This window comes from Benincasa hispida, chromosome 3 (assembly GCF_027475165.1).
Source record: "Benincasa hispida cultivar pf3 chromosome 3, pf3_genome.v1.1, whole genome shotgun sequence".
Classification (NCBI taxonomy): Eukaryota; Viridiplantae; Streptophyta; class Magnoliopsida; order Cucurbitales; family Cucurbitaceae; genus Benincasa; species Benincasa hispida.
Genome location: NC_143480.1, coordinates 34,634,272 through 34,706,360, shown reverse-complemented (window position 1 = coordinate 34,706,360; position 72,089 = coordinate 34,634,272). Strand labels below are relative to the sequence as shown.

At 33.8% G+C, this 72,089-nt stretch overlaps 1 protein-coding gene across 2 annotated transcripts; it reads left to right on the top strand.

Annotated features, from left to right (window-relative positions):
* Nucleotides 1-19,810: 19,810 nt before the first annotated feature.
* On the top strand, nt 19,811-30,122 carry LOC120074235 (glucomannan 4-beta-mannosyltransferase 9-like). 2 transcript variants are annotated; one of them, XM_039027288.2, is made up of 9 exons: nt 19,811-20,872; nt 20,961-21,059; nt 21,138-21,390; nt 25,655-25,765; nt 26,567-26,703; nt 26,892-27,005; nt 27,080-27,279; nt 27,370-27,564; nt 29,713-30,122. In XM_039027288.2, exons 1-9 carry the CDS (start codon nt 20,537-20,539, stop codon nt 29,873-29,875), a joined length of 1,608 nt encoding a protein of 535 aa, XP_038883216.2. In that variant the 5' UTR covers nt 19,811-20,536; the 3' UTR covers nt 29,876-30,122. The 2 variants fall into 2 exon arrangements, with proteins under 2 accessions (XP_038883216.2, XP_038883217.2); XM_039027289.2 differs by having other exon boundaries at nt 20,464-20,872; nt 21,145-21,390.
* Nucleotides 30,123-72,089: the final 41,967 nt, after the last annotated feature.

Genomic DNA, 72,089 nt, shown 5'->3' with positions numbered 1-72,089 from the left:
TAAGAGTGAACACTAACCCTAAAGTGGATTTCCTTGAATTCCTATCAGTCTAAAAATCAGAGTCTATATATCCTATAAGGATCACATCCTTAGACCCATACATGAGCATGTAGTCCCTCGTTCTCCGAAGGTATTTGAGGATGGTTTTACGATAGTCAAGTGATATAATCCTATATTCGACTGATATCTACTAACTATCCTCACTATATAACAGATGTCAAGTCTAGTACATAACATCGCATACATCAAGCTACCAACAGCTGATGCATAAGAGATCTATCTCATCTTTTCAACATCTTGAGATGTGTTAAGACACCGTTTCTTAGACAGAGAAACTTCATGCCTGAAAGGTAGCAAACCTCTCTTGGAGTTTTGCATCAAATACTTGACAAGTATCTTGTCAATGTATGATGCCTAAGACTAGGCCAGCGATTTGTTCTTTCGATCCCTAAATATCTGAATACCCAAAACAAGTTATGCCTCTCCCAAATATTTTATTTGGAATTAGGCCATCAGCCACAATTTAATATCAGTCAGTAGACCAACATCATTCCCAATTAGTAGGATATTATCAACGTATAATACTGGAAAAGCTACTAAACTTTTGATTATTTTCTTGCAAACACAAGGCTCATCAACATTTTGATCAAAGCCATATCAAATCTTATGTTCCTAGATTGAGAAGCTTGTTTCAATCCATAAATGGACCAATTAAGCTTGCAAACCTTTTGCTCTTGACTTGGGTTATGAATCTCTCAGGTTGTTGTATATAGATGATCTTCTCAAGATTGCAATTCAGAAAGGTAGTCTTAATGTCTATTTGTCAAATCTCATAGTCATAATATGCGGCAATGGACAGAACTATCTGGATAGACTTTAACATGGCAATAGGCGCGAAAGTCTTCTCATAGTGGACTCCCTCAACCTGGGTACAACCCTTTCCCACAAGTCTAGCCTTGAAGGTTTGCACCTTCCCATCAGTGCCCCCTTTTCTCTTGTAAATCCATTTGCGACGTATAGGTTTACCCCATCAAGTTGATCTACAAGATTCTAAACTGAATTGAAACACATAGACTCCATATCGAGATCCATAACTTTGATCCATTCATCTTTGACAGCATCCTCCATATCTTTTTTATAGGATAATGGTTCCTCAACGTTGCCATCAGTTATGACGACTAGGGTTTCTGTTAAACCAATATAACAAATAGGTGGATTCGCAACCCTCCCACTATGTTGAGGCTCCCTCAACGATTGAGGTGGATGTGACCTACTTAATGAACCAACATCAACAACTCTTGTTGATGTACTTAGCACCTCAACAATTCTTGTTGAAGATTCAGTAGTTTCGCCATAAAGTTCATTTACTACTATCTTACTGCATGGTTTGTATTCCCTAATGTTGTCCTCTTCTAAAAAAGTAGCATTTATTGACGCAAAAACTTTACTGTAGAAGTAACCACCTCTCACTCTTTTGGGGTAGCCCATAAATAGGCACAATTTTGAACGAGTTTCCAATTTATTAAGATTAGCCTCAAGCACATGTGATAGGCAACCCCAGATCCTGAAATGACATAAGCTACCTTTACGACCATTCTATAACTCCACGGGTATTCTAGTAACACTCTTAGATGGAACATAATTAAGGATATAGGTTACAATCTGTATTGTATAACCCCAAAACGAGTTAGGTAAGGAAGCGTAACTCCTCATAGATCGAACCATGTCCAATAGGGTTCGATTTCTCCTTTATGATACACTATTCTGCTCAGGTGTACCAGGTGCTGTCAGTTGAGACATAATTCCATGTTCTATCAAATAGTCCTAGAATTTCAAATCCACATACTGTTCACCTCGATAAGATTGAAGTGTTTTTATTGTTTTACTTAAGGCATTTTCAACTTCAATCTTGTACTCCTTGAACTTTTCTAGGGCTTCAGACTTATGTTGCATTAAGTAAACATACCCATACCTTGAATAAGCATCAGTGAACGTGATGAAGTATTTCAAACCCTCGTCTTGTCTTAACATTCATAAGACTACAGAGGTCTAAATGTACAAGTTCTAAGGGCTCTTTCACTTTGTGACCTTTTCCAGTAAAAGGTCTCTTAGTCATTTTACCTTCAAGGCATGACTCACATACAGGTAAAAAAATTTCTTGTAACTCACTTAGCATTCCATTCTTAACTAATCTTTCAATCCTATTACGATTTATAAGGCCCAATCTTGGTGCCAAATATGGAATTTTTCTTTAAGAAAATTTTTCTATCTTTTATTTTGAGTTCAGTTTTAAATAGTTCAACATTAAGAAGGGCCTTTGATGCTGATGGCCTTAACACATAAAGGTTATCTTTCAACTTAGCAGAACAAATCTCAACTCTATTTTTGCAATTAAACGTTTTATCTACAGAAAAAATTACTGTATAATATTGTCAAGTAAACACTTCACGGAAATTAAATTCCTTTTTAAATCAAGAACTACACATACATTTTCTAACCAAATATAAGATTTCTATAAAGTAAGTTGGAGTCCTCTCACTGCCTTCACCGAGACGATGTGTCCAGTTTCAACATGCATCGTCATCTCACCAATTTTCAGCTGCCACCAGGAATAAATTTCTTGAAATGAAGAACAAACGTGGTTAGTGATGCCTGAATCAATTATCTAGGTTGATTCATTATTCTCCACAAAACATGTTTCCAACATTAGTAAATCATATTTACCTTGTTTGGCCTTTTTCTTTTCTACTAAGTATTTGGGATAGTTCCCCTTCCAATGTCTCCGTTGGTTACAATTGAAACAAATTTCCTTTGCAGCCTTGGCTTTCTTACTCTATTGGGTAATAAGTGGTGGGTTAGTCTTCCCCTGGCTTCCCTTCTTCTTCTTCCACTTCTTGGTGCCAGAAGAAGAGGGTATAGACTTGGTTCCAGAGGTCGAACCTTTGTAGAACTTCTTGGAGGACAAGGCTACATTTGCCTCACCCTTCTATTCCTTTACTTTCATCAAGGATTGATAAGTCTATAGCTCGTTGAATAAAGTGGTTGTAGTCAATCCTATTCATAAATAGCATTATTATGAAACTGAAGAAAATTTCCATGTAAAGTTTCCAAGATGAAGCTAACCTGACTGGCTTCATCAGTGACGGACCCATTCATCTTCGCCAATTAAAGTGAACCACCATGTTCAAAACATGTTCTTAAATAGAGGCCCCCTCTGGCATGCAGGCATTAAAAATGTACTTGAGTACATCGTGCCTAAGTTGAGTGGATGGTTGTCCAAACATTCCCCTCCAGGATTCCATTATCTCACGGGCAGTGAGCATAGGTTCATGCTTCTTAGCCAAGACTTCAAATAAGCTTTCCAAGATGTATGTTCATGCCTTTTCGTTCGCCCAAACCCATCGTCATATGCCTCCCGAACATTTCGAATGGCTTTGGCAAGAGGAACTTGAGAATACTCCTCAACTAGGATGAATCACAAGTCATGGATGATAAGTACTATACTGATAGTATTTTTCTAGGTAGCGTAATTATCACCATTAAGTTTTTCGGCAATAAGAAAATTTAATGTAGCGGTTGTCATATTCGAAAATGCTGAAAACATACTATTTATTTATATTATTTATACAAGCATTACCTAATTTAAACAACCAATCAATTTAGAAAAATAATCTAATACACCTTATGTGACAAATATTTTTCTTTAGTGAAGCCGAGTAAAAGCCACCGTAGGATGATCAACTACCCATTCACTGAATTGAGACTATCTCAACCAATAATTACAACAGAACAACTCTTGTTCCTATAATTGTTAGTCACCATTGTTTGGTCCAGAAAATTGTTAACTAGCTTAACATTTTCTTGTTAGTGTAACCCATCATTTAAGATTCTAGAGTTCTGCCCCAAGGATCCAATCATAGGAAAAAATCGATTAGGACAAAAACTAAAGCAATCCTATCCATTTCTGGAGTTTGAGTAAAAAGTCATGCAAATGTCATCCATAAGGGGACACAAGCAAAGGTGTCTCGAAGTCGAGCATGAAAGTTTACAAGAAACTAATGAGAGAGACCATGGGTTGTGTTGACATAGTCCCGCTCCCACTTACAATAAACACTCTCTTTGTTCACCTTGTTATTGACTTATAAAAACACCAGGGGGACACGAGCAAAGGTGTCTTGAGGTCGAGTATAGGTCTCACGGTGTGAACTTTTAGGGAGTAACGTGATAGAAAAATTGAAGTATTATATACCTTATTTCCTCCCACTGAGTGTTTTACCTAGAGTTGTTTAACTTAGAAAAATATGGCTAATTATTTTTACTAAGTGATTATTAACTTTTCCGATTGTAGCATCTATTTTGGATAGTTAAACAACATTGATTATCGTTCATTAAACGCTTTAACAAACTTTAATCAATTATTGTATGCTTGTAACAAATCTATCTAATTCACTTTCTAGGTCAGTTCCCAGGTAGGGGTGTTCCATTTCCGTCAACTTAAATACCCCAGCCTAGACAGAACTATCTTTCGACAAAAGTCCCTTATAGATACATTTGTTACAATTTTGATATTTTATTATTAACCAATTTAATCCTATTAAACTAATTAAAAACTTAAACCTATTTCTAATATTATTATAAATATTGTGATCATAAGTCTAATGTGAATCAAATTTAAAACTATTTAAAAAATTATTTGTAACCTATGTTGGCATGCAACTCTTTATATAGATTTTAATTTCTAATTTCATTAAACTTATAACTATTATGAAGTAAAATAAAACAAATTAAAACCTAAGATTGTATCTAATGGCATACTTTGGAAAAAATAATAACATTTATAATTAACCTAATGTGATGTCATGCATCATGCAATCCCATTTTTCATTACATATCATACATAATAATAATATACTAAAGTAATGAATTAAAAAAAAAACATTCATCTATACATTTTTTTTATATATTATAATAATTCTGATATAAATGATGCATGAAAATGTTATTAATGCATGCATATATTATAACTCTTATATTATATAATGCATGAGCATGCTCTCAATAATTCATGCAACTATATTATAATATTTATAATAAATATGATGCATGAATAAATGCACATCCTAAGATGGAATTTTCTCTATATGGCATACAATATGACACATATTAAAAAAATAATAAACCATACATCCAATGCATAATTTACAAAGCAATATTTTGGACCGGGATTGACCTCTAATAATTAATTAAATTAATATAACTCTTATATTAATTTAATTAATCAAGAAACTAAATTAAAAACTAATTATTACAAATAAAAAATAAAAAAAATGGGAAAATCAATTGTCGAGCTATTGGAGGAGTTGAACAGTCGGTTCAAACCGCTGGACTATGAACGACCCACCAAAAAATCAGTCTAACGGAAACTTTTTCCATTGCATCACATCGGAGTCACGATGTTACAGCACAACGTCGCGGTACTACTGTATGAACAACCTACTGTACAGATCGATATTTGCCCTATTCTCCTCCATTTTTGTCCTTAAAACCTCCAGATCTTCACCCGGAAACACCATGAACAACCCGAACTAATAAATTTATAGACTTGATAGAAATTATGTCAAAAAATAAAAGGGCCCTTACATACCAAATTGTAGAAAAAGAAAAACAGCAAAAATCTAAAGGTCAATCCTAAAACATCTAAAAATGCAAAATCCACATTCATCAACATAAATGTGATACAAAACAAAAATCCCACTATAACTTTGAATTAATTTTGAAAATAATAAAAATTAAGACTCAAAATGACCGCTCTAATACCAATTGAAGGATGCGTGAACACCCATGCGGAAGCGAATCATGTCCAAGTTTTTATCTTTTTAGAAAAACGAAATTCAGAGGACGGAAAAACATATACATTTAATTCATAACATGCTACAAGAACAAAAAGAGGAAATTAGGGTTAGAAGAAACATACCTTTAAAGTCACAAATTCTTCTCAAATTCCTCTCCTTGATCACAAACATTTCGAACTCATTCTAAACACGTCAAAACCAGTAATGCAGAAAATCAATTGTTGGACACGAACACCGGATTACCTCGATATTCTCTTTAGGGTGAGAATCCACAAGATTTGTGGACTTTGTGATAATTTTGGGAGAGGGAGAGTTTTAAAGGAAATTTGTAGAAAATTAGCATATTGAGAGTGAAGATATCGTTCTGTGTATCAACCAAGGAGAAGAAGAAGATCCTTAAAAAACTCTCACTCCCACGATTAAAGATGGAGAGAAATATGGGGATAACTCCATCCCTTAATTAAATTCAGAATATTAAAATTAAAAAAGTATTTTTTTAAAAAAATTTTTAGATTAATTTAAGGGGTCTTTTTAAAAATATTTACATTTTATAGCAAAAAGTTCCAAAAGTACAAAACACTTTTGGAACTTTTACTATAAAGTGTAAATATTTTTTGGATTTTTCTATTGATAAGAATTTCCCTTAATTTAATATATAGTTATATAATAATTAATTTGCTATATATAACATATGTCAAACTATATGTTATATCTAATATAACATATAACCTATAGTTTATATTATATCATATATGATATAACCTATTGTTTAATATTCTATCAATTAACATATAGTATTTAATATGAATCAAATTTAAATTAAATTTAACCTATAGTATTTATATGAATTATATTAATATAATTAATATTTGAATCATATTCAAATATTTATTTCCTCTCAAATAGAACTTTATATTATAAAGTATCAAGTACATTTTATTAATTATATCATATATAATTAATTCTCTCAATTAATTTAAACAATTCAAAATAATCGAAAATTAATTCAATTATCAATAATCTCAATTGAGCTACCGAGGGGATCTTATGGACTTATAGATTGAAGCTTCAATTGTACTTGGTTAATTAATAAACTCTTTAATTAAATTAATCAACTTCCATTTCTATGTCCATTAGATATAACCAGTCAACGGTCTGTTGACCCTTCACAAATTGCTCGTAAGTACAAGTGGGCCAAAATTACAATTTTACCCCATAATTACATCTAATTCCTTAAGTACATTGATCTCTCTAATGAACAATAAGTCGTAGTCTAACTATGACCAAACCCCTTTCGGGCTAGGAGTGGGTGTGACGCCACATTGTTCAAGCCCTAAAATTAGCTCTTAAAAGAGCAATTTCACTACTTACTCTAACTATACAGAAGGAGTGAATTCATTCTTGTAAAGTTGTGTTCCCAGCTCCTCAATAAAATGAATCCCCAAAATAGAAGGCATATTAAGTCGGTGATACAGACCACTCTCACTATGCAAATCAAAGGACCGTCTTCAAGGTTCGAGTTCACAACTCACTCGGGATTCAGATCAAGTCACCTATGGTCATCCTGGTGAAATCTAAGTCTCTTCTATCAATAGTGTTATATAGGGAGCTATTCATTTCGTAGTCCGGTCTTATACAAATTCTTTATATAGAACACCCCTGCCCACATGTCTCCACATGAATGATCAACATCATATCATTTGTAGCACTTTACAACAATTATAGATACAAAGCGGGTCGTGTTTCTAGTGTCAATAGGATAAGGTACCCAGCCTTATCCATCTACTATAGACCATTTAGATTATCTCTTAAACATGATCTATCTTGTATGTCCCACATACATATTTAAGTTACAGAAAATAACCTTGGATCTTAGTTTATTGGTTTTATGGGTTAATACTACTAAATGCCAAATAAAATACCTCTTGTTTTATTAGATAAATAAATTATTTGTATATCATAATTACAAACTACATGACCTGCGATATTTAGGGTATCAACCCCAACAGTTAGTTTATTGGATTTAGGGTTATTAAGACAAAACAAATACAATACAATCAATAACACTTATTGAAATAACATCGACAACTCTTTATTGACGACAATCAATTATTTACATTCTTTATTTTTGAGTTTTAGAGCATAAAACCCAACAGTCTCCAAATTTCTGGGTTTGAAGTATGTAGCTTTGGAATTTGTTAAAAATGGAAATGCAAATTATAAATATTGTACTACAAAGATGATCGAGGATCTCATGTTGAAGTTTGATATTGGCTTCCTTGAGAACTTGATAAAGAGACCACGGGGGAGATAGATGAGAAGGATAAAGGATGAAGAGGGATGAGAGAGAACCAAAGAGGTGAGGGAGAAACCACAAATAAAATTTAATTTAATAAATGAAGTTAATTGTAATCATTATGAAACTGTTCTGGTCAATACCCTAAATCTCATGGTCTTGTAGTTTATAATTGTATTTGTACAAACATTTTATTTATCTAATAAATAAGAGGTATTTTATTTGACATTTAGTTGCATTAACCAAAAAACCAATAAACTTAGATCCAAGGTTTTCTACTGTAACTTAAACATGTATGTGGAGACATATAGGTGGATCATGTAAATGATAATCTGAAGGATTTATAGTAGATGGTTAAGGCTAGGTACCTTATCCTGGTGACACTATGGATTGTTATAAAGTGTTACAAATGATCTGTTCCTGATCATTCATATAGAGGCATGTGAACAAGGATATCCTATACAAAGAGGTTGTATAAGATCGAATCACAAAATGAATATTCTCTCTTTATAACACCGTTGCTAGAAGAGACTTACATTTCACCAGGATGACCATAGGTGACTTGACTTGAATTCTCCGTGAGTTGTGAACTTCTATCTATGAAGATGGTCCTTTGATTTGTATGGGTGAGAGTGGCTAGACTTGTCGAATCAATAAACCTACCATTTTGGAGATTCGTTTGCTTGGGTAGTTAGGAATGCAGCTACACAAGAAAGAATTCACTCATTCCCTTTTGTTAGGGTAAGTAGAGAAATTGCTCCCTTAAGGTTTGATTTTGGGGCTTGAACAATGTGGAGCCACACCGTCTCCTGGCTCGAGAGGGGTTTGGTTATAGTTGGACTATAACTAATTGTTCATTAGAGAGATCAGTGGTACTTAAGGAGTTAGATGTAACTATAGGTGCAAAACAATAATTTTAGCCCAGTTGTACTTACGAGCAATTTGTGAAGGGTCAATACACTATTGATTGATTATATCCACCAGACATAGAAATATATCTATAGTATGAATAATGCAGCTGTCGGTCTTTAGTGGAGTGACCGACAGTTAATGAAAGTTGATTAATTTAATTAAAGTGTTTAATTAATTAATCAAGTATCATTGAAGCTTCAGGTCCTTAAGGTCCTCTCGTTAGCTTAATTAGGATTAATGAGAATGAAATCAATTTTGGATTAATTTGAATTGTTCAAATTAATTAAAAGAAATTAATTATATGAGATATAATTAATATAATATATATGTTGTATTATAATATAAAAATTTTATGAGAGAAATAAATATTTGAATATGATTCAAATATTGATTATACGAATGTGATTCATATAAAAACTATGGATTAAAATTAATATGAACATGATTCATATTAACACGGTAGCTTATATGAGAGATTATTAAACTATAGGTTGTCTTATATGTGATATAATATAAACTATAGGTTATATGTTATCTATGATATAACGTATGGTTGGTTGGTTATTGATATATAATAAAAGTTAGTTATTATATATAAATTATTTAAAATTCAAATTAATTTTATTTAAATTGAATTTTGAATTTTAAATGAATTTTAAGAGGGAGAGTTAGTTTTATAGCTTCTGCTCTCCCCTTGAATCTCTCAACGTTTATCGTGAACAAATTCATAGAGAGGTGATTATCTTTCCACCAGCTACGTTTTCTCCAGACACACGGTGCTCTCTGTGAAAATTCTCTATAATTCTCTCAAACAAAAATTCTTCTCCCTTCTCCCAAAATTAATCATTGAAATCCACAACTCTCAGATGATTCTCATCCTAAAGAATAAAGAGGAAGCCTTCGTGGAGGTGCCCAAAGGAAATTTCATTTCGTTAGAGTCGAATTGTTGTGTTTAAGAGATAAATTTGCGATATTGCTGTGAATGGAGAGGAAACATGAAGATTACGGTTCTTTGAGGGTAAGTCTTTCAATTCCCTATTTCCTCTATATATCACAGTAGATAGCATGTTTAAATTGAATTTTGTTTATGGTTTTTTTCCATCCTCTGTTTCTTTAATTGTTCTGTACAATGAGAAATTGAGACATGATCGTATTTAATGCTTTCGTTGTGGGTATTCAAAACCCTTTAGAAACCATAAGAGGATAATTGATTAAGGTCATGTTTATTCAGGGTGAATGGATATAAAATCAATTGTTATTTAAAAAGTGGGCCACATATGATTACTTTTGTTGTTATTAACAAGTCCATTTATAATCATAATTTAATGTGAGGTTTACATTCTCATCTGTAATCAAATCTTGTAAACTTATGGAGGCTTGGAGGGTGTTCAAGCTGATTCTGTTTGAATATGCAATGGGACCTACTTTGTTTTTAAAAATTCTTTCTAATGATTTTCTAACTTTTACCCTCAGATGTCATTCGTTGTCGACTTTTGGGTACATTGATCACTACTAGTGTGGTTGTTTTAATAATTTTATAACCCATCTTTTCATCCACTTATCGATCTATCATTTCGATTCATCTGTCGATAATAATAACATTGATTTTTTTTAAAAAAAAAAACATCCATTGTCAATATATCATTCGTTATCGACTTATGGGTACATTGAAAGGAACCGATGTGCCTATTTTAATAAATTTATACCCCATCTTTTCATCCGCGTATCGATCTATCATTTTGATCCATTTGGCGAGAATGATAAGATTGAAAAGAAAACGTCCATGGTTAATATGTCATTCATTATCGATTTATAGGTACATTTATCGGAACAGTGTTGCTATTTTAATAAATTTATACTCTCATGTTTTCATCTACTTATCGATCTATCATTTTGAACTGTCTTCCAAGAATGATAATATTGAAAAAAAAAATGTTCATATGACCATTTTGATCTATGCTTATCAGTTTACGACTGTATATTTGACCGTTGGATTTAGTCGGTAGGCAAAACGACAGAAAAGATATTGAGGGACATTTTAAGTATTTTCAGTCATCTTTTGTGTTTCATGCATATGTTAGTGTCAGTTCCTCATATTTGGATTTCTCCACCATAGTTTTTTCAAAAATTGGATTCAAACAGTAAACTATAGAGCAACAAACAAAGTATAGAGCAAAGGAAGATATTTTCATTAAAAAAATTATAAATTTGGGGGTATAAAAAAGTTGGGGTGGGGAAGAAGAACCCACCTACTCAGAGTTACTGGATATGAGCACTAGTGTATAAAAGAAACTTTCGCAACATTGTCGTCATTGTCAAACTCTAACTTTGGTTACTCTTTCTCCAAATCAAAGAAAGTGAGTGTGCTACGATTGGGGAAGTATCTATCCTTTGAATGATTACCCTCAGTTGACAGTCGTGGTACAACCTGTACAGGAGGCTACAACCTTTTCATCAATAGGAATCTGGCTTGCCGAAAGTCAGAATTGTTCCTATAACGTTGAACCTCGTGCATAATTCTCGAACGTGCACGACCTCCTTCAGGAAGGCTTCATAATCCACACTACTACTGAATATGATATTTAGGTCAACATAGCAACCAAATATTATTCTCCTAAAAACAGTCTGCTGGGATTGACTGAGCTTCCTCTTAATAGCAACGTTTGCGTTCTTGATATGAGATAGGTTTGTACATTGTGATGGAAACCACTCGACCAAAGGAATCTTTTATTGAGGTTGTGCCATGTTGTATCTGGAAGAATTTGTGCATGAAAAAATAGTCAGCAAAGAAGATAAGTCTTTAGATTCTATTCATTTACCGTTACCGACTGGATTATCGACTTACCCATATCAAGTTACTGAAGGAATGGAGTTCCATAGAAGAAACGTGTGAATGCATGTGCCAGTGGGATTCATTTTAAAAACGCGTGAAAAATAGAGAAATCATACAACAAGTATAGGATAAACATACATACAAGCTTTTAAGGGAGAAAAAACTATATCACATATAATTGAACCAATTTAATTATATCATATATAATCAAACTTCCTCTTGTTAATTGAACACTTCAAACTAACCTAAAAACTGATTCTCAAATTGAATCCATTGAGCTACCAATGGGACCCTATGGACCTGTAGCTTGAAGCTCTAATGGTACGTGAATGACTGACTAAATTTTTTAATCACGAAATCTACTATCTGTTAACTGTTAGGCACTCCAATCGACAGCTACACTCTCCTCACTATAGATATATTTCTGTGTCCATTGGATATAACCAATCAACAGTACCATAACCCTTCACAGATCACTCGTAAGTACAGCTGGGCCAATTTACCGTTTTGCCCCTGTAGTTACATCTAACTCCTTAAGTACCACTGATTCCTCTAATGAACAATACATCATAGACCTATTATGAGTGAATACCTCTCAGGCCATGAGAAAGTGTGTGACGCCACATCGTTCAAGCCCCAAAATCAACCCTTAAGGGAGTAATCTATCTACTTACCCCTGCTTCGGGGAAGGAGTGAATTTCATCTTGTGTAGCTGAGTACCCAACTCCCCAATTAGACGAATCCCCAAAGTGGTAGGTTTGAGTCAGCAATCTGGCCACCACACCTGTGCAAATCAAAGGACTGCCCTCATAGATAGGAGTTCCCAACTCACTCAGGATTAAGATCATGTTACCTATGGTCATCCTAGTGAAATGAAATTCTCTGTCATGAACGACATTATATAACGAGAGTAAATATTTCGTGGTTCAGTCTTATACAAACTCCTTTGTATAGGACACCTCCGCTCGCATGTCTCCACATGAATGATCAGAATCAAACCATCTGTAGCACTTTATAACACTTGTAATATCTACAAAGCGGGTCGTATTCATAGTATCACTAGGATAAGGTTTCCCTCCTTTATCCATATACTAAAGACTATTTAGGTTATCACTTAAGGCATGATCCACTTGTATGTCTCCACATACATGCTTAAGTCACAACGATAACCAGGGATCTTAGTTTATTGGTTTGTGGTAAATGTAACTAAAATATCTCAAATGGTTGACATATATTATAGAAGTTGAAGTGTGAAGAAGAGATGAAGATTGCTCGAATGGTTGACAGATTTTTTGAAATGTTCCTTATTAGGCATGTTGTTGATTGGAAAATATTTATGAGTGTAGTTTGGTCTTCTTAATTTTATCATTCAATTAATGATGCGAGATAAACAGAATAAATCACAATCGTCTTGCTTTTGAAAAATAGATGGATAAATGCAAACAAGCACAATAAAGCCATTTTACTATTGAGGCCCATTCCAATTGATAGTTTAATGGAATCAGCCTAATTTACCACATTTTTCATTCTAACGGGATATACGAAATTGAAAATTCATGGATTTAATTATGATCAACTTTATAATTTAATGGTGGTTTTTTTGCAGTTTTTCCTTATTTTTTAACTTTACATTAACATTGATGTGAGTACCAAATTTGCAATATGTTATATCACATTTGGAAAAAAAAAATATGTTGCATATTGTTAGTACCAAATTTTGTAATCTCACATTTTGACGTGAGTACCAAATTTGCAATATGTTATATCATATTTGAAAAAAAAAAGTGTTCCATATTATTAGTAGTAATGTAAACATTAGAGATTGAACTAATTAGAAAGTAAAGAAGAAAAATAAACATGAAATTATACACATATATATAACATCACCGACGGTCAGTACAGTTTAAACTCTGACATTTTACTATTATTTAAAAACCATCAAGTTATCGTGTTATATATATTCAATTTCATTTTAAAATCAGTGTGTTTCTACATGTACATGTACATATACAAAACCCACTATGAGTTTCAATTTGATTAATGATCCACTGATATTATCTATATTTTATTAGTTTCAACTTCAATTAAAGTGATTTAAAATATGTTAGGAGTTGTTTGAGATATACACGTTAGATTCTTCAAAAACACTCCAAATATTAATAAATAAAAACACATTAATTAAATGATGGAATGAACTCAATTCATTTGAGATTTTAGAGCAAAAAGCCATCATATAAATCTGAATATTTGTGGGCTCTCACAAGACCTCATGTTTGAAACTAAAACACCCGAAAATCATGTGGATGAATAATACAGAAAAAGTTAATGTAATCCCTCAATCTTAAATTTTTATGTAATCCCTCAATCTTAAATTCTTACCATCAAAATCTTTTGGGGAGAGAATTATCTGAGGTGATTGTGAATGAGATTAGGAGGACCTTAACATCTGATTCAACCAAAAGGAAAACACATGAGACAACCAACTGTAACGTCGAAGGAAGAAAGCAAAGGATTCAGTAAAAATTACATCAAGATGTCTATGAATATTTTTTTTATTTTGCCATTCTATCGTAAACAATTTTAAAAAAAGAAATAAAACTTTGGGAAACAAAGTTTGTGAAGGAAAAAAAAATCAAAATATATATTTTTAAAAAATAGAATAGGAACAAGAAACAACTTGGAAAATAAATTTATCACGCGGTCATCACTAGAGACATTGTGCATCATTTTCATAATACTTCCAAGATTCATGTGCAAAGTATGAAATTAAAACAGTAAAAGTAATCAAAATCTTGGAAAAAAAATTTGATTTCCAAATTTGAGACGGGGTCACCAAATAGAGACAAAGACATTATTCATCATTTTCACAAAGCTTCCAAAATTCACGTGCATAAAAATACATAAAATAATGATAAAAACATGTACATTCTAGCATATATATCAGACTACTTAAATATCCAACTACAGTTTACTACCTGGAAACTCTTTTCTAAAAAATATAATAATAATAATTATTATTATTATTATTTTGTTTATATGATTGAAGTGATTGCACAAAGATAAACATAATCATAATATATTCAAATATTACCAAAAAAAAATTACTAAAATTTGAGTGAATAGGAATGCTTGGTAAAGAATATCTCATCTTTACTATAATAGAAATCTTATCTTACTATTTTTTTTTTCTGAGAAGTTTATCTTATTATCTTAAAAAGTGACTAAGAAAAACAATCCATTATGGGCTACTTATCCCTGTTAAGATAGTTGATGAGGACGTCAAATAGTGAGTCAGCCAAATTGACTCTGACGTGGCCAATGACATGGAATTCCTCCTTATCTCTTTCTTTTTCCAAAATTTTGTTATTCTTCATTCTTTAGTTGACACATGTTGTTGTAACAAATTTATTCCCCTATAATGTGTATTTAATACGTCCTTGTGCTGTGTAAAAATCAAGATATTGGAAATACAGAATTATATAAAAGTAAACCTTTGCCTCTTCGTTTTCTTCCTCTGTTCTTTCTATCATTTTTTACAAATCTCAACCTAGTATCAGAGCCTATGGCCTTTCAATCTTCAATCTTTGCAAACCTCAACCAAGGGAGTCACTTCGAGCCTCCCCTGAATCAGTTACTCAACCAAGTTACATCCATTAAAATGGATCGAACCAAATTCCTGTTATAGCAAAACCTAGTCTGGCCAATCCTAAGGAGTTATCGCCTCGAAAGCTACCTAACCAGGGAAAAAGTATGTCCCAGTCGATTCATCAATAGATGAACAAAAGCAAATAGAGAAATTGCCATTGAAGGGGAAGGAACCAACTCAGATTCGACAACCACTAGGGAGCACCAGACCTTAAATCCTAAGTATGAGACATGGATAGTTGTTGATCAGCTACTCCTTGGATGGCTCTACAACTCAATGTCGTCGAAAATTGCCATCCAAATTATGGGTCATTAGTCCTCGAAAAGCCTCTGGGATGTTGTCTAGAGCTTTTTGGTGTCCAATCCAAGGCAGAAATAGACCACTTAAAATAAGTCTTTCAATAAACAAGAAAAATCTCTCTCAAAATGGAAGAGTATTTGACAACCATGAAGAAATACGCTGACAATCTTGCACTAGCTGATAACCCAATTTCTAATAATTATCTAATCTCTCAAGTTCTTTCAGGTCTCGATGAAGAATACAACCCAATAGTTGTTGAGGTTCAAGGAAAGCGAGGAATAACCTGGACTGATCTACAATAAGACCATCTCTCTTATGAAAAACGCCTACAGTATCAGACGACCCTGAAATCAGGAGTAAGAACTCTGACTCTGTCATCCTCTAGTACTAGTCAATCTCCCTTTGTCAATGCAACTTATACAAAAGGATCAACCAATCAAAACCCTCCCTCCAGTACCAATCGTAATCAACAAAGAAATTTCTCTCCCAACTATCGTGGACGTGGAAGGGGTCGAGGGCGTTGTGGATACTCAAATCGTCTTGTCTACCAAGTCTGTACCAAGGTAGGACATACAGTAGATGTGTGTTATATGTGCTTCCTCAAAGACTTCAACAATCCAACTTATCTGCATGAGCACCCTGGTTCTTCACCTACGTCAAGCAATAGTCACACTTTTCGCCCACCTCAGAATCCCTTCATGGCCAACTCTGTGATGACCACTCCTGAATCTGTCATTGATCCTTCATGGTATACCGACAGTGGAGCCTCAAATCATGTGACATTCAATCCATCTTACCTCAATCAGAAGGAAAATTATACAGGTACTGATCAAGTCATTATTGCAAATAGTTCTGCATTACAAATATCTCATGTTGGACACACTATCTTTATCTTCTCCATTAGGATCTTTTAAGCTGAATAATGTGTTGTGTGTTCCTTCCATTACTAAAAACCTTATTAGTATTTCTCAATTAACCGAAGATAATCACATTATTGTTGAGTTTCACTCCGATTCTTGTGTGATTTTGGTTGAAACTGGTCTCACCTTACTTGCTCAGGCCAAAATGCCCCTCAAATTCTGGTGGTATGCCTTTCAAACTGCTACTTTTATAATTAATGGTTTACCTTCCTCTACATTTACAGGGTTCAACACCAATCCAGCTCCTTCATCATTGACCCATGGATATCTCATCTCTTTGGGTTTTTGGATGTCCGTGTTATCCAAACTTACAACCATATCAGAAGAAAAAATTTGACTTCCATACAGAAAAGTGTATGTATCTTGGGCCCTCGCCTCTGCACAAAGGATATCGATGTATGAACAAAGATGGTTGGATATTCATCACAAGACATGTTGTTTTCAATGAAGAAGAATTTCCCTTTCACACTGGGTTCAGTACTTCTTCATCTACTCCAATAGCCCTCCAGCTCATAACTCTATTCTGTCTTGGTTTGTCCCATCTCTTCACACAGGCCCTATCTCGGTACCTTCCCCCATTGGCCCAACTCATGCTCATCATCTTCCCTCCGCCAAATGTCACTCCCCTGCATACGTTGTTCATACATATGCAACCCCATTGCTTGATCTCGTTCCTCCCTCCCCAGCTCAGACCACCTCCCCTTCTGCTGCTAACACATTTAACACCAACCATCCCAATTCCAACTCTTCACTCTCAATTGATCCACACTCTCACACTCTCTCATTTCCTGAATTATCCAGCCCCATTACCATTTCCCCATCTACCCTTCCTATCCCTGAACTTAATGTCACACGATCACCAGTTGTGAATCAACACCCAATGATTACAAGAGGTAAGGTTGGTGTCTTTCGACTGAAGGTTTGGACTGCCACCTCTACACCGTTGGTCATCTCTCAGTCCTCCACTGAACCTACCAAATTATCATATGCTCTCTCTTTTCCTTCCTAGAAGGCTGCCATGGTTGAAGAGTTATCTACTTTCCAACGACTGAATACTTCGTCTCTTGTCCCACATTCTCCTCATCATAATGTAGTTGGATGCAAATGAGTCTTCCACCTAAAAACAAATGCTGATGGCTCGGTTCTACGTCACAAATCTCGTCTTGTGGCCAAGGGGTTCCACCAGACGCCAGGAATTTATTTCTTTGAAACCTTCAGTCTAGATGTGAAGGTGTCTACAATTCGTATTGTCTTATCTCTTGCTGTCTCATATGGGTGGCATCTCCGTCAACTTGATTTTAATAATGCATTTCTCAATGGCACATTAAAGGATGATGTATATATGTCCCGACCATCGGGTTTTGAGGATAATACTCAGCCATATCACATCTGTAAACTTAACAAAGCTATCTATGGTTTACGCCAGGCTCCGCATGCTTGGAATGATGAATTAAAACAGTTTTTGATTTCGTGTGGCTTCTCCGTAAGTAAATCTGACAATTCCCTCTACTTCCTAAGGAGATCTCCACTCATTGTTTTACTACTTATCTATGTTGATGATGTACTTATGATTGGGAAAAACTCTACCTTCATTTCTCAACTAGTGGTTACACTTAACAAGAAATCCTCCTTGAAAGATTTAGGCCGGTTGAACTACTTCCTTGGAATTCAACTCTCTTATCATCCAAATGGCATTCATCTTAACCAATCAAAATACATATCCAACCTCCTAACCAAATTCAACATGTCATCAGTCAAACCGTGCCCAACACCAGCTATTATCGGTCAAACCTTATCGATTAATGATGACTCTCCTCTTACAAACCCTTTTCCTTACCACAGTGCTCTCGGTGCCTTACAATATCTTGTCAACACTCGACCAGACATAGCGTTTATTGTCAACCGTCTTAGTCAATTCTTTAAAGCTCCTACTGATGTCCATTGGAAATTTGTCAAACGCATCGTTCGATATTTAAAAGGCACTATGAACTATGGACTCTTTATTCGACCATTTCAGTCTCTCACTATAATGACCTTCTCTAATGCTGATTGGGCTTCCAGTATTAATGATCGTAAATCCATCTCATTAATCTCATGGTCTTCCAAGAAACAAGCAGCGGTTGCCCGCTTTAGCACTGAATCCGAATATCGAGCTCTTGCCCACGCCTCTGCTGAGATTTCTTGGATTAGACATCTACTCACTGAACTTGGGTTCCCTATTCATGGTACGCCAGTCCTTTGGTGCGACAATATCGACGTTGGGGCCTTAGCATCAAATCCTATTTTTCACGCTCGTACAAAGCACATTGACCTTGATGTTCATTTTGTTCGTGATCAGGTGCTCAACAATAAGTTGGTTGTTCGTTATGTCCCTTCAAATGAATAACTTGTCGATTGCTTATAAAGCCCCTCAACCATTCTCAATTCATCTATCTCAGAACCAAACTTGGTCTTGCTGCTATCACCCCAAGTTTGAGGGGGATGTTAAGATAGTTGATGAGGACGTCAAACAGTGAGTTAGCCAAATTAACCCTGACGTGGCCAATGACATGGAATTCCTCCTTCGCTCTTCCTCCTTCCAAAATTTTGTTATTCTTCCACCATTCTTTAGTTGACATGTGTTGGTTTTGTAACAAATTTATTCCCCTGTAGTGTGTATTTAATACGTCCCTATGCTGTATAAAAATCAAGATATTGGAAATACAAAATTACATAAAGTAGACCTTTGCCTCTTCATCTTGTTCTTTATGCCCTTTTTAACAAATATTAAATTTACAATATTGTCCTTTTTAACAAATCTTAAATTTACAATATTATCCACAATTCTAAAATAAATTTGAGTTGTCCTTATTAAGTTGCTTTAATTTATTTTAAAAAACCCCCACGTATTCATGATTTTTTTTAAAAAAAACTATTAATTACATATATTTTAGAATTAATTTATTGTTTAGAATTATTTAATTAATATAAAAATAAAATTAACACTAACTATTTATATTTTTTCAAATGGTCACATCTCTAAAGGATAATAATGAGATTTCTTTTTTTTTTTTTTTTTTTTTTTTTTTTTTTTTTTTACAATAGATTCCAAAATGTTTGGTAACTTAAAAAGTTAAAATTCCATCTCTTTATTTTTATATTTTAATTTATAAAATTTACGCGTTTGTATTTAAAATTGATGGGTAAAAGTATATCTAATCATATATCATCTAACAATAATTTCTATTATATTAGATTAATCGAATTTCATAATTGACTTTATATTTTACTGCAAACTTGCAAAATATTAAACCTTTGTATTTTAAGAGAAGACTTAAAAGTATAAATGTGAGAGGAAACACAAAATTAACACAAGGTCAATGTTAAAGGCAAAAGTTTTTTTGAATTCACATTATTATTTTTAAAAAAAATTCTTCAAAGTATATATTTTAAAAAGAGGAAGAATTAAAAAGAAAAAAAAAACTAAAAAACTAAAAAAAAAAACGCTTATATAAACCTCCCACACTTTTGTTTTTCAATTATTACTTCCCACTTCCAAGCTCTCTGCTTCTGCTTCCCTTTCCTCTGCAGCAGAAGCAGAAAGCAAAATCCCCAAAAACACATCTCATTTTGTTTTTTCCATCTCTTCAAATTTGGGCTTCGTTTTTGTTAATCAAAATCCACCCAATATTCTGTTTTCTCTTTTGTATTTTTTTTTTTCTGTTTTTTTCTGTTTTTGTTTTTTTAGGGGGAGAGAGAGAATTTGTTTGTAAACCCAAACAAACAGATCTCGAGAGAATGGAGAAGATTTCATCGGAGACTCTTCTCCCAGAGGTAGCATTACAAGGAACGAGCGACGACATATCGTTCCAAGTAATTTCATTGGTTTGGAATGCAATAAAAGCTCCAGTTGTCGTTCCTCTGCTCCGGGTGTCGGTTTTCATTTGCCTTACAATGTCGTTAATGCTGCTAGTGGAAAGGGTTTATATGGGAATTGTCATTGGTTTGGTAAAGCTCTTCAGAAGAAAACCAGAGAAACGTTACAAATGGGAGCCCATGGAAGACGATATCGAGCTTGGCAACTCTGTTTATCCCATGGTTTTAATTCAAATCCCAATGTACAACGAAAAAGAGGTAAATTTAACTCATTAAATTAATTAATTAATTAATTAATTAGTTTTCGTTTTTGTAATGTTCTTCTTCTTCTTCTGTATGTGTATAGGTGTATCAGCTTTCAATTGGGGCTGCTTGTGATCTCTCATGGCCATCAGATCGAATCATTATTCAAGTTCTTGACGATTCCACAGACCCAGTAGTCAAGGTAATTAATTTAATTTGATTTTTTTTTTAAATGTGATGTGAATTTATTTTTTTGAATGAAATAATAATAATAATGTAGGAATTAGTGGAAATGGAATGCCAAAGATGGGCAATGAAAGGAGTAAACATAAAGTACGAAATAAGAGACAACAGAAATGGATACAAAGCTGGGGCTCTCAAAGAAGGCTTGAAAAGAAGCTATGTGAAGCTATGCGATTACGTTGTAATCTTCGATGCGGATTTTCAACCTGAACCGGATTTCCTTTGTCGAACCGTTCCTTTCCTCATTCATAACCCAAAAATTGCTCTTGTCCAAGCTCGTTGGAAATTTGGTAAGTCTACTTTTAACCATACTAAATTAAGTTAAGTTAATGACCCATAATAAAATGCTTTCTTTTTTGTTTTTGGATTATGAAATAGTTGAAACTAATAATTAAAGCCAAATTAAGTGCAAACATCTTTTTAAAAAAAGGGGATTTGAAAATGTTTGCTGGTTTGATTGTACTTTGTAGCACGACCCAGCCAATTGATTTCCTTAAAACAAACTTCAGCATAAATCCATGTTGGCTGTCGTTGGATGGATTTTTCTTTTTCTTTTTTTTTTTTAGTAATATACTTATTTATTTAGACTATAAATTTGTTTTAATCTTACTGGTCCTCCACTATTATGGTTACATGCACAGAATAAACTTTCTTTTTTGGAAATTTTGGCCATTCGATTTGATCGATCTTCATTTTTTAAAGAAACTTTCTTTTTGGTGTGGGACCCACCGTGTAGGTGACCGAACATGTTGTACGCACTTTACAATTTTTCTTTCTGAAAATAAAATCAAAATATTTCCCTCTACTTATGAAACTTCTTTATTGGGGCTTGTTTCGAAATCATTTCAGTTTTATTTTTATTTTTTTAAAATTAAGTTTATAGATTTCAAATTCTTTTTTTTATTACCTACTATTTCTTATCAATAATTTAAAAAAATCAAGCTAAATTTTAAAAATTAAAAAATATAATTCTTAAAAATTTATTTTTTTAAAAAAAAATTGATTAAGAATTCAACCATTGTACTTAACAAAAATGCAAATCGTTGTAAAAAATTAAGAGGAAATAAGCTTAGTTTTTCAAAAAAAAAAAAAAAAAAAATGAAATAATTATCGAATGAGGTCTTAATTCAAAAATCTCCTTTTTAGAAAAATTTTTACAAATAAAAAAAATGTCAAACACATTGATAAAATTAGATCAATTTTTACAAATAAAAAAAATGTCAAACACATCAATAAAATTAGATCAGCGTCTATCACATAGTATCAATAATAAACTTATATCACTTTTGATAATTGATAAACATTGATAGACTTCTATCGATCTCTATAAAAAAAATAAATTTTGTTATTTTATATAAATAATTTCTCTTTTTTTTCTCCTTTTAATAATCCTCCTAATTTTTATTTCTTTACATTGACGTATTATATTTCTTTATAAAAATTAATATTATCATTACCTTCATTATTCTACCAAATTCAATCAAAGAAAATAATTTTAGCGAACTAAGATTTATTAAAATTAAATATTAAAAAGTACATAAATTATATATATCAAAGTAATATTAAAAAAAAGGCTATTTTATAATGTATCGCTTGAACTTTCCACGTGATTAGAATTTGCTTGGCCAGATCTGGACCTTCCTTTTCTGTTTCTTTTTTTAATTTTCTTTATTTTCAGACTACAAAAATTGACTCTTATTTTAATTTATTTAATACTATATTATTTACTAAAAAAAACAGAAACGCTTTTTGGTTCCTTCCCACCCCTCCATAATGATTCTGGTGGAAAAGTCCTTTTATAGCCAAAAGGTCCACTTCCATCATCTTTTCTTTTTCTTTCCTATAATGCCCCACACTCCTCCTAGTCCTTAATTAGACCACATCATTTCAATTTATTAATTTTGTGTTTATGTGACAGCAAATACTATAAAAGTCCAAATGATTCATTAATATAAATTTTGGATAGATTAGGTATGAACATTGGAGTATTAAAAAAGGAAAATATATATATGTATGTATATCTTAGTCTACTAATTTACTGGTCTGTCTCTATCTTCTGCATATCATTAAGAGTGTGTTTTGGACAATGACTATTTTAAAACTATAATAACTAATTCTTTCTATAATAGATACTATTTTGTATTCTTCAACTAGATAACGTCTACTATTTCAAAATCTCAATTTGCTACGGTATTTATTATTTGTTATAGTTTTTACTATTTTACATTCATCATTTTATATTTTTTCTTCGGTGTTTATTATTTTCTTCTTAAACTAAAATTGTTTATACCTCAAATACATACAATTATAACGCAAACTAAAATAATCTACATCCTGAACACAAATCCAACTATAATAATTTAGGGCTATAATAATCAACTTTTTGTCCCAAACGTCCTTTAAATTATTCATTCATTATTTATCTTGTGATAAATATTCTTATCTTTTTTCTTTATTTTATATATATAATGAAAATGGAATAGGTACATTTTAGGATATACTTAAATATTACTCAAATTTAGCTGTACAAATCCTAGAGGCTGTGAGAACATACATTGGGTGAGAACAAGTTTGGTGAAACATAGTAAATGACCTCTTAAATTCCTTAATCCAAGGAATGTGGGGCATTAGCAAGTAAAAAACACACCAATCGAAAAATAAATTTTAATTTCATCTTTGACTTTTCAAAAATGTTAAATTACAATTTTAATGTTTGTCGGTTTTTACTTTTTAGGCTTTTAAAATTAGGCCTTTTTTCTTCTATTTTTTACATTAGTTTGTATTTCTTTTAAATACAATAGTTAAAATTGAATTTTTGGTCAAATTCTAAAAAAAAAAAAAATTTAAGAATTATTTTTTTTAATATTAATTTTATTTTTGGTTTTTCGTATTTGAAAGCTGAGCCTACAAACACCCTTTCCACTTCTAGATATCTTGTTTTGTTATCTACTTCTTGTCCATGTTTTTTAAAATCAAGCCAAAATTTGAAAACTAAAAAAATTAATTTTTAAAAAGTTGTTTTTTCTTCTTAAATCTTGGCTTAGAATTCAACTATTATATTTAAGAAAGATGCAAACCATAGTAAAAAAAAAAAAGATAATATAGGCTTAATTTTCAAAACAAAAAAACTTATAAAATGATTACCAAATGGAGTCTTAGTTTCAAAATTTGACTTGATTTTTGAAAACATCAGTCAAAAGAAGATAACAGGAAGAGATGTTTATAGATTTAATTTTCAAAAACTAAAAAAAAAAAAAAAAAGAAAATTGTTTCCAAACCCAACTTAAACCGTTAGATTTGTGTACATTTGGTACTTGAACCCAACTTCTAAAGATTGTATCTATCTCGTCCAGAAACTGTAAAAAGTATTAAAAAAGCTCTTCCACTTTACATTTCTTTTTTTGTTAAATTTGATTTTGAAATTTGAATTTTGTGCTTAATAGGTTTTTTTTACCTATTTTATAGACCTTCTAAGTACAAAGTTGAAAATTTTATGAATCTATTTAACACAAAATTAAATGTTGGAGATAGTTCAATGACTTATTGCATTTATGCACAAATTTGAGAGTTCAAAGATTTAATGGATATAAAGTTGAAAGATGAGATATATGTTAGACCTAATATTAAAAGTTTATAAATGTATCAAATTCTTTTTAAAAAACACGGACATTTTAGTCATAAACTAAAAATTTGTGTACTGAAATTATAATTTAATCCAGATGAAATCATGGATCATTTGAAGAAGTTGGTTCTCAAAGTACATTTACACGTATAGGGAGGAGATTCCATATTTGAAAGGGAAGTATTAAGGCGAGGGGTGAGTGAGATAATGAGTGCATTTATATATATAGTCACATCAAATATTAGTAAGTGAAAGGAACATTTATGGGGAGAAAATAAGAGGTTGTGAGAGGAAGAAATAAACGATAATGAATAATAATTGTAATAATTAGAGGTGGTGTGAAAATTATGTGTAAAAGAAAGAACATCAATGATATTCCATATCATGTAATGGCCGAATTCCTTTGTAACGTTATATTCAATTTTTAGCTGTCATTTCTGACACACTATCATTATGAATGGTCCAAATAAATATAAAGTTAAAAAATTGGAAAATAAATTTGGTTTAACCAAGTGAAAACAAATATGATATTATTAGGGGGGCGGCAATGGCATGTGGTAAAGACTATGCTACAATAGTGGGCCGGAATCAGGTTGTCTGTGGGTGTTCTATTATTTAAGTGCCACTGTACTAGTAGAGTGGATGCCAGTGGTCGAATTTTTCTATAATTTAAAGTTCATTTTTTCCTTTTTTTTTTTCTTCATTTGTTTTCTAAGAAAATTTTAAAAACAAAAAATAAGAAAAATTATTGGTATAAAATAACAAAATTTTAATATTCTTTAATAGAATAGATAGATATTAATAGAAGTCTATCATATCAATGTCTATCCGTTATTTTTTTTTTATTTCTATAAATAGTTTAATTTTTTTATTTCAGAAAAATTTTCTTTTTTAATTTTTTTAATTTTTTATTTATTTTTTGTCTTGTGCAGTAAATGCAGATGAATGCTTGATGACAAGGATGCAAGAGATGTCATTGGACTATCATTTCACTGTGGAGCAAGAAGTGGGCTCCTCCACTTACGCCTTCTTTGGTTTCAATGGTAAAGAATTATATCATTCACTAAACTACACAAAATACTCCTCATCTTTCTATTTTCTTTATTTAATATTCATTCATTTTCTACATTCTTTATTAGTTTTACCTGGTTCAAAAATACTACTCAAATTTTAAATATTTTACTAATATTCCTAAACTTTCAAAATATACAAAAATTCATATTTAAATAGAAATCAGTTTGGAAGATTTCTACAATAAGACTATTTTAAAACTTTTTTTAAGCCGGATATTATTGAAGAAACTTTTGAAAGTTATAAATATTTTTTAAACGAGATATTAATAGTTTTGGTCCATATTCTAGAGTAAGTATTTTTTTAGTTCAATGATATTTTTGAAAATTTTTTAAGTTTACGAGTATTTTTCCAACTAAATACTAATATTGATAGTATTTTTTAATTTTTTTTAAAGCTTAAAAATTTTTAAAAAAAATTTTGAAAGCTTTACCGAGTAAATTTTTTAAAAAAATATTAGGTACATTTTGAGTTAAGTTATGTTTGTGGATCCTACCAAAATGTTTAATAATAATTTATCACATGGTAAATTTACTCATTTTTTTAATTAATTAATTATTTTCTTTGTGTGTGATAAGAATGAAATCCATAAAGGTGATTATATCATTGGGTTAGGCCCAATTTTTTTTTTTAAGGAAAGTACAAAGTTAATAATAAAAATTTTCTATAATTTTGTCTTTTACTATATTTCACCAATTTTCTTTCTTTTTTTTTTTTTTAAAAAAAAAAGAGAAAAAAGAAAATGTAAAAATGAAGTTTGAAAATGGAAACAGGAACGGCAGGTGTTTGGAGAATTGCGGCACTGAATGAGGCTGGTGGATGGAAAGACCGCACCACTGTGGAAGACATGGACTTGGCCGTGCGTGCCAGCCTCAAAGGCTGGAAATTCTTGTATCTGGGAGACATTAAGGTTTGTTTTATTTAATATATTTTTTAAAATATAAACAATTCTAGATGGGAGATTGAATCTTCAATCTTTTGAATAGGAGCATATGACAATACAACTGAATGAAGCTCACTTTGGCTATTTAATCTAATCTAAACTTGCATGAAATTATTAAAATCATATATTAACGCTTTATATGTGTATACATATAGGTGAAAAACGAACTCCCCAGCACATTGAAAGCCTTCCGTTACCAACAACACAGATGGTCATGCGGGCCCGCCAATTTATTCAGAAAGATGGTCGTGGAGATTATCACAAACAATGTAATTAAATAAAATAATTAAAAAAGAAAAACTCCTCGATTCCATATAATAATTATAAAGTTTGGGTGGTGCAGAGAGTAACAGCGTGGAAGAAGGTGCACGTGATATATAGTTTCTTCTTCGTGAGAAAAGTTGTAGCCCACATAAACACTTTCATATTTTACTGTCTTGTATTACCGGCTACCGTGTTGGTACAGGAAGTTGAGGTTCCAAAGTGGGGATATGTTTATATTCCTGCTATTATTACCCTTCTCAATTCTGTTAGCACTCCAAGGTCGTTTTCACTGCTTTAATTTTTCAAAAATTATTGTTCCATATGAGAGATACTGATTTGATTATTATCATTATTATTTAAAATTTGTAGGTCATTCCATTTATTGGTGTATTGGATTCTATTTGAGAACGTGATGGCGATGCACAGAACCAAAGGCACTATCATTGGATTATTGGAGGCGAGTAGAGTAAATGAATGGATTGTAACTGAGAAATTAGGCGACGCCTCCAAGGCTAAACCTGATGTAAGAACCCCTACTAAACCTCGCTTAAAGATCGGAGAAAGGTATGGAATTTCAACCCCTCTTTTTTTCTCATTACATTATCTCCACGACTCCACAATTTCAATTCATCTTTATCCGTTATTTATTTTTATATATAATTTTATTTTATATTTTATATAGATTTAAATACTACTTTAATTCCTATACTTTTGATTTTGGTTCATTTTCATCTCTATACTTTAAAATTTTTCATTTTAGTCCTTGTGCTTTTAACTTTGGTTCATTTCGTCCCTACACTCTTAAAAAATAGTCATTTTCTTCCCTTCATTTTCACTTTTACAGGATAAAAATATCACTTTTTTTTTTTTATAAATTCAAATATCAAAACGAACCAAAATTGAAAGTCCAATGATCAAAATGAACATTTTAAAAGTATACGAACCAAAATGAATTAAAGTTGAAAGTATAGGGACCAAAGTGAACATTTGAAAGTAAATGGACTAAAATGAACAAAAATCAAAAGTATAGGTACCAAAGTAATATTTAAACCTATTTTATAATACAATATGACATAAGGGACACTCTTTTCTTTCTTTAGTTCATGGGAAAAAGTATGTTTTTAGTCCATGAGTTTTTAAGAATAAGTGCAATTGATTTCTAAGAGAGTGTTTGGACCCCCAACTTCAGGTGGGTATAGTGTAGCTCATTTCATGTTTAGAGCTCCAATTACAACAGTCGATGTTGTTTCCAATTATTATAACTTACTATTAACTATAACATTACTATTTCAAATCACTTTTTATTGCAGTGTTTACAATTGTCTATCCATCCTTTTTGTCTCTCTTTATTATAGTGTTTACTAATTGTTACCTAGACTAAAATAGTGTCCACTCAAAACACAAAATATTATAATTCAGACTAAGATATATTATACCCTAAATACATAATAATCCACTTAGCGGCTCAAATACTCCCTAAGGTCTCAAATTTGCCATCTTAATCCAAAAATTTTAGGATATAGGTTTAGAAACTCCATCATCTTAGCATTTCTCATTTACAACTACTTTCTTTAATTATTTTTAATTTTGATGTGACATTTTAAAGCTAAAAAAATAAAATTAAAAAAAAAAATCTCTCTTTATTTCTCTTCCTTTCATCCCTCCCAACTCTTCTCTGTCAGCCAGTAAGTACCAATTCCTTTATTTCGAACTTTCCAAATCCAAAGAAGCACACTCATAAAACTTCTTTACACAGTTTTAATGTTACATTGAACTAGCCTAACATGGGATGATCTTCTTCTCACCCTCTTGGTCATCATGAAAGCCACACTACCTTTAACAAAATAGTGGCAAAGATTCAACGATGTATTTGTTAAATTACCAATTGACTTAAAAACATAAGTCAATGGGCTAACAAAAATTTAATATCATCTAATATTATTAAGAGAGAAGATAGAGAATGGAAAGTGGGATGAGAGAGATTTTTTATTTATTATTTTTCCAAATATAAACAATAGATTAAAAGTAATTTAAAAAACTGGTAGTAAATGAGAAATGTAAAATGAGTTCTTTTAAACCTATTTTTCAAAACTCTAAACTAAAATGGTCCCTTTGAAAATTTAGTAACCAAATGCATGAAAAAAAATATTTCTCCCTTCTTTCTTTCTCTCTCTCAATATAGCAATGGTTATTTTTTTCTTTTAAAAAGAGCAATCCTAATTTTGGCGTGTGTTTAAAAAATATGTTTATTCCTTCTTAAAAAAAAAGAATATTGCCCTTAACCTTTCATAAAGGTTTTAAAACTATCTTTAAGATAAAAATTCATATGTATTAAAAGTATTAATAGCATGGAGTTCTTTCTCAATACCAATTGACAATTAAATGAGTAGCTCATGTACTTTATAAACATTGTGAGTTTTCTTAACTTTTCTAGCGTGGGATCCTAAAACAATGTCTCTTTGTGTTAACCATCTTCAGATCGGATCTCACTTTTTGTTTTGAACCAAATTATCCATTTAGGCTTAATGAACTTTGACATCCTATTAGATAACTAATGGTTCTATCTAATACCAATTGATAACAAGATAAATCATACCTATATATCTTATAAAAAGTGTGAGATCCCTTCATTTAAGTTGCAACTTCTAAAATATAATTTGAGTTTTTATTTTTCTTTTGGGTGTGTGTTTAATTATAATTTGGCAATTATAGGGTTCTGGTGTGGGAGCTTGGAGTGGCAGCTTATTTGTTCATATGTGGCGTTTATGACATTTTCTTTGGCAAAAACCAATTCTTCATTTTCCTCTTCCTTCAAGCCATAACCTTTTGCATCGTCGGATTTGGATATGTTGGCACCTATCTTCCTTCTTCTTGATCGGAATCCGTCACCGTCGCCGCCACCACCGCCCACTCAACTTCTTCTCTCAATACCCACAATTTTCTTTTCCCTTATTTTGCATGCTCCCATGCTTCTCTTTATATTATTCGTCTAATTCTTCATTAGATTTATATGTGTATCTTTTTTTTTTTTTCTCTAGCTAAATTCGTTGCTCTGCATTATAGATTAGTTTGTAAAAAGAGAAAAATAAAAGGGCATAAAAAATATGGCCTTCTTTTTCTTTTTCCTTTTCTTTCAGTTTAGAGGTTTTTTTTTTTTTTTTTTTTTTTTTTTTTTTTTTTTTTTTTTTTTTTTTTAATAATATGGAAAAACTCAAAAATATATAATTTAGTTGAGGAAGTCTCTGTGAATATATTTGTCCGAAGGAATGCTCAACAATTAATTATTAATTATTTTATTATTATTAACCCTTCATTCATTATGTACTTTTTGTTGTTCAAGAAATATAAATAAACAGTTGGGAAATAAGATATATATAGAGAGAGAGGGGTATAAAAAAAAACTTTCTTACGATGAATTCGATAATCCTTGAAATTATTTTAATGAAAAAAAATCAATTTAACAAAAGATTGATAATTAGAATTCAAGTTCTGGATAAAGGATCCCTTACTCTTGCTCGGGATGTACTAAAAAAAAGGACTCAATTATGTAATGATAAAACTAAAAAATACTATTTACCATAAACATATGTATTATTGTTTCTTTCTAATGTGTTTCTACCTAATATTTCGGGTTAAATTCAAGAATATGGTAGGCTTTTTTCAAAAAAAAAATGATAAAAATAAGGTGGTGATAAATTTTTTTAAAAAAATAATGTAGTTTTAAAAACAAATTTAAGGAATAGAGTTAAAGTGAAAATTATTGACAAAAATGTAGTTAGTAAATCATGAAATCGTGTATCCCATCCATGATTTACCAAAAATATTTTTCATCTCTGAATTTCCTAGTTTATTTTCTTGTTTGAAGAAGAAAGAAATTTTAGAATTTTCTTGTTTGAAGAAGAACGGAATGTAGGGAGAGAAATTCTCTCTGGTTTTTCTTGGTTTATTTATTTATTTATAGGCAATCTTGTTTATTTTCTTGTTTGAAGGAGGAAATTTTGAGAGAGAAAAAATTTGGGAGAGAAAAGTGGACTAAAATCATGAAGAATAAGGAAACAAAATAATTAACATAACTACAGACGAAAAATATAGAATATACAGATGAACCAAATCAAAAAATGAGGGAGAGAATGTCGTCAAAATAAGAGGATCTAGAAGTGGTGGAGGAGGAGAGGGAAAGGTAATAGAAGCTTCTGGAGAAGAAAGGGTGAGAGGTGATTTGGAGTTTCATGTCGGCGATGGGTTGTCATCAGAGTCGTGGAGGAAGCAGGGCTTTCTTGCGGCGTGGGATTTAAGGAATCTACGGGATAGAGAGTGAGAGAGAATTGTCGAGTTTGGAGGCAAGGAAATAAAACTTTACAACAAATTGTAACAACAAAATCTTTGAATTATTCCTGGGATCATGGAGACTAAAATCGTAGACCCCGTCCACGATTTTTATGACGTACAAAAAATCGTGGACCTCGTGCACGATTTAACAAATTTTTGGTCAAAATTTTTCTATCCACTCTATCTCTGTCATTCATTATTAAAATAACGTTATTTAAAAAAAAATTCTAATAGTTCTTTCGTCATGAGATGGAGAATACATTAATGGTAAGTTGTTTAATTACCTCATATATTCAACAACTTATATAATTTGAAGTTTTGAAAAAGCAGATTCAGTTAATTTGTTTTGATATTAACAAATTATTAATTCTAGTTGACATGAGTATAACTCAATTTAAATAAAATATGTACTCGATTTTAGGAGTTTGAATCTCTCAATTACGTATATATGTTAGAAAAAAAAAACTATTTCATTTCAAGTGAATTATAACATATACCAATTGTTTTTTTTTCCCCAAGGGTTCGAATGGGCTTGTTTGTACATGTTATAACGATTGGCAACTGCCAGTTGGACACCCACCACTAATGAATTCAAACCCATCTACTAAAGATCGATATTCCATTAATTATATATATTGACATTTTCAAGCACTATATATTACATTAATATGAAAAATATTTAAGTGCATCCTAATGACCGAGAATACCTATCTTTGTGTATTTCATTAAATGTTTAATCATAATTTATCATGTGATAAATTTTTCTTATTTCTTTTTTGAAATATTTTAATTTTTTTTATGTGAGTGACGAGAAGACGATGCATAGAGATGGGTGCAACTTCCAAGTATTTCCCTATTACTAAATACCATTTTGGATGTCCTATATCTTCAACTAAGTTGGTCTTAACTAGCCAAAGCAAGCGGTAATTGATATGGTCTTCCTCCCTAGAGGTGCAAATTTGATCTCTCATTCTTACCGTTGTTATACTAAAAAATAGTTGGCTTTTAACTTAACAAATAAATGGTCGGAAAAAAAAATAACTAATCTGGTGCGACTGCGAGCAAGTGAACGCGATCAAGTTATAGTAATTAAAATGACGTGAAGGCCGAGTATTGTCTTCAGGGATCAATGAACAGTTGCTAGTTATCTATTTAAAACCATGTTGATTTTAACTATGAAATTAGAAAAATAGTTTTGAGAGATTTTGATTCAATTTCAAGAAAACTAAATAATGAGAAAAATCGGATGTGAATTTCAGAGTAAAAGAGCGTTTTAAGATGTTGATTTCATTACACACTTCATTAGATGATATCTAGATTAATCATGGAATTCTGTAGAATAATTTACCTAAGGTTAGAAACTAAAATCCAAATTATTATCTCTCGAAAACCACTCTCTCTCATGCAATCTTTAATGATAACTAACATCGAGATATCGAATTAAGACCCATAGCATTAAACATTGTCATCAATAATTTTTACTATTCCCTAACTACACATGTGATAGGTTAAAGCAATTCAATGTTATAAGTCCGATTAAACATGCAGCCTATCGAATTGACATTCAATCTAACATTCATTGATAACCAATCAATATAAATTAATAACATTAATATTAAGAGATAAAAAGTTCAACAATTCCATGAAATCTCTAGATATTAAACTAAATCTATAGGTAAATCAATTAACACCCTAAAACAAGAGCGTCTAGCCACTCATGGTTCTCAAAAACATATTCACATAAAAAATTAATAACATCCATGTAAAGAAAAGTAAAGAACCAGAGGAAATCACGTCCAGAATGCTCCTTCTTTGGTAGAAATTGCCACTTTTCTCTTTGCCAGCACGCCGGAAAGATGAATGATCTCCACAATTATCCTTCACTCTCTACTCTTTTTGGGCAAGAAATCACTCTTTTAGGTCTGAATTTGGGTCTGAATTTTCGTCCCCTGAGTGTTTGCGGATGTCCAAATATATAGAAGATGCAAAATTCGGGCATAAAATCTTTCCAAAATTGCAGATTTTTTTAATTATGGAAAGGTAACACATAATGCTCGGTTGCAGCATAGCAATGCTAGCTTTTTTGTTGTTGTAGTGTAGGGCTACGCTCACTATAGTGTGCGACACTACTGATAACTTGTAGAAATACAAGTTATTTATGCTGCTTTATTCAGATATTGCGGCCAAAAGAGAGTAAATATGCGTCGATTGTATGAAAATTAACTAAGAAATACAATAATTATAAATTATCGTAATTACACCCACTAACATCATTAAGATGGTAGAAGAGGATATTTCTACTTTGTTTTGCAGGAAACCAAGTCACCACTTGCGATCAAGGCTCAGAGAGAAAACTGAACAACGCATCTCTATCACATTGCGCCCGTCAATCAACAATGAAGAGATGATTAATGCAATGACAGCGTAATGTGACAGTTGATCTCGAGTTAAATTTCAACCGCATACGGTAATAAAAACAACATCGCATGCGAGCAATCAATCGAAAGATGCAGCTGAGCAACGCAAATGCAGAGGATTGTAACACGTATATAACTAATCGTTGTGTAGATTTGACGGTCTGATTGCATAATAAAAGGAATATTTATTCCTTCATCTTCGGAATTTCCATAACAATAACTGGGGTCCACAAGCCAAGAGTCAAAGCTTTTCACCTATAAATACCCCCATAGAATTCAGAGAAGATATACTTGATACGAGGGCTAATTGATGCTAGATTAGTAAGAGAGAGGCTGAGCTGAGCACTGATCGAAAGAAATTTGGGAAGAGAGAGACAAGGCGAGAGGTGAATCTCAGTGCAATTTTGCCAAATCCCCGCCTTGAAGCTCTGTGCTTAGATCCCTGCTACCAGTTGAGTAAGCCTGAGAAGGAAGATCATCCTTTCGCACGATCCATACACGCCGGCAATCAAATCTCCATCCAGATCGGCGCCAAGACGTTGGCGCTTATTTGTATTTGTTTCTAACTCTATTTCATCAATTGTATTTCATTCTTTTAATCTCTTCATTCATAAATCATGTATCAGACGCTAAATAGTTTTATTAAATGTCTCGATCATTTCCATTTCCACTTCTCTGTCTATTTCCGTTCCTCCATTAATCGTTTTCTCCATGAAGTTTTCTTAATCCCTTGGTAATTAATATGAATTAAACGAGTAACTTAATCTGTGATAAAGAGATAAATGCGTTTAGCTAAGGCATGCCAGACAACATCTTCACCTGTGAGAGCAGAAGTAAAGATGCCATTATGATCTGTCGAGAGAAGGTTAGAAGAATGCGTTAACTAAAGCGAGTAGTACTTCTAGAGATGGAAGCAACCTTGTGTTCATTATGTTCGTCCCTGTTTCACCACAGAGATGTGGGAACACGGCCGATCACTAAGAGATGTACGCCAAGGGAAAAACAGAACTGTACTTGTATCTTTAACGCAATTAAAGAACTTGCGCTGTTTGTATTAATTATCTTTTCTGTTTCTTCTTTGTACATAATACTTGCCACTGGATAACACGATCTTTGTATAATCTTCACAGTCAGCCTCAACCTCGGTATCTTGTATCATGAAACTTGTATCTTGTATCATCTTGCTTAGATTTATTTTATCGCAACTTATTTTATCATCGCATCTTTACCGCTTTACTTTACTTTATCGCATGTTTAAATACTTGTACACAACTCTTTTATAAATTGAAAAAACCCTTGGTCATATGTATCACAAACATAATGCAATAACCTCAAACAGTCCCTGTGTTCGACCTCGAATCACACCGAGAAACTTGCGGTGGAATTATACTTGGTTCCAACGTAAGGAAACTTGTGATAACGCATAGCATACTACAAGAACATTCATTATTAACGCATATCTAGAAGTAGTATCGCATGGACTTGAACCTTGCATTGTAGTTTATATATCTAAAATTTGCGTTACAAGTTTATGGCGCCGTTGCCGGAGAACTGGTAACGGGGACATGGACTTGTAGCTTAGATTAAAGATTATGTCAACAACTACATCTGAAGGAACCGATGAAGTTTCTGAGGGGAAGTAGGGATCGATCAGAAATCCCAATTTTTACAGAAGAATAAATTTTATAGAATCAAACTGAAATATCATGCATTTAATTTAAATTTACAACATGCAATTATAATTGAGAAAAAAGATGGAAAGACTAACCCTTGAAGATTCGATCTTCTTTGTGTGATTCATCTTCTCCAAAATTTTACGAACTGCAACGTACTTGAGACCTTAATTGGCCACCACCAATCAGAATCTCCTGTATTCTCTAGGATGAGAATCCAAGGAGTTATATGGGTTCTTAGTATTTTGGGTGAGAGAGAAATTGAGATTGAGAGATGGAGAGGGTGAGATCCAGAGAACTATTTTTCTCAGAAAACTTCTATAACAAAATCTTTGTGTTTTCTGTGTATTCAAGAGCAAGAAGGAAAAACCTAACTCTCTGCACATTCACCCACACATGCACATAGTAAAGAGAAAAAGGAGGAGGGAGTTATTTTTTTTAAAAATTAATTAATTAAAAAATTATTTTAATAAAACATTTAATATATATTTATTTGATAACCACTCGATTATATAATATATATTAAACTATATGTTATATCAAATATAACATATAATCTATAGTTTAATATTGTATTATTTATTTCCTCTCAAATAAACTTTATATTATAATGGATCATATACATTATAGCAATTATATCATATATAATTAAATTAAATTAATTATATCACATATAATTAATTCCCTCAATTAATTTGAACAATTCAAATTAATCCAAAATTGATTCTTATTTAATCCTTGTTGAGCTACAGAAGGACGTCATAGACTGAAGCTCCAATGGTACTTAAATAATTAATTAAACTCCTTTAATTAAATTATTTAACATCCATTAACTGCTAGACACTCCATTAAAGATTGACAGCTGCACTATTCGCACTACAAATATTATTCTTTGTCCATTGAATATAAACAGTTAACAGTGTGTTGACCTTTCACAAACTGCTCGTAAGTAGAGCTAGGCCAAAATTACGGTTTTGCCCCTATAATTACATCTAACTCCTTAAGTACCACTGATTCTTCTAATGAACAATAAGTTATAGTCCAACTATGACCAAACCTCACTTGGGCCAAGAGAGGGTGTGGCGCCACATTGTTCAAGCCCCAGAATCAGCCCTTAAGGGAGCAAATTATCTACTTATCCCGACGTCGGGGAAGGAGTGAATTTCGTCTTGTGAAGCTGTGTTCCCAGCTCCCCAATTAGACGAATCCCCAAAATGGTAGGCTTATTGAGTCGTCGATCTGGCCACTCTCACCCATACAAATTGAAGGACCGCCCTCATAGGCTCCATTACAACTCAGTTAGGATTCAGATCATATCACCTATGGTCATCCTAGTGAAATGTAAGTCTTAATTTTGAATGACGTTATATAATGAGACTAGTCATTTCGTGGCCCGGTCTTATATAAACTCCTTTGTATTGAATGCCCCCACTCACATGTCTGTACATGAATTATCAGGATCAGATCAGTTGTAGCACTTTACAACAATTGTAATATCTACAAAGTAGGCTATATTCGTAGTGTCACCATGATAAAGTATCCAGCCTTATCCATCTGTTACAAACTATTTAGGTTATCACATAAACATGATCCACCTGTATATCTCTACGTACATGTTTAAGCTACAGATGATAACCTTGGATATTAGTTTATTGATTTTTTGGTTATACTAAATGTCAAATAAAACATCTCATATTTTATTCAATGAATAAAATATTTGTACAATACACTTACAAACTACAGGACCCAACGAGATTTAGGTCATCAACCCCAACAATCAAACTTGTCCTAAAGCTAGTAGGGTATAGAATATACAAGTCATATTAATATACAAGCACAAAAAGCAATAAACTAGGCATAAAACGCACCTAGTACATAATCTCCCATTTGCCCTAGACTAAATATGGCCTGTCTCGTAGACCCACACACCTAGACTAAATGCTCTATACTAAATGCTCCTCCAGACTATTACTTCTCCATTAAGAGTGAACACTGATCCTGATGTGGATTTCCTATAATTCTTATCAGTCTGAAAATCAAAGTCTGTGTATCCTGCAAAGATCAAATCCTTAGAACCATACATGAGCATGTAGTCCCTCGTTCTTCGTAGATACTTGAGGATGTTCTTAATGGTGGTCCAGTGATCAAATCCTAGATTAGACTGATATCTACTGACTATCCCCACTGCACAGTAGATTTCAGGTCTAGTACATAACATTGCATACATCAGGCTGCCAACAGTCGATGCATAGGGGATCTATCTCATTTCCTTAACCTCTTGAGATGTCTTAGGACATTGTTCCTTAAATAATATAACTCCATGCTTAAAAGGGAGTAAACCTCTTTTGAAATTCTACATAAAAAATTTTACAAGCATTTTGTCAATATATGTCTGAGACAGAGCTAGCGTTTTGTTCTTTTGATCTATAAAGATCTGAATGCCCAGAACAAACTACGCCTCCCCTAAATCTTTCATTTGGAATTGGGTCGCTAGCCAATTCTTAATTTTAGTCAATAGACCTATATCATTCCCAATTATTAGGATATCGTCTACATATAGCACTAGAAAAACTACTGAACCGTTGATAATTCTCTCGTAAACACAAGGCTCATCAACATTTTGATCAAAGTCATAAGATTTGATCGCAATATCAAATCTTATGTTCCAAGATCGAGAAACTTGCTTCAATCCATAAATGGATAAATTAAGCTTGAAAGCTTTTTGCTCTTAACCTTGGGATATGAATCCCTCAGGCTGCTCCATATAAATGGCCTCCTCAAGATTTCCATTCAGAAAGGCAGTCTTGACGTTCATTTGCCATATCTCATAGTCATAATATGAGACAATGGACAGGAGGATCCAGATAGACTTTAACATGACAACAGGTGAGAAAGTCTCCTCATAACTGACTCTCTCAACTTAGATATAACCCTTTTCCATAAGTATAGATTTGAAGGTTTGTACCTTCCCATCAGCACCCCGTTTTTTCTTATAGATCCATTTGTAACCTATAGGTTTTACCCCATCAGGTTGATCTACAAGATTCCAAACATAATTGAAGTACATAGACTCCATTTCGAGATCCATACTTTGATCCACTCATCTTTATCAACATCCTCCATTGCCTTCTTGTAAGACAACGGATCCTCAACATCTCCGTCAGCTACCATAACTAGGATTTCTGTTAAACCCCTGTAATAGATAGGCGGGTTCGTAACCCTCCAACAGATAGGCGGGTTCGTAACCCTACCAAGTTCTCTCAAAACTTAAGGTGGATATGACCTACTATATGAACCAACTTCAATAACTTTTGTTGAGTTTTTGGGTTCTGCAACAACTCCTATTGAAGATTCAGTAGTTTCCTTGGAAAGTTCATTCAACACAATCTTACTGCGGGACTTATGCTCCCTTATGTGGTTCTCTTTTAGAAATGTAGCATTTGTCAACACAAATATTTATTTTTTTTAGGATTGTAGAATCTTGTTCCTTCAGGATAACCCATAAATAGATACAAGTTTGAACGAGGTTCCAGTTTCTTAGGATTTGCCACAAGCACATATGCTAGGTAGCCTCAGATCCTGAAATGGGGTAAACTACCTTTACGACCATTCCATAATTCCAAAGGTATTCTCGTAACACTCTTTGACGGAACACAGTTCAAAATATAAGTTGCAGTCTGTACTACATAACTACAAAACGAGTCAGGTAAGGATATATAACTCATCATAGACCGAACCATGTCCAACAGGTTCAATTTCTCCTTTCTGATATACCATTCTGCTGAGGTGTACCAAGTGCTGAGAGTTGGAGTACAATTTCATGTTCTATCAAATAGTTTTGGAATGCAAGATCCAAAAACTCTCCACCTCGATCAGATCGAAATGTCTTAATTGTTTTATTTAATGCATTTTCAAATTTAGCCTTAAACTCTTTGAACTTTTAAAAAGCTTCAGACATTTGTTGCATTAAATAAATATACTCATATCTTGAATAATCATCAGTAAAGTGATGAAACATTCAAACCCTCGTCTTGCTCTAACATTAATCGAACCAAAGAGGTCCGAATGTACAAACTCTAAAGATTCTTTGGCCCTATGACCTTTTTTAGGAAAAAATCTTTTAGAACTCCATTCTCAACCAATCTTTCAATCCTATTGAGATTGATGTGTTCTAACCTTAGGTGCCAAAGAGGGGCATTTTCTTTAGGAGAAATTTTAAGTCATTTATTTTGAGTTACCACAGTTTTAAATACTTCAGTATTTAGAAGGGCTTTAGTTGTTAATGGTCATAACACATATAAATTATCTTCAAGATTAGCACAACAAATTAATATTCCATTCTTCTAAACAAACACTTTATTTACTTGAAAATTTAGAGAATAATGTTGTTCAAGAAGAAATTCTACAGAAATCAGGTTCTTTATCAAGCCTGGAACCACACATACATTATCTAATAAAATATAAGATTTCTGTAAGCAGAGTCTAAACCTTCTCACTATCATAGCCATCGTCATCTCCCCAGCTTCTAGTTGCTGCTAGGAACTAATTCCCTGAAATAAAGAACAAACATGGTCAGTGGCGCCTAAATCAATTATCCAAACTGAACCATCATTCTCCATTAAACAAGTTTCCAATACAATTAAATCATATTTACCTTGCTTGCTCTTCTTATTTTCTACCAAGTATTAGGGACAATTCCTCTTCCAATGTTCCTCATGGCTACAATTGAAACAGATTCCCTTTGCAACCTTAGCTTTCTTGCCCTTCTGAGCAACAGCTGGTGGGTTAGCTTTCCCCTTTCCACTTTTCTTCTTATTCCACTTTCTGGTGTTAGAAGAAGAAAACACAGACTTAGTTCCAGAGGACGGTCCTCTGTAGAAATTTTTAGAGGACGAGGCAAAATTTTCCTCTCCCTTTTGTTCCTTGGATTTCATCAAATATTGAAATGCCTAAAGCTCATTGAGCAAGGTGGTCAGATTGTAGTCAATCCTATTCACAACAACATTGCTATGAAAACTGTAGGAAACTTTCAGGCAAAGATTCCAAGATGAAGCTAACTTGACTGTACTCATCGATGACAGACCCATTCATCTCTGTCATGTTGAAGTGGACCATCATGTAGCAGATGCCCCTTCTTACATACGGGTATTGAAGATGTGTTTTAGAGTGTCATGCCTGAGTTGTGCGGATGTTCTGGACTCCATGGTTTCACAGGCAGTGATCATAGGTTCATGTTTCTTGGCCAAGACTTCAGAAAGGCTTACCACGATATACATTCGTGCCTTTTCATTTACCCTTATCTAACACTCGTATGCCTCTAGAAGTTTGAGTGGCATTTTGGGTAGGAATAGGAGAACAATCCTCTATAAGGACAAAATGGAAGTCATGATGATTTGATCCTTTTATTCTCTCCCTTTGATCCATGATTCGATTTTGACTTCTTTATGCATAATTTTGATTCTTTTTAGCTATTTTCCAGTATAATTCCAATCTCAAACATAAGACCTAAAAATCACTAGCAAATACATCAAATATTATAAAATCATATTAAAAACCACTCTAAATATAAGGTAAATAATGCGTTTTGTGTGTTTCAATAATATTCCTACTGTGAGGGAGAAAAACTTCATCAAATCATACTAAACAAATCCCCGCTACTCGATCACACTCCAATTCAATATATGGCAGTAAGGGGTTGTTTGAAAAGCTGAAAGTCAAGATTACTACAAAGGAGTGTTGGAATGCGTGAAGGATTGAGGGCATAATAGAAATGGGTTAGTGAAGCACGAAAATAGTAAAAAAGAGAGTTGGATTGAAAACTGTGAGAACAAAGTGAGAATGGTATTACGAATTAGGCCCAAAATGTTCAATCCAAACATGAGTTCTGTATTACATTACATTACAAGCTCATCCCATTACAGTCCCTAGATAGCCCTTAAAAGTAATTAACCTTCACAAATTTGGAAAATTATTTGAACAATCAATCATTTGAATTTTTGCAATGAATCAACTTAAAATTGAAATATTTTGAAAATATATAGTGGTTAGCTACCACAAGTTTTCTTCCGTTCATGCCAAGTATAATATGAACGCAAGCTTCTCGGATAATCCGAGGTCAAACACAGGGACTTGTAGCTATATGTTTGCGGTGATTGTGCATGCGGCGGTTGAATAAAAGAATGGAGGGGATGTTGCTATGTTAATCCTACTCCTACTCCTATCTATCAGACAACACAATGAGAATATGCATAAAAGATAGTGATGCAACAAAATTTGACATGAAATAAATGTGTGGGAAAATAGATAAAATGCAGAGATGTTTTCATTGCAAAACTTAAGAGTGATCGCAAGGGCAACCCTAGTCAACGCAAACTAATGCGATCATGCAACACTCATACAATAGTAAACCACCCCTCGGTGCGAATGCTATGGCTTCTAATGCTAGAACACATGCGATGTATGTGTAGAGGTGTCTATAAGGCTTACACATAAGCCTCTAATTCTTGTCTATGCAATGATACACAAACAAGGCAACCACATATCATCATTCCTATTCCTAAGGTGCACGCGATGCAGTGTTGACAAACAGAGCTTATCTCTAAGTCCCTATTTCTTGCTTATGCCGATCTGATCTCTCTTTCTCAAGTCTAGATTCTAACCTAGCTCTCTCGAGTCATTAGGTTCTTTCTTTAGACTCTCTCTCGAGTAGCTCTAAAGGGGTGTTGAGCACAACATAAGACAAGACAAACGCATGGACTTGGTTGACGCAAGATTGTGACTATTCCTAGTGAACAATGCATACCTTGCTTAATACATCCAACCACTTACCCTCTCGGGCAATTGATTGTTGCTGACTTCACTCATAAACAAGCAATGCAATAGCCTATAGACAGACGATGCAGTAGCTTTACACTAAGAAAATAAGACTGCTCATATACTCGCACAACGCACACCTCTCGGTAGGTTGCTAAATGCTTCATATCTCTAATCCACATGACTAAGTATGCAATACCCAAGCACTTCCACTAAGTGTTGCAATGAAAGTAAAGATGCTAAGCAAGAAGATGGAGATGGAGTCAAAGGAATAGAGAAATGCATTGAAAACAGATTATATTAATTTCTTAAGTCAAAATGTCATATAATACAATATAGGAAAAGGAAGGAAAAAGAAATGACCGGCTGGAAGCAAAACTTTGCTTCCAGCCGATGCGCGTCAAGGCTGCTGATGATTCCATGGATGGGCTGAGGAGCTGACTCTCTCGAGATCTAAATCCAACCGAAGGCTCCGGTCGTCACTCAGATTGGATAAAGGAGGTGAAGAACTCTCAGCCATCTTCTCACGCGTTTGTCTGGATCGCGGGGAAAATCCCCGGTTGAGGGATAACCTTCGAATGATTGAATTTCAGCTCTTCGGCCTCTATTTATAGAGCTTGGGTCATCGAAAACATTAATTAGACTGCTCTGAGTCTTACGCTCGGTGCATTAGTCCTTTTCTGAACCTTTGCCACTAACGGCGTAGCCACAATCACTTTATGGCTGCATTTCTTAACACTACAACTCTACATGATGACCATAATCGCTTAACGAGTGCAACTCCCATGCGATGGATGCATACGGCTAATTACTGCAACATCCATGCGTTGATCGATGCGTTTGCCTTCGATGGAGTGTTTCTCCGCATGCAGTCGTCTATGCGATGGTCCGGTTTCCGCATTTGCGTTCATTTCCTGCATTGGCTACAAAAATAGAATATTGAACGCATAATTAACGCAAAATAATGGGTTAGCTGAGATTCGACATGCCGATCAACGCAAGCTCATATTCTTGTGAATTCCTATCATGATCGACACATATTCTGCCTAACAACCTTCATAATTCTAAGTAAAAGGCCACTATGCGATAGGCAGTATACACTAAACGTGAGCGAATGTTTGATTCCTTTGAAAAATGAAAACGATTTTCATTTTATCCTTCAGTTATGAAAACTGAATGCAACCTCCCACTATCATTCGGTTACGGAAAAAAAGTTGGGCAACAATTATCCTATAATTGTCAAATTAAATAATAAATATAATCATATTATATTCATTAACCTATTGTTTAATATCACATTAAATGCAACATATGAACTATAGTCTTTTTCTCCTCCACTAGATATAAATCATATTTATATGAATTTCCTGTAAATAATGTATCTCATACATAATATCAATCAAATCATATATAATTAACCAGTTCAATCATATCATATATAATTAAATTCCTTCTTGTCAATTTGAATACTTCAAACTGACCCAAAAATTGATTCTCAACTTGAATCTATTGATCTACTAAGGGGACCTTATAGACCTATGGCTTGAAGCTCCAACGATACTTGAATAGCTAACTAAACTCTTTAGTCACGAGATCCACCATCCATTAACTGCCATACATTCTGCTAAAGACCGACAGCTGTAATCTTCTCACCATAGATATATTTCTGTGTCCATTGGATATAACCAATTAATAATACGATAACCCTTCACAGATGCTCGTAAGTACAGATGGGCCAATTTACCATTTTTCCCCTGTAGTTACATCTAACACCTTAAGTACCACTGATCCTTCTAATGAATAATACAACATAGTCCTATTATGTATGGACACCTCTCGGGCCATGAGAAGGTGTGTGGCACCACATCATTCGAGCCCTAGAATTAGACCTTAAGGTAGCAATCTATGTACTTACCCTGCTTCGGGGAAGGAGTGAATTCCATCTTATGTAGCTAAGTTCCCAACTCCAAAATCATATGAATCCCCTATTGAGATTGCTGTCCTAATTCTCTTGGAGTCTCGTTGTTTGTAATGATACACATTGTTTAATGAATAAAATAAATGTTATTTCATTCTGACATTTACTCATATTCAATAAACAAAGCTCCCTAGTTATCTTATGTGAACTTAAGCATGTATATGTGATATATAAGTGGATCATGCCTTAAGTGATAACCTAAATAAGTCTGTACGATAAGGATTAAATTGGGATACCTGATCTTGTTGACACTACGGATATGACCCACTTTGTAGAGGTTTGCAAGTGTTGTAAACTACTACAGATGGTAGATCCTAACCATTCATGTGGAGACTAAAGAGTTTGTATAAGACTGGACCACGAGATGACTAGACTCTTTATATAACGCCATTGATACTAGAGTACATCTCACCTAAATGACCTTAGGTGACACGACCTCAATCTTGAGTGTTTTGGGAACTCTTGCCTTTGGGGTAGTCCTTTGATTAGTATGGGTGAGAGTGGCCAGATTGCCAACTTAACATGCCTACCTTTTTGGGGACTTGTCTGATTTGGGGGCTGGGAATTCAATCCACAAGATGGAATTCACTCCTTTCCCGAAGCAGGGATAAGTAGAGAGATTGCTCCCTTAAGGGCTGATTCCGGCGCTTGAACATAGTGGCCATAACTTCTCTTTTGAAGAGGGGACTCAAGTCATAGTGGACTATGACTTATGTTCATTAGAGGATTCAGTGGTACTTAAGGAGTTAGATGTAACTACAAGGCATAACGGTTATTGGCCGAGTTGTACTTACGAGTGATCTGTGAAGAGTTGTTGCACTGCCGATTGGTTAAGATTTACACATAATATATCTATAGTAAGAAGAGTTCAGTTGTCGGTCTTTAATAGAGTGTCTGGCAGTTAACAAATGGTAGATCTCGTGACTAAAGAGTTTAGTCAGTTATTCACATATCGTTGGAGCTTCGAGCTACAGGTCCATAAAGTCCCCTTGGTAGCTCAATGGACTCAGTTGAGGATGAGTTCTTGGTGTTGAATTGAAATGTTCAAATTGACAAGAGGTAATTTGATTATATATGATATGATCGGTATAATGTATGAGATACATCTAGTGGAGGATTAATGTAAATGAGATTTACATTAAGTGCCATAGAATAGAAAAAGAACTATGGTTTATATGTTTCATGAGATGAAATATTAAAACTACAGGTTATAAATATAGTATGATAAGTTGGTTATCATTTATATTTGTAATAATATTAATTATTGGATAATTAAATATTTTTCTCTAATAACCAATTAAGTGGGAAGTTATTGGTGGTTTCATAGTAACTGTGAGATGAAAGGAAAATTATTTTCTTAATTTTAGTAAGATTAAAGTTTTGTAAGCTTGAGATTTTTTCTCTTTCAGAATCTCACGGAAGTTGTCAAGTAAGTAGGATTTACTAAGCGACTACTTGGAGTGAGCTAAGCGATCGTGTAATGTTTGTAGGCGACAAACACGCAGCTAAGCGATGAGCTAAATGATCACTTAGCTTTTACTAGACGATCGCTTAGCTTTAATTAAACGATTGGGCATCGACCTATACGGTCGGTTCAACCTTCTCCCACTTGCTCAATCATTTACACGATTGTTGTTTCCTCCATCGTCTGCGTCAAACCAAGTCAACACAGAGCCCACCCTTTGAATTCTCACACCGAGAATACCAAGGTAGCCTTCTTGGTGGTGTCATACTAAACTCGACACTGTCAAGGTTTTGTGGAGGCCATTCGTGCTGTTGAGGAGTTCATAACCGAGGCGATCCTTGAGTTAGAGTGCGTGGTGTTCATGCAGTTTAGCGGACGTGTTGGACGAGCATTCAAGATTGCTATGTTCGAGTGTTCGTGATCAAGGAGCTTGGTGATGAGCCTACAAATGTGTGTAGAGTTTCTTTTTTATTATTTGTTGTATCATGCTATAATTTTTGTAATGAATGCATAATCGTATGTTTGTGTTTATGATTGTAATTGTAAAGTTCATATATGATTGTAATTTAGAATGATCTTTCCGCTGCTCATGAAAATCCTCGTGCACGATTTCCTTCATCCTCAAAGTGGTAGGTTTGAATCGACGACCTGGTCACTCGCACCCATGCAAATCAAAGAACCGCCCTCAAAGGCAGGAGTTCGTAACTCACTCAAGATTGAGGTCATGTTACCTATGGTCATCCTAGTGAAGTGAAGTCTCTGTCATGAATGGTATTATATAACGAGACTATAATGCTTCGTGTCCGGTCTTATTCAAACTCCTTTGTATAGGACACCCTTACTCACATGTCTCCACATGAATGATCAGGATCATACCATCTGTAGTAAGTCACGACACTTGTAACTATTCTACAATGCAGACTGCATCTATAACGTTTTCAGGATAAGGTTTCCCTCCTATATCCATATACTACAGATCATTTTGGTTATCACTTAAGACATGATCCACCTATATGTCTCCACATTCATACTTAAGTTACAAACGACAACCAGAGATCTTAGTTTATTGGTTTGTGGTAAAGCATATAAAACATCCAATATTCATACACGAAAGTGAAGAAAATATCGTATATTGTATATCACAAGCATTTGTTCAAAATTGTATTTAAAAACTACAGGACTCAATGAGAGTTTAGGGCATCATCCTAAAAAATCTTCCACTTTTTCTAAAGCGAGTCGGGTGCACAAATAACTAGTACAAAACAATAAACTAGGGCACTAAGGCCTAGTACAAAAAAAAAAAAAAACTCCCACTTGCCCTAGTCTAGTCGCGGGCGGTCCCGTAGACCCATGCTCTGAAAGTGACCCTAAAAAACTATAGTTGTGAGAGCCTTCGTAAACGAGTCAGCAACGTGGTGCTCCAAAGCGATCTTCATGACTATCACATCCCCTTGATGCATTATCTCGCAGATGAGATGATACTTCCGCTCTATATGTTTGTCGCGCTTGTGACTCCCTGGCTCCCTGGAGTTCGTTACAGCACCGCTATTGTCACAATAGAGAGTGATGGTCCTAGACATGTCTAGAACAACTTCCAGATCAGGTAAGAACTTCCTGAGCCAAACGGCTTCCTTAACGGCATCACAAGCCACATGTACTCAGCCTCCATCGTGGAGTCGACGATGCATCCCTGCTTAGTGCTTCGCCACAATACTGCTTCTAGAAAAGAGAAAAAATAGACCCTGAAGTGGACTTCCTAGAGTCCTTAGCAGTCTGAAAGTCAAAATCCGTGTATCTAGTAAGGATTAAATCCTTAGTTCCATACATAAGCATGTCGTCCCTTGTTCTTCGAAGATAGTTTAAGATGTACTTAACTGTGGTCCAGTGAACCTCGTCTGGGTTAGACTGATACCTACTGACTATGCCCATAGCATAGTAGATGTCTTGTCTTGTACAGAGCATCACATACATCAAACTGCCAACGAAAGACACATATGGGACCCGTCTCATCTCCTCAACCTTTTGAGGTGTCTAGGACACATTTCTTTAGACAAAGTAACTTCATGCCTGAATGGTAGTGAGTCCCTTTTTGGAGTTTTGTATCGAGTACTTGAGTAACATCTTGTCAATGTACGATGCTTGAGACAACACTAGCACTTTGTTCTAACGATCCCGAAAGATCTGTATACCATAACAAACTGAGCCTCTCCTAAATCTTTCATTTGAAAGTGGGTCGCTAGCCAGTTCTTAACTATAGTCAGTAGTCCTACATTATTCTCAATGAGCAGGATATCATCTACATACAACACTAGGAAAACTACTGAGTTGTTGACGAGTTTCTTGTAAACAACAGGCTCATCAACGTTTTGGTCAAAGCCATACGATTTGATCGCAGTATCAAACCGAATATTCCAAGATTGAGATGCTTGTTTCAGCCCATAAATGGACCGATTCAGTTTTCAAACTTTTTGCTCCTGACCTTGGGCTATGAATCCCTCGGGCTGCACCATATAAATGGTCTCCTTAAGATTGCCATTCAGAAAAGAAGTCTTAACTTCCATTTTCCAAATCTCATAATCATAATAAGCGGCAATTGATAGGAGGATACGGATCGGCTTCAACATGGCAACAGGCAAGAAAGTCTCCTCATAGTCGACTCCCTCCACCTGGGTATAACCCTTTGCCACAAGTCGAGCCTTGAATGTTTGCACCTTCCTATCGGCACCCCGTTTCCTCTTGTAGATCCATTTGCAACCTATAGGTCTTACCCCCATCAGACTGATCTACAAGATCCCACACTAAGTTGAAGTACATTGACTCCATCTCAAGATCCATGGCTTTGCCCATTCATCCCGGTCAACATCCTCCATTGCCATATGATAATACACTGGATCCTCACCATCACCATCGGCTACCATGGCCAGGATTTTCGTGAAAGCAGATAGCGAACAGGTGGGTTTGCAACCCTCCCACATCATCGAGGTTCTCTTAACTCTTGAGGTGAAACTGACCTATCAGATGAACTATCATCAACAACTCTTGCTGATGAAGCAGGCCCTTCAACAGCTCTTGTTGAAGTTTGAATAGTTTCGTTGGAAAACTCATGTAACACGATCTTAATATGTGGAATGTTCTCCCTAATATGATCCCCCTCTAGGAAGATAGAGTTCTTGGAAATAAACACTCTGTTTTTTGTCGGATCATAAAAGCAACCCCCTCGTGTACTTTTGGGGTACCCTACAAAGAGGCACAACCTTGACCGTGGTTTCAATTTCTTTGGATTAGCCTCAAGCACACGTGTTGGGCAACCCCATATCTGAAAGTGACTAAACTAGCTTTACGCCCGTTCTACAACTCTAGAGGTGTTCTTGCAACACTCTTGGAAGGAACACAGTGGAGTATATACACTTAGTCTCTACTGCAAAACCCCAAAACGAGTTCGGTAAGAAAGCGTAACTCATCATCGACTGAACCATGTCCAACAAGGTTCTGTTTCTCCTCTCCACTACAACATTCTGCTGAGGTATATCCGGCGCTGAGAGTTGGGAAATGATTCCATGTTCTATCAAATAGTCCTGGAACCCCAAATTCGATAGTTCTGCACCTCATCTGATCGAAGTGTCTTAATCCGTCTATCCAATTCATTTTTAACTTCAGCCTTGAACTCTCTGAACTTTTCAAAGGATTCAGACTTCTATTGCATCAAATAAACATACCCATACCTATAGTAATCGTCAGTAAAGGTGATGAAATACTCATAGCCTCCCTTGGCTCGCACATTCATAGGACCATAAAGGTAAAAATGCACTAACTCTAGAGGCTCTTTTGCTTGATAACCTTTTCCAGTAAAAAGGTCTTTTAGCCATCTTACCCTCAAAGCAAGATTCGCACACCAGTAAAGAATTTTCCTCTAACTCACTTAGAAGGAAATTCTCCACCAATCTCTCAATCCTATTAAGATTGATGTGCCCTAATTGAAAGTGCCAAAGTTAGGCATTTTCTTTTGGAGAAACTCGTTGACGTTTATTTTGAGTTACGACAGTTTTAAACATCTTTATGTTATGGAGGGAACTCGTTGCTAACGGCCTTAACACATACAAGTTATTTTCCAATTTTGTTGTACAGATCTCAACTTCATCTTTATGAATAAACACTTTATTCATATTAAATTCAAGAGTATATTTACACTATAACAAGCAGTTTACAGAAATTAAGTTCCTTTTCAACTCAGGGACTACAAATACATCATGTAAAACAAGAAATTTCTTCTGTAAAGTCAACTGCACTCCTCTCACTGCCACAACTGAGAAGACGTACCTGGTGCCTACTCGCATTTCCATTTCACCAGCCTCCAACTGCCACGAGATCTAATCCCCTAAAACGAAGAACAAACATGATTAGTGGCACCCAAATCAATAATCCAGGCAGAATCATCGTTCTCCACTAAACAAGTTTCCAAAACTAGTAAATCATATTTACCTTGTTTCGCCTTGGACTTAGCCTTAGCCTTGTTCTTCTTCTTGATCCAGCGAGGACAATTCCTCTTCCAATACCCATCCTGGTTACAATGGAAATACTTTCCTTTGTCTCCAAGCACTGGTCGACTTCCCCGCTGGGTGACAGGCGATTAGTTAGCAGGCATCTTCCCCTTCCCCTTACCACCATTCTTCTTCTTCCACTTTCCAGTGTTAGAAGTAGAAAGTGCAAACTTAGTGTCAAAGGTCGAACCTTGATGGAACTTCTTTGATAGCGAGGCAACATTTGCCTCACCAACATTCTTCTCCTTACTTTTTCAATAAGGATTGGAATGTCTGCAACTCGTTGAAGAGAGTTGTAAGGGTATCGTCTAATTTGTTAAGAATCGTATTGCTAATAAGGTGCAGGAAGCTATCCGGAAACGAATGCAGGATAATGCTAACTTGGCTGCCCTCATCGATCCTAGACCCATTCATCTCCGCCACATTGAAGTGGACCATCATATTAAGCACATATTCACGAACAGAGGTGCCTTCCTCTATTTTGGAGTTGAAGATGCATTTTAGAGCCTTGTGCTTCCATACGGTTGTCCGAACATCCCTTACAGGGACTCCATGATTTCATATGCTGAGACCATTGGCTCATGCTTCTTGGCCAACACGTCGTTAAGACTGGCTAAGATATAGGCTCGGGTCTTCTCGTTCGCTCATGTCCAATGCTTATAAGCCTCTCGAACATTTCGAGCGGCATTAAAAAGTGGAATAGGAGAACAATCCTCCATAAGGACATGAGATCATCGATGATTAATATTGTAGTGATCGTGTGTTTTCAACTAGCGTAATTCTCGTCAGTTAGTTTTTCGGCGCTAAGTAGAGCTAATGTGGCTGTAGCCATTTAAAACGTTGCTGAAAATAGAACAAACTTTAATCAATCTCTGCTTTAATCACATTTTAACACCAATTTTAGTTTTAGCAAAATAGTTACTAAGTACCCTAAGTGAAAAGACTTCTATTTCACAATGATGCCTTAACGAGACAGGACAAATGTCACAGGTGGGGTGATTAGATGCCCCTTCACTGGAATGAGACACTTTCAACCATTAGGCAGAACCAACTCTTGGAATTGTACCTAATAGTCACCATACGTTCGGTCAAGAACTGTTAACCCTTAATAATTCCGTGTAAGTGTAACCCCTTGTTTTCGGCCCCAGAGTCCTGCCCTAATGCGCCCAATGTAGGGAAAAAGAAGATTAGGAGAAGAGACTAAGCGACCTTATCCTATACAGGAGATCAAATAAAGAAACGTGCAAAACTTCCATCCTATAGGGGGACACTCCCAGGGTGCCTCGAGGTGATGCACATAAACTTTATCCAACCTAACGAAAGAGACCGTGGGATATGTTGTCGCACGTTCCACTCCCACTTACTATGAACATTCTCTCCATCCATCTTGATACTGACCTACCCAAACACCATCCTTTAGAGGGATACTCCCAGGGTGTCTCAAGGTCTAGGATAGATCTCACGGTGTGGACAATAAAGGGAGAAACGCAGAGGTTTAAATGAAGTATCAGATACCCCAAGTACCTCCCACTAAATGTTCTACCTAGGGGTTTATTAACTTAGACCATCCGACTACTGATTTTAATCTGCTAAAAAATAACTCTTGTCTTTGAAATTAAACTAATTCAAGTAGTCAGATTAAACTCTTTAATGGACTGTCCTCAAATTTGCATGCATGCATCAAATCTATCTATTCACCTTTCCAGGTAAGTTCCCAGCTAGGGGTGTTCCATTTCCATCACCTTAAATACCCCAGCCTAGATAGAATCTGCCTTAGATAAAAGGTCCACTATAGATAGATTTGCTATACTTTAACCTTTTTATTGGTCAATTAATCCTATTAAACTGATTAAAATATTAAAGCCTAGATTACTAATCATATTAAAACCATGATCTTAGTTCTATCTCTACCAAGATTTTTAAAACCATGATTCAAACCTAAGTTTGCATGCACGTCTTTCTTATAGATTTTAGTTTTAATTTTCTTATAACATTTATAAAAGAAACAACTAAAACCATACACATTGCCACACATCTAGCTATTTATAACACTTATAAATTTAACCTATGTGTCATGCTTCATACAATGTCCATTCATTACTATACATAAATTTTATATACAAGTAACGAACCAAGTAAACATGCTTCCATACACTCTTATACTATAACGCTTATAATATAAAGATGATGCATGTCTATGCTTTATGTATGCATAAATATGTCTTATATTATATGATGCATTAGCATGCTCTTACGTAATTTAAATCATGCTTCTCTAAATCATAACACTTATAATAAAGAGATGATGCATGACCAATGCATAACCTAAGGTGTGATTTCTTCTATATGGCATATCATATGACATATAAATAAATAGACATCCTATGTACATTCACAAAGATTAATGGACCGGGTTGAACTGCATCTAAATCGAAAATAAAAAATCTATCTATCACATATTCCATCGAGCAAATCGGTTCATAGACGAATCAGATCTTGAGCCACCCAAGCCAAGCTCTCATTGTTTAGTAAACGTGGCCTGGTATACGATCCTTTAGCTACGATAGAGTATCAATGACTATACGATGAAGTATAAGGTACCAGATCGTTTAGCGCATAAGACAAAACATGCAAGTCCTATACGATCGTTTAGACGACGACGTTGCTGTGAAGCACAATTTTCTAGATGATCACTTAACAAGCAATAAGTAAAAGATTTACTTTGCGGTCGCAGAAACTAAGCGATGAAGCTTGCCGAGTTACACGATCGTCTAGTGTGCATGTGTCAACCTGCTCCCAAGTATCCAATACCCTACGATCGTTTACTCCATCGTTTATACAACCCGACCAACACTTGGTCGTCTTCAACCTCGAAGAACAGCAACTCCTTGCCTTGAAGCTTCTTCACGAATGACTCAACGACTCAAACACGTTGAAATTACAGACTCGATACCAAGTTAATATGCCTAAAAACGTAGGGGCTCTTACAATTAACTTCAAATGTAAAAGAATTTAAACAACTAAAACTCCATTAATCCACATCCACAAACTATTTAACGCTTAAATAGAGAGCATACATGCTTTACCCACGAAGAAAGTAAATGCCATTCTTTGCATCAATGAATTTGGAATATCAGAACCTGGTTCTGATACCAATTGAAGGAATTCTTATCAAAGAGTACCTCTAAATAAAAGCAGGATCGTTCCAAACTCATTGTGTCAAAATCACCGCATTCACAATCAAACTGACTAGATATGCATTTCACAACAAATTACAGGCATGCTTTGAACTTAAACAATAAAGAGAACAAAATACGTACTAGTTGAAGAACCCTTCTTCGCCTCAAGTCTCGTTCTCACCAAGGATTACTCTCCTTTTTCTTTCGCTGAGATCATCCAAGCTATCGTCCACCAAATCGACTACCCACGAACAGACTTCACACAAACTCGACGGAAAGGCAGACACTACAACTTAGAACCCTTGGTATTCTCGGTGTGAGAATCCAGAAGGTGTGGCCTTTGTTGGATTTGGTAGAGGGAAGGAGGAAGAAACAATCGTGCACAAACCAAACTTGCTATTAATCACATTGCATATTAAATTTTTCTTTGCATAATCACTTTGGCATATTAAAAAATCGGCATATTAAAATTTTTCGAGATTTTCTTTGCATAATCACATTGGCAAATATAAAGTTCTTCCAATGTTCAATTTCTTTTGATTTCCATACCTAGGATCTTGCTAGCTACTCTCAGGTCTTTCATTTCGAATTCTTCAAACAGCAACTTTTTAACCTTGTTTAACTCCCTGATATTTTTTCCAGTTAGTTACATATCATCCATTAGAACAAGAGATAGATGTTTTCATTGTTAGAGACCTCTTTTAAATAAACACAATGATCAAATTTACTTCTCTTGAAGTTAATTCTTGTAATGAATTCATCAAACCTCCTATACTAGCACCTAGAAGATTGTTTAAATCCATAAAGTAACTTATTCAGTTTAGAAACCAAGTTTTTATTCTTAGTATTCCCACTCCCTTTAGGTTGCCTCATATAGATTTCTTCCTCCAAATTTTCATGCAAAAAAACTGTTTTTACATCCATCTGCTCAAGTTCTAAGCTTCTACAAGAAACTATAGCTAGAAGCAATCGAATTGAAGTGTGTTTCAACACAGGTGCGAAGATTTCTGTATAATCTATTCCTTTTCTTTGTGTGAAACCCTTAGCTACTAATCTTGCTTTAAAGTTTACTCCTCCTTTAGTTGCCTTCTCTAATTTCTTTTTAAATATCCATTTACATGAGATTAGTTTCTGTTTAGAAGGTAAAGTAACAAGGTCCCATGTATGATTCTTATATAAAGAATCCAATTATTCTTTTATTGCCTTTTTCCAAGAACCCTCATTATCATTAACAACTTCCTCATATGCTTTAGGTTCAACAAATTCTAAATCATCAATAGTATTTAAAGCATAAGAGACAATTATTTTGAGAGTACCTTGAAGGAAGTTTGATTTATCTCTCATGTCTATCTCTGGATAAAGTATAATTTTAAAAAATCTCCTCAGTAGGTTCAGCTTGTTGTGTTTATAACTCATTGGTTGAGTTAGTTTCAAGAATTTCATGTGTTTCATCTTCTTCATATCCTTGATTAGTTTTTTCTTTTTCCTTGGTAGAAAACTTCACCTTAGACTTAGAGCTTGAAGCCTCTCATTTCTTCTCATCCTCTATTGGTTCTTTGTTTTGAGTTAAATAAAACTAATTTTCTCTGAAAATGACATCTCTGCTCACATTACTCCTAAATTTAAAATCCTATACCTTGAACCTGTTTGTGCCTTCAAGATAAGTTAGGAACATGCATTTCAAAGCCCTTGGATCTAACTTTCCTTGTTTGGTGTGTACGAAGGCCATACAACCAAATACTTTTAGGTTAGATAGATTAGGCTTCTTATCACTCCACATTTCTTCAAGAGTTTTTAGATATAGTAGTGCATGGACTTTTATTAATAGTGTAGGTTGTTGCCGCCACTGCCTTTGCCCAAAATGAATTAGGTAGATTTGCATCAGAGAGTATACATCTCACACTTTCAATAATTGTTCTGTTCATCCGTTCAACTATTCCATTCTACCGTGGAGTATAAGGAGTAGTTTTATGTTTGGTAGTTCTATTTACTGAGCAAAAATGATTGAAAGATCCTTCAAGGAATTCCACACCATTATTTGTTCTAAGATGCTTCAACTTTTTGTCTGTTTGATTTTCAACCCTCATTTTCCAGTCCCTAAACTTTTCAAATGTCTGATCCTTAGACTTAATAATAAATATCCACACTTTCCTTGAATAATCATCAATGAGTGCTAAGAAGTATCTTGAGCCACTTAGTGATGGAGTTCTAGAGGGACCCCACAAGTCAGCATGAATATATCCTAAGACATCCTTAGTAGTATGCTCTCCTTTTGTGAATTTTAGTCTCTTTGATTTTCCATACATAAAGTGTTGACAAAAAGAAAGTCACTTTGTGCCTCTAGACCTGATAATCTCTTGTTTTATAAGTTATTTCTTGCCACCTTCACTAATATGAGACAACCTTTTATGCCATAGTTCAAGTTCTTCATCTTTACCATTTTTTGCTAGAAGCCCATGATCTTTTACTGTTACATTGTTAACAATATACAACCTATTAAGCTTTGGAGCTTCAAAGACTATTTTTTAATCTTTTAGGACCTTGAGAAATCCTTCACTCATTGTGATTCTATAACCTACATCATCAAGCATTCCTACTGAGATCAAATTTCTTTGAATTTTAGGGACATGTCTCACATTGTTTAGAAAAACTTCTCTATTGTCTCCTAATTTCAGCATAAAAGACCCTACTCCCACAACCTTGTACCCATGATTATTTCCCATAAACAAGGAGCCTCCATCCCATTGTTTGTAGGATGTAAACCACTTTTTATTTGAAGTCATATGAAAAGTACAACCTGAGTTAATAACCCAATCTTCCTTATCCTCAATGTTTACCCTCGTGGCCTTATGATTAGTTGTAGCTAGAGTTTCAGAATACACATATGCTTCATCTCCAATAGAGAAGTCTTATTTTCCATATTCCTTTAACTTATTAAAGTCTTCATGATCTTTTTTTTTCCTTTCTAGACAGTTCCTCTTTATATGGCCTTCTTTGTAATAATGATAACATTTAAACACAGGTTTCTGTTTGTGAAACCGCTGCCCCTTTTGTAAATTTGTTCCTTTTGAAGTGATTTCCCATTCCTTTAGAAAACAAAGTCTCACCACTTCTAGAACTCTTCGGTTCTGACTTGAGTTCAAGTTCCTTGCATCTTATAGTAACTATCACTGCCTCAGTTGTAATTGTTGGGTTGAATGTCCTAAAACTCACAGTTTGTAAAGTTAAACATATTCTATTATCAATAAAGATGCTATTTGACATTTATTTAATAAAGTTGTTATTGAATTTTGTAAATTACATTTGTAAAGACTAAATCCAATAAACTAAGATCCATGGCTATTATATGAATACTTGAACTTTATATGGAGACACAAAGATGGATCAAGTTTGAGTAAATAGCCAAAAAGGTCTATAGTATGTGAATAAGGTTGCGTGCCTTATTTTGGTAACACTATCGGATGCGGCCCACTCCGTAGTTGTTACAATATGTTGTAAGGTGATACAAACGAAGTGATCCTGATTCGTTCATGTATTGATGTGAGGAGTGGGGGCGTCCTATGCAACGAGTTTGCATAAGATCGGACCAAGAAATAAGTCACTTTTACTTTATAACGTTGTTTACTATTTAAGACTTACTATTTCATTTAGATGACCTAGGTGACTCAATCTTAATCCTGAGCTATCTATGAACTCTTATTTATTTGAGAATATCCTTAGATTTGCACAGGTGAGGGTTGGCTCAACAACGTCGACACAATAAGCCTCCCATTTTAGGGGTAAGACCGGGTAGATAGTTGGGGACATAGGCTGCAAGATGGAATTCACGCCTACCTGATTTATAGATAAAAGAAAGGTTATTCTTTTAAGTGTTGAATCTAGGTCTTGAACAAGGGGCCTCACCCTCTTATTGGCTTGAAAGGGATCTGATTTTGTGATTGGATCACAAACTAATTATTCATTAGAGGATCGATGAAACTTAAGGAGCAAGATGTAATTTCGGGGGTAAAACAACATTTGACCAAGTCGTTATTATGAACAACCTGTGAAAGGCCGACTTACTGATCATGGTTAAATTAAATGAACACAAATATATCTACAGTAAGGAGAGTGCAACTATCGAGCTATAGTGGTGAGACTCGGTAGGTAATGAATATTGATTAATTCGGTCTAAAGAGTTTTAGCCAATTAATCTCAAATCATTGGAGCTCATGATATGTAGGTCCATAAGGTCCTCTACTAGCTCGTAAAAAATGAACACCTTGGATTATTATATTGAGTGAATTTGAAATGTTCAAATTGAATTTAGGGTTTCAATTTGAAGTGTTCAAATTGCAAATTAGGGTTTGAATTTGAATTGTTCAGTTTCAAATTTGGGTTTGTATTATTCGATATAATTAACATTTTATTTATTGAAATTAAATAAAATTGGAGAGTTTATAATATTTAAATATTGATTTAAATATTAACTACAGGAATATGATTCATGTTTAAAATTTTAGATGATTGATTAATTTAATATTTGTTATTAAATTATTGATTAAATTAATTAAATTTGTTTAATTAATTGAAATCAAATTAATTTCAACTTCAATTTTCAATTTTAGAAATTAAATTTTATATTAGATTAAAATTTGACTTTAATCAATGAAAGTGGAAAATAAAATAGGAGATAATGGAAACATCCAAGGTTTTGGATGATTTGATGGATTCATCTCCATCCAAACACTTGGCCCACTATCAAGCACAAATTGAGCTGACCATGGATGAGATTTCTTAGTGCTTGCATGCATTAGATGCATAAAAACTTTAATTTTATGAGATGAACCTGAGAGAGTTGTTGGAGATATGAGAAATTCTGAAAAACTCTCTGTTCTCTCAAACCCTTTCTAATTCCATTCACAATTCACCTCAATTGAGAGTTCCACCACTCAAATTCAAGGTTGAGAATAGTAGAGAAGATCTTTTAGTGGTTCACTAAGGTGTTGAAGCTGAGAATTTGTGGATAGAAGTTTCTATTTGGAGAATTCTTCAAAGGTATCAATTCTGAAACTCTCTTTGTTGAAAAACCTGTTTTACATGTTTTTAGAACTCAAATTAAGTGTAATTAGAGTGCTTATTGATTCCAATTACTTCCATTGCATGCTTCTACATTCCATCAATAATGCTATCCCTCCCATATTTAAATGCAATTTTTACATCTTTATATGTGTTTGGACGAGAGTTAATAAGAATGGTTGTTTCACTTTCTTTGCAAAGCTTCTCTTTTGTCTGATTTATTTCTGAGGTTAGTTTCCTAAACTCATCAAGATTTTCATCCAAGGATTTAGTTGCATTCATCTTAAATGAGAATAGCCCTTTCCATCAAGAGATCTTGTTGGACACGTCCTTTTTTCACATACAATTATTGTAATTTCTTCTAAATCTCATAGGTAGTATATCAACTACTTACCTAAGAACATTATCAGTAACATTCAATAACAGGGTTCTATATGCAACTTCTTCAATGTTTTGTTTCTCTTCTTGTTTTAATGTATCATATAGTGATTTTGGATCCTCTAAACCTTTGAAGGCATTTTGATAAGTCAAGATTAACTTAATCTTTTTCGACCAAAGGTTAAAATCATTACTACCAGTAACTTTTCGATTTCATACTTTTCAACAGTCATTGATTGATACTTTCTCAAGGCTCTTATACCACTTTATTAAAAGCATTTATACTTAAAACAAATATTTTTATCAAATGACTTATTTGCATGAAATCCATGTGTCTGAGTAATGAATTAAAGATCTGCCAGCTGAAAAGAAAAAAATTCACAAAAGAACTAAAAGATGATTTTCTACTATCCTTTTTCTCATATTCGAAAACTTCCCTTCTCTCTATCAGATTTCTCAAGCTCAATTTGTACCATTCTAGTTTAACAATCAATTAAGGAAGAGGAATGATAACAAGCAATCCCAGAGAAAGATAAAAGGAGTAAAGGGAAGAAGAAGACACCAAAGATTATAGTGGTTCGGCTATCAGTTCCTACATCCACTCCAAGAAATAACTATAAGCTCCCTTCATTCGAGGATTGAACAAAGAAGAAAAGCAAAAGAGTACATGAAGGTATATCTCTCATTTCTTACAACTATCTCTCTTTTTTTCTAAATCAAACTCTCAATCATCAAGAGTCAAGGCAGAACTTTATATTTCTCTACTCGTTTTCCCCCTCTTTTATTACATAAAAAATATAGAGAGAAAAGAATAATAATTTATCAGGAATATTTCTCTAATCAAATTATTTTTGTGTCATGTGTGTAATGAGCTTAATGGGATGGAGCATTGGACCACAAAGTTATTTTGGCTTCAATTTTTACTGAGGTAAGTCGAAATTCACCTTCCTTTTAACAAAGATCAACTTGGTAGGCATTGTTGTTAATTTTATTCATCACTTGGAAAGGTCCATCTCCCTTTGGGTTTAATTTAGAATCTCGTTGATGTTGGAATCTTTCCTTCTGAAGGTGGACCTAAACCTAATCTCCCTCCTTTAATATCATAGGCTTTTGATGTTGGTTAATCCTTTCAACTACCTTGGCATTTTGCTTTTCAATAATTTCTTTAACCTCTTTATGTAGCTCTCAAATAGTGGCAACCTTTTCATCAGCTTGAAAATTGACAACCTTGTTAGATGGAAAAGGCAACAAATCAATAGGTGATAAATGGTTAAATCCATACATAATCTCAAACTGTGTACATTTATTAACACTACGAACAACTTGATTATATGAAAATTCAATAAAGGACAGAAAAACCTCCCGAGTTTTGGTGTTTCTATCTATTATAGCCCTAAGCATAGATATTATTGTCCTATTGACTACCTTCATTTGTCCATCAGTTTAGGGATGACAGGATGGCTTAATCCAGAAAATGCTTCGTTGAACTCGAGGGAGCTAAACTAACTTAGTACCAAGCTCTCCCCAAAGTACTATCCAAAAATGACTTAGAAATTTCATATCCCTATCACTAACACTGCTTTTAATAATACCATGCAATTTAACCACATCCTTAAAGAAGAAATTAGCTACATGTTTAACATCATTAGTTTTATTACATATAATATATGTGCCATTTTTCTAAACTTGTCAACTACCACAAACTTGCTAACTTTCCTCTCTTAGATCAAGGTATCCCAAACATAAAATCCAATGAAATATCTAATGATGGTCCACTAAGAGTTGGTAAAGGCAAATATAGATCATGTGGTTTTGATTTGGACTTAGCTTCTCTACATGCAATACATCTTTCACACACTTTATGTACATCATGCCTCATTTTAGACCAATAAAAATGCCCATTTAATATGTCATATGACTTAGTTATCCCAAAATGTCCTATTAAACCTCTCCCATGTGTTTCTTTAACTAGTAACTCACGAATAGAACAAGTGGGAATGCAAAACTTATTTTTTCTAAACAAAAACCCATCAAACATCATATAATCAGGCACGACACATTTTTGCAAGAGGTTTTCAACAATAGGTGCAAAATAGGTGTCTTATGAATACAATGTCTTAATGTGTTCAAAATCAAGCAACCTAGTGTGAAGTGTGTTTAGCAAAACGTACCTCCTAGATAGAGGCATCAATAATTACATTTTCCTTACCTTTCTCATACCACAACACATAGGAAAAAGTTTCAATGAACTCTAACCATTTTACATGTCTTCGATTCAACTTGTATTAGCTTTTCAAGTGTTTTAAGCTATGGTGGTCAGTATGAATAACAAACTCATTTAGCCACAAATAATTTTGCCATGTTTGTAGTGTTTGCACCAACACATAGAGCTCCTTGTGAAATGTAGAATATTTAAAGATAGCCTCATTTAGCTTCTCACTAAAGTACATCAATGATTATTGATCCTGTATTAAAACAGCTCCAACTCCTATTCCACTAGCATCACACTCAATTTCAAATGTTAGTTCAAAATTAGGCAGAGCAAGTAAAGGCGCATTACATAGTTTATCTTTCAACCTGCTGAAAGCACGTTCTTGTGCTTGTCTCCACTCAAATTTCACATGTTCCTTTATAAGTTCATTAAGTGGTGCAACTATGGAACTAAAGTCTTTAATAAACCTCCTATAGAAACCTGCTAGACCATGGAAACTCCTAATTTTACTAGCATTCTTAAGTGTAGGTCATTCCCTAATTGCTCTAACTTTCTCAAAATCAACTTCCACTCCATGTTTAGATGCTACAAAACCTAGGAAGTTTACATTTTCGATGCAAAAACAACATTCTTGTAGATTAGCATAAAACTTTTCCTTTTTAAGTGCAACCATAGCACACCTAACATGCATAACATGACCGGTCATTCATATAAACCATGCTTAGTTTTGAAAATGATTTTCTATTCATCTTCAACATCAATCCTAATTGGATGGTATCCAGATTTTAAGTTTGTCGCAAAATGATCGCGACATGGACTTACCAGTGTCCTCTTTTATGGGTCTCTTAAAATAAAGAGTTTTGGAGTCATTACCAACCAACCATATTAAAGGTGGATTTGTCGTCTAATTAAGAAAAAATATTAATCTATGTAAATTCATATTTGAGTTCGGAGTCATTTGTGTGTAGGGAAGATGCTAGCACCCTATAAGACCCGTAAAAATAGTTACTAAATTTTATCTTTTATTATTCAATTAAAAAAATAAGGTCCACAAAATATTATTTCGCTCTGTTTTTAAATGTCTCATGTGTATTAGCTCACATTTTAAAAATAAAACGTGAGCTAATAATTATGAGTGGTATCAGAGCCACTGAGTAAATTAGAAATTTATTTTGAATTCCAAAAATAATTTCCTACACCTCAAGTATATTATAACTATTGGGTTTTTGTCCTAGAACTCGTGGTTTATAAACATTAAACATATTATATTTTTTCAATAAAATTGTTATTGAGGTTTATTTAGTAAAAATGTTATTGAATATTCGAATTGCACGTTTTAAACTTTAAATCCAATAAATTAAGAACCCTTGGCTATAGCATGAATACTTAAACTTTATGTGGAGACATAAGAGTGGATCAAGTTCGAGTAATAGCCAAAACGGTCAATAGTATAGGGATTAGGCTAGATACCATATCCTGGGAACACTATCAATGTGGTCAACTTTGTAATTGTTACAATAGCTGTAAAATGTTATAAACGATATGATCATAAATCGTTCATATGGAGGCATGCAAGTGAGGACATTTTATTCTATGAGTTTGCATAAGACCAAACCACAAAATAGTCACTTATATTTTATAATACTTTTTATTGATAAGTCTGACTATTTCAATTTGATGACCTAGGTAACTCGGTCTTAATCATGAGCTAACTATGAACTCATATTTATTTGGGGTTATCCTTTAATTTGCATAGGTGAAAGTGGTTCAACATCGTCCACTTAATAAGCCTTGCATTTTAAGGGTAAAAATGGATAGATAGCTGAAGACATAGTCTTGCAAGATGGAACCTACTTCTACCCGTTTTTAGGATTAGTAGATTGGTTATTCTCTTAAGTAACTAGTTTGTGGAGTGTCCCGGTAGTTAATGAAACGATAATTTTGACCCAGCTATAATTGCGAACAACTTGTGAATGATCAACTTACTAATCATGGTTACATCAAGTGTTAAAAAATATATTTATAGTGAGAAAAGTGCAACTACTGACATTTATGGAATGTCCCGGTAGTTAATGAATGTTGATTAATTGGATTAATAAGATTAACTGATCGTTAGAGCTCATGATCTATAGGTTCATTAGGTCCCCTGCTAGCTCATAACAGACTAAACCCTAGGACAGTGTGATGAGAGAATTTGAAACATTCAAATTCAGTTTTGAGAATCATCGTTAAATTATATGTGATATAATTGACGTAATTAATTGTTAATTATTGAATTGAACAAAATTGAAGAGTTGAAAATATTTAAATATGATTTAAATATTATACATGAATAGGGATTCGTGTTCGAAATTTACGTTAATTATTAATTTTATATTTGATATTAAATTAATATTTATTAATTAAATTATTTAATTAATTGTTTAAAATGAATTATTTTAATTAATTTTATTTAAATCCAAAAATCATTTTAATTAGAATTTGTGAAATTCAAATTAAAATTGCATGCTAGCTTTGGTGTCAAAATCTTATGCAATTAGATTGCAGGACTTCTTTAAAATAAACGAAAATTTGATTTTTTTTTTTTTATTTTTGTTATGGATCTTTGAAAATTGAAGGGAAATTGTTCTCTTAATTTCTTCCACCAAAATTACTCTCCAATCTCAAAATCTCTTCAATTTCTCACACAATTTGGATCCCACAATTCATTCTAAGACCGGAGAATAGTGGAGAAGACTCTAACGATGATCCACGAACCATACGTGATCAGGATCGAGCCATGGATTATTGGAATTAAGCGTTCTACAAAAGTTATATTTCTAAACCCTAGTTGTATTTGTATGAACTCGCATGCTTAATCTCTAAAATTGATATAATTAGAGTGCTTAAGATCCTAATTGCTTTCGCATATTAATTGTTAACATCAAACTTTGATGTTTCTAATCTCCATCTTCGGTGTTTAATGAGAAATTTAATATATTTAAGGAATTAATAGATTCAAAAAAGAGAATATTACACAATCTCATTTTAAATTAAAAATTATTATTGATGGCTGAAATTCAAATTATTAATTTGTGAAAATGATTTCAAATTTAGAATTTTAAATTAAGGAGAAATTTCATATATTTATGAAATTTTAACAATGAAACCCATAAAGAAACTACTTTTCTCAAATGTATTCTTTTTTAAAAATATATTTTATTTGCAGGAAAATTTTCATGTATTTATGAATTAAAATAATTCACAAAGATAACACTACTAAAAAATTCATAAAGAGAACACTGCTCAACCTTCAAATCAAATATTAACTTACTTTAATTTTAATTTAGCAAAGAAAGAAGTGAATCATTTAGTTTTAATTTTTTAAAATTATCGACCTGCGAGATTAGAGTAGATTTAAGACATATAAATATATAGAAAATTAAAAAGACTTAAGTGTCTATTCACAATAACTAGTTAATGATATGTGTAATCGATATCCTAATAAAATATTACATAAAATTCATACAAATAATATTAATAAATAAGCAAAGTACTGTAAATATAGAGGGTTGCATTCACTTCAGATAAATACATGATTAATTTCTCATGTCCAATACCAATTCATTTGAAATGAGATAAAAATAATAATAATAAAATATCAGAATGCAAACCTGAGATGTAGAATATAACAAATTGCGCCTTGTCAACGTCTAAATGGTTGAAAATTGTATAAGAGAAGATTTTTTGTTTTAGAATCAAATTTGAGACAAAGAAGATCTTTTTATGAATATTCTTTCTATTTTAAAATTGAAGAAAGAAATGGAGACTTCATTTTATAGGTAAAAAAAAGGTTAGTTTTAGTGTGAGAGGGGGAGAGAAATAAGAGATATGGGATGAAATAAGAGTGGAGAATGATGAAGAAATTAGGGATAAACGTGGGAGGGGTGGAAGGTGAAGGAGAACGTGATTGTGAAGAGAATGGGAGTGTGAAAGAAAAATGGAAAGGTTGAGAGAAAATAGGGAAGAGAGAAAATAATAGAGAAAGTGGGGAGAGAGAATTAGAAAAGTTAGGAGATCTTTGGTAAAATCAATATTTGTAAATTAAACTTTTAAAAACCAATTTCAAATCAAATTCAAACTATCTAATATAATAGTTATATTGGGCAAATTTAACAAAGAATTTGGATGAATTATTAGTCGGATTTACCCAAGTAATAAACTTTAGATTTTAAAATACTTAGTGGGAGGAAAAAAATGTATATTATATATCGTTTTTCCACTAACGTTCTCCTTTAAAGTTTACACCGTGAGATTCATGCTCGACCTCGAGGTATCTTGGAAGCGTTTCTCTTTGGATGGTGTTTGTATGGGTCAATATCAAGGTGAATGGAGAAAATATTTATAGCAAGTGGGAGAAGGATGTGTTTCAACATGTCTTATGGTCTCTTTCACTAGTTTGAATCGTGAGATTTTTTTTTGCACAACCTTGAGGTGCCTTGGGAGTGTCCACCTTTTGATGGTTTGTGCATTAGGTCAATATCAGAGCAAATTCTAGAAATGGATAGGATCACTTTAATTTTTTCCCCAATCGATTTTTCTCTTCATTTGGCTCATTAGGGCGAAACTCTTGGGTCTAAAATGAATGGTCACATTCATAGAAAATTATTAAGCAAATTAATGATTTCTTGAAGAAACTAATGATGACTAATTATTATAGGAATAAGAGTTGTTATAGTGTTATACTTGGTTGACAGTGTCTCAGTTCAATGAATGGGGGACTGGTCATCCTTCGGTGGCTTTTATTCTAAATCACTAAAGCATCATTGCAAAATTAGATGTAAAAAGGGTTCATTAAAAATCTTTTAAACTTGTTTGGATTTAGAAGAGTTATGTTAAAATCTAGTAGATCAATTTTTTTTTTTTTTTTTGTTTCAACAATATGTCAAGTAAAGTTCTTTCAATGTTAGCCACTACAAAGTTGACCAAAGAAAATTATACAACATGGAAAATTTTACTTAATACTATTTTCATGGTTGACGACCTAAATTTCGTATTGACTGAGGAATGTCCTTCAGTCCCAGCCTTTGATGCAACACAAAATATTCGTGATGCATAAGAAAAGTGGACAAAGGCCATAATAAGGCCCGAGTTTACATATTGACAGGCATATTTGATATCTTAGTCAAATTGTATGAGAGAATGGTCACTACACATAAGATCATGCAATCATTACAAAAATTGTTTCAGCAAGATTCCTCATGATTCAACCTGAATGGGGCTACAATTGACAAAACCAGTAATATCAGTTTCCTATGAATCCCAGTTCTTATTGGATGTCAAGGGACAAGAAAGAGATGCATATGTTGACAACTCTAATGAAGTTTATCATCGTGGTTAGATTACTGAGATAAAATTGAGAGTTTATGGTAAGGGGATTAATACTGATCCCTTTGTTCTCTAAAAAAGGAAAAATTCCAACAATAGTAAATATGATTTGCTTGTCTTGAAATGTGTTTAGTGTAGAATGATGATTTTGCCTGGATAATTGATTTAGGGGCACTAATCATGGTTGTTCTTCCTCATAGGGAACTAGCTCCTGGAGGTAGCTAGAAGCTAAAGAGAAGACTCTTTGAGTTGGTATTGGAAAGGTCGTCTTAGCTATTGTTGTAGGTAGACTCAAGTTATTTTTTAACAAGAAACAATATATGCTATTGGATGACATATATAATGTTCTCAAAATTAAGAGGAATTTAATCTTAGGTGCTTGTTTGATTGAACAAATGTTTCCTCTTTCCTTTTCTAAAAGTAAAGTGTTTATTTTTAAGAATGGGATTGAGATTGGTTCTGCTTCAATTAGAAAATAACTTGAAGAAAATAATCTCAAACTGAAGCCAATGGCTAGTTTCTTTTAACAGTTTTTACAACAGAAATGTATTAATATAAATAGTAGTTACATTTACATTCTATGTTGTACTTTACATTTTCTAAAAAACAAAGGCTGTAAAGAAACTTATCTCTGTATAATCTTCAAGAAATAAACATCACCCCTTCCCATGGATGAGCCCTATGTAAGGCCAAACCACGTACATGCTCACGTTCCTCTTCTCTTCTTCTTTCTTCTCATCAAATTGCATGCTTGATTTTCTCCTTTGATCTCTGCAAATCACAAGATTCAAAACAGGCAAGGCAAGGGTTTCGAGAGAGAAATTTTCTTCTGTTCAGAAAAGAAAAGAAAGCTTGAAGAATACCATCGAAAAGATTGGGTTGGCTTCATCTCTCCCACTGAATCGAGTTAGTGGAGTTTCCCACGTGTTGCATTGCCAGCTGAGAGGTGTTGCACTTTGTGTGCCTTTCATTTCACCTACCAAGTCGAATTGGGCTAGTCTGCTTCCTCCTCGCGGGCCTGAAGACAAAAATTAACCAAACAATCTGGTATCAGAGCAAAAGACATTAAAGACTTCAATTCTTGCAGCATCAAGATTACAAGATTCATTCAAGATGGCAGTAGCAAGGTATGAAGTAGAGAAATTCGATGGTAAAGGAGATTTTAGCCTCTGGAAGGCAAAAATAAGAGCAATCCTCAGTCAGCAAAAGGCTCACAAGGTCCTAATGGATCCATACTCTTCCAAATACTATGATAGCTTAAGAAAAAAAGAAGATTGGGAGCTAGCAGCATATGGTACGTTAGTCCTAAACCTTAGTGATAATGTTTTAAGGCAAGTTATTGATCAAGAGGCTGTCTATAGGATTTGGACAAAGCTAGAAGACCTATATGCCACTAAGGATCTTTCTAATAAAATGTATCTTAGGGAGAAGTGTTTTACTTTTAAAATGGATTCTTCAAAAACTCTTTCTGATAATCAAGATGAGTTTAAAAAGATTGTTGCTGAATTTAAAAATCTAGGGGAGAAAATAGGAGATGAGAATGAAGCATATGTTCTTTTAAATTCCTTATCTGAATCCTATAGGGAGATTAAAAATGCCTTGAAATATGGAAGGGATAGCATAACCACTGATGCAATAGTTTTTGCCTTAAGAACTAGGGAACTAGAGTTACTAGTCAAGAAGGAACAACCTAATGGAGAAGGATTGTTTGTAAAAGGAAATTTTAAACAAAATCAAACTAAGGATAGAACGCAATCTCAAATAGATGAAAACAAACCCAAGCATAAAGTCAAGTGTAAGTATTTCAAAAAGAAAGGACATTTAATCAAAGATTGTTTCATACTTAAAAGGAAAAATCAAGAGAAATAAAAAGAATCAAAAGGTAAGCAACCTGAAGCTTTTGTAGTAGAAAGCTCCTATATCTACTCAGATGCCTTAACCTTAACCCTTGATAAGGTTACCCATGTCAACCCCCTTGGTAAACATGATTGGGTTTTGGACTCTGGATATACTTACCATATGACATTATGAGACCTTGGTTCAATTCATACAAAGAAATAGATGGGGAGATGGTTTACATGGGAAATAACCAAGGCTGTAAAATTGAAGGTATTAGGTCAGCCTCCATGAAACTAAAAGATGGGACTATAAAACTCCTAAGGAATGTAAGACATGTCCCACTCCTTAAAAGAAACATAATCTCCCTTGGTATGCTAGATGTTGTAGGGTGTGAATACAGGGGCAAGGGTGGAACTCTAGAGGTTCTTAAATATTCTAAAGGTAGTCCTTGTTGGGGACAAGGTAAATGACTTGCTTGTAGTTAGAGGTGTAGAAATGATAAAGGGGGCATACGTTGCCACACTTAATGATCTAACAGAAGCTGATGTATGGCATAAAAGACTGTCTTATATAAGTGCCAAGGGGTTGGAAGCTTTGTCTAAACAAGGAATTCTACCAAAAGGAATCTCAGACAAGGTAACTTTCTATGAATATTATGTTTTGGGAAAAGCAACTAGACACAGCTTCACCAAAGCACACCATTCAACTAAGTCAACCTTAGATTACATTCACTCAGACCTTTGGGGTCCAGCTCCAACTCCTAACCTAAGTGGTTCCAAGTATCTACTTTCCTTTATTAATGACTTCTCAAGAAAAAGCTGGGTTTTCTTCTTAAATCTAAAGACTAAGTGTTTGATAAATTTAAAGAATGGAAACTCATGATTGAGAAGCAAACCTCTAAGGAAATTAAATATCTAAGAATAGATAATGGGTTAGAGTTTTGTAGTGAATAATTTAATAAGTTCTGTAAGGAATCCGACATAACTAGACACATGACAGTCAGATATACTCCCGAACAGAATGGGGTAGCTGAAAGACTCAATAGAACCATTATGGAAAGGGTTAGGTGCTTACTCTTAGATGCTATACTCAGTGAAAAGTATTGGCCTGAAGCTGCTAACTATACAGTTTACACATTAAATAGATGCTCTCATACATCCCTAGACATTATGACCCCTGAAGAAAAATGGACAAAACATCCTCTTAACTTGGATAACCTAAGAGTTTTTGGATGTGTTGGTTATATACATCAAAATCAGGGGAAGTTAAAGTCTAAGGCTGTGAAATGCATGTTTGTTGGGTTTACTGAAGGTGTAAAGGGCTTTAAGATGTGGAACCCAGCTGAGAAAAGATTTATAGTCAATAGGGATGTTACCTTTAGAGAAAGGGAAATGTTCATGCAAAAGAAGAAGACTACAATAGAGGTTCCTAAAAGACCTTCAACTAGGATTAAGGTGGAGGCCCAAAAGGACTAGTCAGTAGAGCATAATTCCCCTAATGAATCAGAAGAAGAAGAAGTTATTGAAGATCAACAAGAAGAAATCATTGAAGCACAACTTGATTTGAGTTAGTACTCTCTAGCTAGGGATAGGCAGAGAAAAATGATTGTTCCACCAGCTAGGTATACAAAAACAAACTACATGAACCTAGTTTTAAATGCAACCATAGCACCTAATGACCAAGAACCAACCAATTTTGAGAAGGCTGTGAGCTTCCCTGAGGCTAGGAATTGGATTGAAGCTATGTGTGAAGAAATGCAATCACTAAGTGTAAATGACACTTGGACTTTAGCACCCCTTCCTAAAGGGTGCAAAGCAATAGCTTCTAAGTGGATCTACAAGCTAAAGGAAAGATCCTCTAAGGATGAAAAGCCAAGGTACAAAGCTAGGTTAGTGGCGAAAGGCTTCACTCAAAGGGAAGGCATTGACTACTCTGAAATTTTCTCACCAATGGTCAAACAAACATCTATTAGACTACTTCTATCACTAGTTGCTTAGTATAATCTTGAACTAGATCAACTAAATGTTAAAACAACCTTCTTACATGGTTATTTAGATGAGGTCATTTACATGGTTCAGCCTAAAAATTTTGTTGAAAAGGGCAAAGAGGATCTATGTTGTCTCCTAAATAAGTTCATTTATGGCCTTAAACAGTCTTTTAAATGTTGTTATAGGAGGTTCAATGACTACATTGAAAGTATTGGTTTTCAGAAAAGCATTTATGACATCTGCACCTATATTAATTCTACATATTATAAGAATAAGGTATATCTTCTCCTTTATGTGGATGACATGTTGCTAGTTGGGACCACAAAAGAAGATCTAAATCATGTCAAAAATCTCCTAAAGAGAGAGTTTGACATCAAAGATATGGGTCAATCTAAAAAGATCCTTGGGATTGAAATAGAAAGAGATAAGGGATCTTCTACCCTAAGCATCAGCGAAGCAAACTACTGTGAGAAAGTAATCAGAAGATTAAATTTGTCTAATGCTAAACTATTGACTATTCGTATTGCTCGACACTTTAAGTTGTCCTTAGATAATTCACCTAAAGAAACTGACATTGAACACTTAAAACAGATGCAAATGATGCCCTATAGTCAGGCTGTAGGAAGTCTAATGTACCTCATGATCTCTACTAGGCCTAATCTATCCTATTGTGCATGTCTTATTAGCAGATTTATGTCAAATCCAGGGAAAAGGCATTGGGAAGCTACTAAGTGGATCCTTAGGTATTTAATTTGGTTCAAGCAGTTTAAACTAATCTATAGAAGTGTTAAACAAACAGACCTTGAACTCTATGGATATGTAGACTCTGATTTTGCTGATGATCAAGATAAGAGAAGGTCTTTAACAGGGTATCTTTTCTTATATGGCCCAAATTTACTAAGCTGGAAAACTAACCTACAATCTATAACTGCCCTATTCTCTACCGAATCTGAATACATGGCTCTCTCTAAAGTAATAAAAGAAGCATTGTGGTTAAAGGGCTTGATGGAAGACTTTGGTATCAACCAAACAGTAGTTAAGTGTTAGGTTTTATGTCCTAAAACTCGTAGTATGTAAACAATGAAGCTTATTCTAAAAATTCAATAAAGGTGTTATCGAATAGATCTATTACTTGAATAGAAATCTAATAAACCTAAAAGTCCCTTCACTATTGGATGAGTACTTGAACTTTATGTGGAGACATATAGGTGGATCAGGTTCGAGTAAATAGTCAAAATGATCTATAGTACATGGATAAGGTTGGGTACCTTATTCTAGTAACAATATTGGATACAACCCGCTCTATAGTTGTTACAAGGAATTGTAAAGTGCTACAAACGAAGTGATCCTAATTCGTTCATGTTGGACATGAGAAGTGGGGGTGTCTTTGTGCGAAAGAGTTTGTACAAGATCGGACCACGAAATGAGTCACTCTTACTTTATAACATTGTTTACTGTTTAAGACTGACTATTTCAAAGCGATGCCTAGGTAACTTGACCTTAATCCTGACCTAACTATGAACTCCTGTTTATTCGAGATTGCCCTTAGATTTGCATAGGTGAGGATTGGTTCAACAGTGCCGGCTCAATATGACTGCCATTTCAGGGGTAAGACTGGATAGATAGTTGGGGACATAGGGTGCAAGAGGGAATTCACTCCTTCCCTTAAGTGTTGATTCTGGGGCTTGAACAAGGGATCCCGCCCTCTCATTTGGCATGAGAGGGACTTAGTTTTGTGATTGGATCACAAAACAATTGTTCATTAGGGGATCAGTGGGACTTAAGGAACAAAAGGTAATTTCGGGGATAAAACAGAGATTTGACCCAACCGTTATTACGAACAACCTGTGAAGGG

Bases quoted from the DNA above. Each gene is read 5' to 3' on its own strand.
- LOC120074235 (XM_039027288.2), top strand. From the start codon at position 20,537: ATGGAGAAGATTTCATCGGAGACTCTTCTCCCAGAGGTAGCATTACAA. The intron at 21,060-21,137 runs GTAATTAATTTA...ATAATAATGTAG, and splicing joins CCACAGACCCAGTAGTCAAG to GAATTAGTGGAAATGGAATG. The intron at 27,006-27,079 runs GTAATTAAATAA...TGGGTGGTGCAG, and splicing joins TGGAGATTATCACAAACAAT to AGAGTAACAGCGTGGAAGAA.